Below are 72,089 nucleotides of genomic sequence, written 5' to 3'. Positions count from 1 at the left end.
TATCTTATTTTTATGAGACTTCAGAAATAAAGACGGCAAATAATTTTATTCCGTACTTGTTGCTAGCTAACGCTTTTGGACATTTAATTTTTGTATTGCTAAAAGCAAAATACATGTATCAAGTGTCCCCCTGCTATATTTTCAACTGGAAACAATACAATCTCTTAAAATAATGTGTTCACTATGCACAGTAGCTATGTTATATAGTAGGAATAGGTGATGAATGGTAAGGAAAAATCTGTTAATATACAATCGAGTTTTATTGAGCTACACGGGATGAAATTGTGTTTCTTTCAGGAAATAGATACAACTGGGCATCAAAATATTAGTCCAAGTATGCGAGACAGGAAGAATCGCTTTTGTTCTCATTGGTGGATCCTAGATTTTATACAGACAAAAGCATGTCTGTACCTATGTCATGAAATTAGAAGCAAAACCCCTAGGGCGGAAGGAGAAGTTAAAAGAGAAAAGGAGAGGGTCTGCAGGAAATATGAGCAGAATAATGACACAATAAGATTAAAATATCTTTACGGCATCCATCACCACGTATAATGAGTGAATGCCAATAAAGAGTATAAAAATAACATGCTGAAGATTGAAAAATATTCTCTGAATTAATCCATCAATAATTCATTATGAAACATCAATTACACGCAAACCACTGGGATAAGCAGAAAGCAGAGTAATAAAAAAGGGCACATTTTCTGCTCTTAGTTTATTATTTGTTTGAGGATATATGGTTATGTAACAGACTTCTTTTTAATATCAGGTATAACATATAGAAGGAATGGTGGTGTTATGATAGCTGTAATAAAGACCAAAATGCAGATCTTTCTTTAAGATGCTTATTGTTCAGTAGGAAAAATAAAGTAAGCATATAATGTACTGAGTAGTGGAGCACTGTATGAATCATTATGAAGATAGCTAAATATATTATTATTAAATTCAAAAGGCTGAGAGACCACAGGATTGTCAAGGGTTTCACTGAGCAGGTGCCCTTTCGAATAAAATTTGACAGACACAAAATTCCAATTGCTTTCCTGTCACCCTCAATATTTCTAAGATACCAAAGAGAGTTTGACATTCTTCCCATTTCTCTTAATAGTTATAATATCAGTTGGCTGAGAAGTCATGATTGAATAGAATGTGTGGGCCAGGTGCGTGCCGTAGGAAGAAATGTTACCTTAAAGGCTCCCTGTAGATTCCCATCTACAGCTGTAGTCTCATCTGCAGCCATAAATTCAAATAAGCACCCTTGAGGGGCACTGACCCCTGGACTGTTTCTGTGCCCCATATTTCTCTGGGCTCCCACCTCCCTAAAGCCAGTGACTTACCACATCACTTGGGATATTAAAATGGGTACTGTGCAGACCCCCCTGGGCCTTGATCCACATGTTACAATGTCCTTCTTATAGGTTTCTTTTTTAAAATTTTTTATTAATTTATTAATTTATTCTTGTTACATCTCAATAGTTATCCCATCCCTTGAATCCTCCCATTCTTCCCTCCCTCCCATTTTCCCCTTACTCCCCTCCCCTATGATTGTTCCTGAGGGGAATTTCCTCCCCCTGTATATGCTCATAGGGTATCAAGTCTCTTCTTGGTAACCTGCTTACCTGAGTGGCACTCAGAGGAAGGACAGCAGGTTACCAAGAAGAGACTTGATACCTTCTTATAGGTTTCTAAGATCCTCTGGGTCCTTCTATTTCCCCATTTCCTATATTTCTCTTTCCTAGAGTCCCGGTAGGATGTCCTCACATCTGTCCCAATCTCCTAATAAGTGAAGACATTCATGGGACATGCCTTTTGAGCTAGTGTCCAATTATAAATGAGTGTATACCATGTGAGTCTTCCTATTTCTGGGTTAATTCACTCAATATGATCATTTCTAATTTCCTAGATCCCCTCAGGCATGGACCTAAGGGATGGTAATAGGGTGGGGGTGGGAGGGTAGGAGGAAAGGGAGGATACGAGTGATGGGAGAACAATTAAGTTGTAATCTGAATAAATTAATAAAAAATAAATTAATTAAAATAAAATGGATACTGTGAGGCCAGTATGCAAGCAGCTGAGCTCTTCTTCCTTGCTCGGGTTCTGGGGACAAGGCCCTATGCTCTTCCCGGGTTTCTCCCTGTAAGATTGCTCTACAGAGCCTGGAATTTTTCAGTGACCTCCCGAAATAACTAGAACCCACCTTCCCAAAGCTCAGAAACTCAGAGACTGTTCTTGCTTCTCTTCCCAGCTATCTTACCTACAGCTGCTGTGGCTCTCTTTCTGGGTATTTCTCTTCATCTGTCTGTTTTGATATTTTTGGGACAAAGTTAACATCTCTAAGGTCCATTTCTTTTCCTAGGGTTCTTAAGGGCAGCACTACTCAGGCTTTGAGAATAGGAAATCAGAAGGCTTGCTCCTCTTTTGGAAATTCTGAAAGCGTCCTGCCTTTTACAATCTTTTATTTATGTACTTTATGAAGGGTACTATCATTTTAATAACATGGCATATTTAATGATGTGTCACAGTTATATGTAGTGCATATTTTGGGGGAATGGAAAATGTTAATAGCTTTTTAGGTGTTCTGTAAAATTAGAATAATGACTTGTGACAAGATTCTATATTTTAGTCACATGGGAAACAGTGATTGCTGCCTGGTAAAAGCATCTGTTAAAAGGAAAGAGTGAAAATAGAAATTGTGAACACAATGTAACACAGCTCCAGGGAATTCTCTTCTGGCCTCTGTAGGCACCTGTACTCACGTGACATGTATAGAGAGGTACATGTAAATAAATAAAAGTAAATATAAAGCTTGAAATATGGAAAATAACCACTTAACAACTGAAAGTTAACCATAAAGCCAAAAAAAACAAAAAAAAAAAAAACAAAAAAACAAACTTAAAAGCTAACGTGCCAACTGGCCCATCTGTATTGCAGAGCGTGCTTTCTTCCATTGAGTCCCAGTATTCAAATGTCTAAGAAATAATTGCCCGGTATCATTTCAAAGGTGCAGTTCAGGTACAAGATCCTTCATTTAGGGCTGGAAAGATGGCTCAGCCATTAAAGGCTAGTCTCACAAGCAAAAATATAAGATCATTCATATAAACTTATGTTAGCATTTGTCAATGGGCAAGAGTCTGCCCATTTGATGTTGCTTTTCCTATGAAATCCATGCTTTTTTCACAAAATTGGTTTCTTGATGGTTGCTGTTTTTCCATTGCCAAAATGTCCACAACTCTTTGAAACTCTGTTTGGTGTAGCCCATAGCAAATACTCGCACAGTAAAAGATGCATGTGAGTACTTTGTCAGAAAGTTTTTAAATAGCATGCCTTGCATCTTCCAGCAACGTCATTCACCCTGTTTGTAGTCGTGTGTCACTCACAATTGTACTTTAAGAACTCATCATCTAAATTTCGTGAAAATTACATGGAGGATTCTCCATGGATCCATTTGTTAATATTTTTTTATTTATAGAGACAGTTCATTCTAATGAGCAGAGGGGCACTTACAATGAATGTGGTCTGCCACAAGTAAGACGCCACAAGCACAGATGATTAAAACATACTCCTTCTTTTCTGGGCTCTCATGTTTGATGGAACTCTTGACTAATTTTTCTTTTCCATGTGCTCCAGATTTTTTTCCCCTGAAATGTGCCTTGAGTTATTCCCATATGGAAACATTAGTTCTTACAATAGTGTCTTCATATGTAGCCAGACTCTCCCTCAACTTCTTGTCCTAGCATATTCAGAATACTTCTCCTAGAATATAAACTAATAGTTCTTTGGAGGGTTCATCCACTGATCTCAGGATAAACACCAAGTCTTTCCAGTGTTCTGTAAGGATTTCCTTAAACATCTGACTATAGTATTCTTCTTCCCAGAATCAATGTGCCACTTTAGCCACACGGATGTCTTTTGTTCCATTTCCTGCCCTCCCTCAGGGCTTTGTATACTTGCTATTTCCTACATCTGAAGCTTCTTTAGTAGTCATATTTTTTATTAGTTCAAATACTATTTTAAAATATATGAATATATCAAGTATATTTTAAGTGATAGCATTCTGTACAATCTATTTTCTCTCCTTCAAGACACTTTGGTCACTCTTATACAATAATTTCTATGGTCTTAAATCACTAATGTCTCTCTTTATATGTACACGCATTTTATTAGAAATTAAAGTTGGTGTCCTTATGTTAACTACATATCCCTGATATATTATAGTAGATAATACAAAACAGATACTTGAAAACCTGTGCCCAGTGTTCAGTGGACAAAATAATGGTTAATATAAACACTCAAGACCTGATGAAATATAAAATTTGAAGTCCTCATCAGCTATGGTTGGAAAAAAGATATTCTATAATCAATACCTAACAATATGATTAAGTCTCTGTGATAGCCAGGGAACAACTGTGCTGATTGCTGGAATATTATAGTGGATAAACACTGAAAACCCCTATCTCCAAGGGAGCATGCACTCACTCATGGGAGGACAATTCCATATGCAAGATCAGTTAACTGTACTCGACACACCAGATGGAGATAAGTGCCATGGGAGAGCTAAAGCAGGCAGGTGGGGCAGCAAAGTGTGTGCTGGCGGTTGGAAGCTACACATTTATGTAGGATGCTCAGAAAATCACACTCATATTGAGCAGAGTCTAAAGACCAAGAAGTGGTGAGGGGGTGTGCTGTATGACACTGGAAGGATCATTTCAGGTAGGGCCTTAAAGACTCTGGTGCCTGGAATGTTTAAGCTTAACAAGAAAACTCCCGTGGCTGGATAACAGTGCCAAGAAGCATAGAATGAGGTGAGTTTAAAAGTAATGGGGAGAGGTGGGTGGACCAGCTGGCGCCTGTTCTTCTGATTTGAGGTTATGAATGGACTGGAAGATTTTGAGCAACTGTGCCTTACCTGAGTTAGGTTTTAACAGAATGGTTCTGACTGCTTTGTTGCAAATAGACATTAGTGGATTCAGGACAGAAGCAACAAGGTTTAGGAAGTTCTCCCATGGAATCTCAATATGTATTCCTGGTCAATGGTCTGGCGATTAGATTATAACCGTGGAAGAGAACAAGTGATTCCGGGTACATCTTGAGGATGAGCCAATGGTATTTTACTGTGATGGGCTGTAGGCTGCGAGAAAAAGGGAAGAGTCAAGGAGGCATCCACATTCCCAAATCTATTTCAGTGATGGATGGCATCTCAGCAATGAAGTATGGATGGCAGAGTACAGGGACTAGGAGGAGATTGGGAATTTCAGTTAAGGTTTACATATATGTATGTTATACACACACACACACACACACACACACACACACACATATATATACACACACACACACATAGATGTATGTGTGTGTGTGTGTGTGTATTTATTTATTCACTTTTCATCCTGATCATAGCCCTCTCCCACCCCTCCACCCAGGTCCCATCCTCTGACTCTCTTCCCTCTATCCTCACTCCACTTCTCCTAAGAAAAGGAGAACCCCCACCCAGTACCAACGCACCCTAGCACACCAAGTCACATCAGGGCTCAGTGCATCGTCTTCCACTGTGGGCAAGGCAGCCCTGCCATGGGGAAGTGATCGAAAAGCTGGCAACAGAGTCCATGTCATAGATAGCCCCTGCTCCAATTACTAGGGGACCCACATGAAGACTAAGCTGCCCATTGGCTACATAAATGTAGGTAGGAGGCCCAGGTCCAGTCCATGCATGGTCTCAGTTAAGGTTCCTTAAGAATGGTATAGCCAGAGTTAATCCAAGGAAATACAGTAGGTAAGAGACCAAGTATAATGTTTAGGAACCAGAGTTGTGATCAGAGAGAGTAATTTGGGAGTTACCAACATTCCAATGGTCTTTATAACCAGTATCTGTGAAATGTATCTGAGAGCTTCACTAATATTAGAAGGAGGGGTCTGGGCATTATAATAACATGCATGATGATGAAGACAGGAAAAAAACAAAACAGCAGAAAAGAGTGAGTCATAACCAACGACATAGGAAGGAACTGGAGAAAGTGACTGTAGGTCCTGCCCACGTGGTGATGCAGCTTTGAGTGCTTGTGAGTTGTTGGTTTTTAATCTTTCATGGTAAAGAAGCTGTCTAGTGTGAGGTGCCTGCTCATAGAAGGCTCAATGCTATGATTTTAATAGACGGAGTTACTCTGCGACTGCTAACATTGGAATTGGGAAAGCAGCTGACCTTAGACCTCCTAATGGTTGAGCAATCTCACCAGCCTGAAATGTCACTTTCTTGGTTTACCCTTTCAGCTGGAGGATTAGGAATCCCATTAGAATACTGGGCTCTGAGGATAGTCTCTTGTTAGCAAAGCTACCTGGTAAGAATCGCATTGTAGGACTGGGCTCATTCTCTCATTCCTAGCTGCCTTCTTCTAAATCCCTTAATGCCATCAGGAATAGTTACAGTTTTTTTTTTATGGCTTTTACTATTTGTTTATTTATATTTTTCATGATAGAGTTTCTCTGTGTAGCCTTGGCTGTCCTGAAACTCCCTCTGTAGACCAAGCTGGCCTTGAGCTCACAGAGATCTGCCTGCCTCTGCCTCCCAAGTGCTGGGATTAGAGGCATATGTCACTAACCCTGGATTTCATAATTTATTTTTATTTTATATTATTTTTATATTATAATATATATTTTTTATTATATTATTTTATATTTATTATTTTTTAACTAACCAAAGATAATCTTTTTGGCTTCATCTTAAATGAGAATGAGGTATAGATACTTTATTATTATTATTATTATTATTATTATTATTATTATTATTATTATTATTATTATTATTATAGTCATGAATTGTTTCAGAGGCATCATGATACTAATCTCTCTCTGTCAAAATGAGGCCCCAAATGGCATCAAGTGTTGGCTCTATTATAGTTGGTATCCTCAGTTGAATACTGCAGTCTTTTAAACACTCGGAGGAGCTAAGCTGAGTGCTAGGTTCAAGTCCTACACCCAACATTTATATTGGATTATTTTAGGCAAATTCCTTAATATTGCTGAGTCCCGATCATCAATAATGCAATATCATATCCTTCATAAGGTTAGCCAAGGGCTGTGACACACACTGACAATCACTATGAGAAAACTGTCACCCAACAAAATTTAATAAGTTTAGGGCCACTCATGTTTAAGAAGAAAGAGAAAAGTAGCTAAAAATTTAGATGACCTACAACACAGAAGGGATGGAAAAGCAAGCAAGAAATATTTGCTTCCTAGTCGGTCAGTTAATGAAGGACCAGGCAGTGTACAGTCAGCAAGAAGTCAGCAGACAGTGGGAAGTACTCAGGGATGCCATCCCTAAGGAGATCTTTCTAACTGGTAACCAGAGAAAAGAGCCTGACAATCAGCAGCTGAAGGCAAAGCCTACCTTATTTGCAAGGACTATTTTTGTCTGTGTTGTTATCCTCTTTTTATACAGGATGGAGGCACATGTGATATTGAGATGGCTTATCCAAGGCCTCAACAGGAACAAAACAGTAGAGACTGTTATAGGGAAAGCATTCATTTTATTTTCTTTCAAAACTGAAAAAAATATCATGTCATTCAAAGGAGATTGCAAAAAATCAAAGCTTGACAATGTAATAAGCAGTGTACCTTAGGAATATGCATGTTCTTCTTGTAGAATAACCACTGAAAACACACTAAGATCACAAGGCCTTCTACCTCTGGCAGCAACTGACACCACAAGTGATTTAGAGAAACGATGCAGAGTGTCAAACATTTATTTACATCTCCTGAGGAATTTAGCATTGAAAGAAAAGAGCTTAGCGTAAATGAAATTTTATTGGATTTTCAGTGAAATACTTGGGGCCTACAGCTAAAAAACGAACAAACAAAAACTAGGTGAATTATTTTCAGGATCCTAAAATTACATTAATTATATTTGCTTACTTAAAATTTCCCTTTGGTTTCATTAGATAGCTAGAAAGTGAGAACTTTTGCCCAAATAGTTTCAGTCTTTCTTTTTGGTTCTTCAACTTCACAATTCTATTTCCTTTTTTTAAAGCTGATGAAGGGTGGTATTATTAATTTTAAATATAAAATCATAATTTCACCAGAAAGATATGGCAAAATATTCTTGGCTGAGTAGTTCATCATATAACATAGTTTGCTCGTGGTGGTTGGTATTTGGTGTAGATGCTAAAATCATTTAACAAAATTTACTGTGCACTAGAGGGAGACAGGATGGTCATACCATAGATGATAAGCATATACTCTTATAATTTTGATCGCGGACCTGGAAGATTTATAAGCATATTTTAAAATCAGGACCCAGTGAAGTATTTCTTATAGTCAAACACATCAGGTCTCAAGGTCTTGAATGTTGAATTCAATGTGGCCTTTCTAATGAGCAGCTGGCTAGTGCATCAGAGAATAAGCCAATACATTAATAACTCCAACTTGTCAATAAGTGTAAAATTTGAGTTTACCGGCATTGGAGACTTAAAGTTATGTGAATATTCAAATAGTAGCATATATTTTACCCTGGACATGAAGACCAGGACAAATCTAATGTGCTTGTTCTCTGCATAGCCTCAAACTTCTGTTCCCTTGTCGAAACTTTTTGTCCTTTAAAGAATCTTTTATGAGCCTATGAAGACATAACATGTACAGAACAAGACAAAACTATGCCCATAGGATTCCTGTGACCTAAAACAAGGGTGTTGTGAGCTGTTGATTCTATTGCCAAGCCTATTGGGAACTCTCACCATTAAAATGATAGATTTACATTCTGACACCTCTGAAGACAGTTTTTAACTAGATGTTGTTACAATGATACAGAAGAATCTGAATGCAATGAGTTTTGAATTGTGCTACTTGTCAGCTTACTGTGCTTATCTATAAAGCAAGTCTGGACTGAGTTAATCCTCCTCAGGTAAATAACAGTAAATGTAGGACTTATTCTAAACGCCTTCACATGTATGCATTTAGTAAGTCTCCAAATTAATACTGGGGATGTGTTGCTAATATTACCAGTTTAACAGATTGAAAACTTGAGGAGCAGAGTTTGAGTAATTGTTCAGTATGTCATAACTGTTAACTAGTACCATTTGGATCTGACATTCTGTAACTTGACAGAGTACACAACCTTAAGGATGGAGCAATGCTGTTTTTGTTTGTTTGTTTGTTTCTTTTATTTAAGCCCTCCATTGTTATGTCCCCTCCCTCTGACATTACCAGTAGTACGCAGACTAACGCCTTTACCTCAACGCTTAAAGCATATACATATGCTACATACATGGCTATGTATGCAATGAAGGATGCAATGAAGTTAGAAATGGTAAAAAGAGCATATTAACCTGAGTCACCTATGTTGGCCCAGTGATAGCAGAATCCTGAAGCAAGTGTAAGGGGCATCGTTAGTAGAAGGAACATCAGGTCAAGGAATACAGGCGTGGAAATGTCTAGGAACTGCAAAGGTACGGAACAAAATCCTCCCTAAGTCCTCAGAAGGTATGTTGCACTGTCCAACTTTGATTTGAGGTCCTTGTAGTTCATTCTGACTCCTACAAGATATTTAGCCACTAAACTTTCAGTAATTGGACATAGCAACAATAAGAAAAGAACCCTTTCCACAAGGAGATCTTGTTGGTAAGGAGTGTGCTTTCACAATTGCTGGGGTGAAGGAGGTGACAGGCTCAGCATGTGGGACAGACTGCCCTTGAAGCCCTCTTAGTCTGAGGCAATATTATATGGATGGTGTGTGTTTTCTAGTCGAAGAGATGAATATTGTGGCTTATTGAGAGCCTTTAAGAAAGTGGTTCCCAACCTGTGGGTTGTGACTCTCATGGGCGTTGCTGATCAGATATTCTGTATATCAGATAACCACACTATGATTCATAACAGCAGCAACATTACAGTTATGAAGCAGCAACAAAAAGAATTTTATGCTTGGGGGAACTGTATTAAAGGGCCACAGCATTAGGAAGGTTGGAAACCACTGCGTTAAGATGATGTTTAGCTAACAGGCCCAATCAAAACCAAAAGCAAAGCTGCAGATCCACATTTCCCTCTTAGAGAATACTGAAATTGAGAGAAAAAGTCAGTATGACTTTTGTGAGTGATAGCTTTTGTTTTACATACACACACACACACACTCATTTCACACACACACACACACACACACACACACAGACACACACGTTTAACATTTCTAGAAAATGTTTAACACAGAAAATTAACAAAAATTTTAAACAAAGAATCGTGTAATATTTTCTTTGGAGAGGAGAAGAATCACAAAGCAAGCTCTATATGAGTTTATTAATGAGTTGGATGATGTATAACAGCAGTGTTAATTTAACAGGAGTATATTTGGGGAAATATTCTGCTTGTTTAAACACTAATTTTCTTGTATTTATTTATTTGTATTTTGCTATTAATTAATTTATTTATTTTACATCTCTAGCCCAGCTTCCCCTCCCTCCTTTCTCCCCAGTCTCTCCCTCTCCCCTTACCTCCTGGCCATCCTCCCTTTTTCCCCAGAGAAGGCTCAGGAAAAAGGGAGGCCTCCCATGGATATGAGCCTGTCTTGCATATCAAATTGTAATAGAGCTAAGTGCACCTTCTCCTATGGTGGCCAGACAAGGTAGCCTAGTTTGGGGAACGGGATCCAAAGGCAGGTGATAGAGTCAGGCACAGGTCCTGCTCCTGCTGTCAGGAGTCCTACATGAGGATTGAGCTGCACCACTGCTACATTGGTGCAGATGGCCTCGGTCCGTGCCATGCGTGCTCCCTCTTTGGTGACACAGTCTCTGTGGGCTCCTATGAACCCAGGTTAGGTGATTCTTATTTTCTTGTAATATGCTTGACTTCTCGGGCTCCTTCAACCCTTCATCTCCCTCTTCCATGTAATTCCTCAAGCCTAATATTTGGCTGTGGGTATCTGCATCTGTCTTCATCAGTTGCTGGGTGAAGCCTCTCAGATGACAGTTATGCTAAGTACCTGTCTGGAAGTATAGCAGAATATCATTAATAGTGCCAGGAGTGGGCTCTCTCTCATGGCATGGATCTCAAGCTGGGCCAGTGATTGGCGGGTCATTCCCTCAATTTCTGTTCCATTTTTACCCCTGCGTATCTTGTTGGCAGGATATTGTGGTTCTGAGGTTTTGTGGCTGGGTTGGTATCTCAGTCCTTCCACTTAAAGTCTTTTCTGATCATAGGAAATGCCCTTTCAGTCTCTATATCCCCCATTGCTAGGAGGTAGCTTTGCTAGGATCATCTTCATTGATTCATGGGATTTTCCATTGTCCTATGTTTCTAGCTCATCCCAGAGACGCTCTCCTCCCCGACTGATTTCAGTTCCCAGTACCTTCTCCCTCTTTCCTCCCCCCAACTCGGTCCCTCCTGGTCCCTTTCCCTACCGTCTCCCCCACAAAGTTCTCTCCCTCCCTCAAGCCCCCACCTGTCTATTCTATTTCCCCTTCTGAGTAAGATGTGAGCCTCCTTCCTTGGGCCACCCTTGTTTCTTCTGTGGGTCTGTGGGTTGTAGCATGGTCAGCCAATACTTTCTGGACACTATCACTTAGAAGTGAGTACCATTTTTGTCTTTCTGGGTCTGGGTTACCTCCTTCAGGATGATCTTTCCTATTTCCATCCATGTGCATGCCAATTTCATGATGTCACATGTAAATGCACCATGATATCTTTATCTAGTTTTCAATTGACTGACATCTACGTTTTTCCAGTTTCTGGCTATTACGAATAAAGCCACTATGAACATTGATGAGCAAGTGCCCTGTGGCATGGCGGAGCATCTTTGGGTACATGTCCAGGAGTAGCATAACTGGGTCTTGTGGTCGAAGTATTCCTAATTTTCTGACAAACCACCAAATTGATTTCCACAGTGGTTGTACAAATTTGCTCTCTACCAGTAATGAAGGAGTGTTCCCCTTGCTCTATATCCTTGCCAGCATGCACTTCCACTTGAATTTTTGATCTTCGCCATTCTGACAGGTATACAATGAAATCTCATAGTTGTTTTGATTTACATCTCCCTCATGACCAAGGATATTAAACATTTTAAAAAGTGTTTCTTGGCCATTAGAGATTCTTCTGTTGAGAATTCCCTGTTTAGATCTATACTCCATTTTATAATTGGATTATTTGATTTTCTGATTTCTAGTTTCATGAATTTTTATTATATATATATTTGAATATTGTTCCTGTGTTGGATGTAAGGTTGGTGAAGATCTTTTCCTGTCCTATAGTCTGCCATTTTATCCTTTTGGTGATTTCTTTTTCACCTTACTGAAGCTTTTCAGTCTCATGAGGTCCCTTTTATTAACTGCTGATCTTAGCACCCAAGCTTTTGGTGTTCTGTCAGGAAGTTCTGTCCTATGCCAAAGCATTCAAGGCTGTTCCTCATTTTGTCTTCTTTCAGATTTGGTACTTCTGGTTTTATGTTGAGGTCTTTGATTCACTTGGACTTGAGTTTTGTGCAAGGTGATAGATATGGATCTATTTGCATTCTTTTACATGCAGACATCTGGTTAGTCCAGCACCATTTGCTGAAGACTTTCTTCTTCTTCTTCTTCTTCTTCTTCTTCTTCTTCTTCTTCTTCTTCTTCTTCTTCTTCTTCTTCTTCTTTCTTTCTTTCTTTCTTTCTTTCTTTTTTCAGTTTTGTATATTTTTGGCTTCTTTGTCAAAAATCAAGTGTCCATAGTTGTGTAGGTTTACTTCTGGGGCTTCATTTTATTTCCATTGATCAACTTGTCTGTTTTTATGCAAATACCATGTGGTTTTTTTTATTTATTTATTTTTTATTACTATTGCTCTGTAGTACAGCGCAAAAACAGGGATGCTGGCACCACCAGAAGTTCTTTGATTGCATGGATTGTTTTATCTATGCTGGGGTTTTTGTTTTTCTTTGTGAAGTTGAGTATTGCTCTTTCAAGGTCTGTAAAGAATTGTGTTGGGATTTTGATGAGAATTATGTTGGATCTGTAGATTACTTTTGGTAAGATGAGAATTTTTACTACATTAATCTTATTGATCCATGAGCATGGGAGATCTTTCAATCTTCTGATATCTTCTTTAATTTCTTTCTTCAGAGATTTGAAGTTCTTGTCACACAGGACTTTGATTTCCTTGGTTAAAGTTATACTAAGATATTTTATATTATTTGTGGCTATTGTGAAGGATATTGTTTTTCTAGTTTCTATTTCAGCCTGTTTATCACTTGTATATAGTAGGGCTACTGATTTTTTAAAATTAATTTTGTATCCAGCTACTTTGTAAAAAGTCTATCAGTTTTAGAAATTCTCAGGTCAATAGATCATATTACTGCAAATAGCTATACTCTAACTTATTTTTCAATTTGTATCACCTTGATCTCTTTCAGTTGTATTATTGCTCTAGCTATACCTTTAAGTACTACATTAAATGGATATGAAGAGAGTGGAAAGCCTTATATTGTCCATGATTTTAGTGGAATTGACTTAAGTTTCTCTCCATTTAATTTGATGGTGGCTATTGGATTTCTGTATATTGCCTTTATTGTGTGTAGATTTGCACCTTATATGAGTGATCTCTCTGAGACTTTTATAATAAATGTGTGCTGGAGTTTGTCAAAAGCTTTTTCAGCATCTAATGATATATTCATGTGTTTTTTTCTTTCTTTCAGTTTGTTTACATGGTGGATAACATTGATGGATTTACATATGTTGAACCATCCCTGCATCTCTGATCTTGATTTAACTTTGGTAAGTGGTACCTATCAAGAACATTGATTCTGTCCATTCCATTTATATTTTCCAATTTTGTGGAGTACAGGATTTGAAGTTAGACCTAATGATTCTTTGGATTTTCTCAGTGTCTGTTGTTTTGTCTCCCTTTTTATTTATGATTTTGTTAGTTTGGATATACTCTTTCTGTCTTTCACTTAGTTTGGCTAAATGTTTGTCTATCTTGTTGACTTTTCTCAAAGAACCACCTCTTGGTTTTATTGATTCTTTGGTATTGTTCTCTTTGTAATTTATTGATTTCAGTCCTGAGCTGATAATTTCCTATCATTTACTCCTTTTGGGTGTGTCTGTTTCTTTCTGTTCTAGAGAATTTGTGTGTGCTCTTAAATGGCTAGAATGATATCTCACTAACTATTTTATGAAGGCTCTTACTTCTATAAATATTCCTATTATTACTACTTTCATTGAGTATGCTGTGCTTTTTTTTTTTTTACATTCAATTCTAGAAAATCTTTGATTTCTTTTTTTATTTCTTCTCTGATCCAGTTGTCATTGAGTAGAGAGTTGTTCAGATTCTATGAATTTATAGACTTTTTGTTGTTTTTGAAGTCCACCTTTAATCCATGGTGGGCTGATAAGATAAGATACAACTGATTATTTCAATTTTCTTGTATCTGTTGACACTTGCTTTGTGATTTTGGAGAAGTTTCCTTGAAGTTCTTAGACGGTATATTCTTTTTTGTTTGGGTGAGATAGTTTGTAGATATGTGCTAGGTCTATTTGATTCATAATATTTGTTAGATTCATTATTTCTCCCTTTTCTGTCTCGTTGACCTGTCCATTTGTGAGAGCACAGTGTTAAAATCTTCCATTATTAATATGTGGGGTTTGATATGATTTAAACTTTAGTAATATTTCTTTTATAAATGTGGGTGTCCTTGTTTTTGAGCATAGATGTCATCTTGGAGGATTTTTCCTTTGATAAGTATGAAGTGTCCTTCCCCATCTCTTCTGATGAAATTTGCTTGAAAGTCTATTTTACTAGGTATTAGAATAGACACTTGGGCTTGCTTCTTGGATCCATTTGCTTGGAAAACCTTTTCCAGCCCTTTATTCTGAGGTAATATGTATCTTTGATGATGAGGTGTATTTCTTGTATGCAGCAGAATGACAAATTCTGTTTTGGCATCCATTCTGTTTACCCTGTGTCTTTTTGCTAGGTAATTCAGTCCAATTCAATGATGTTGAGAGATATTAGTGACCAATTACTGCTAAATGCTGTTATTTTGATGTTGGTGGAGGTTGTGTGTGAGTGTGTGTGTGTGTGTGTGTGTGTGTGTGTGTTTTCCCTTCTTTTGGTTTTGCTGGTGACAAATTACTAATATCCTGTGTTTTCCTGGGTATAGTTAACCTTGAGTTGAAGTTTTTCTTCCAGTATCTTCTGTAGGGCTGGATTTATGGGCAGACATTGTGTAAACTTTGTTTTGTCATGGAATATATTGGTTTCTCCCCCTATGGTGATTGAAAGTTTTGCTGGGTATAGAAGTCTAGGCTGGCATCTGTGATTTCTTAGAGAACACAAAACATCTGCACAGGCCTTTCTGCCTTTCAGAGTCTCTGTAAAGAATTGGGTATAATTCTGATAGGTCTGCCTTTATATGTGAGTTAGTTGGCCTATTTACCTTGCAGCTTTTCATATTTTTCTTCATTCTGTACATTTAATGTTTTTATTATTATGTGGTGGGAGGATTTTCTTTTCTGTAAGAATCTATTTGGTGTTCTGTAGCTTCTTGTAGGTTTATAGGCAACTCTTTCTTTAGGTCATGCAAATTTTCTTTTATGATTTTGTTTAAAATATTTTGCAGACTACCAGGATAAGACTTGATAGGCTGTGACCATACCATGTGGGAGGAGATTCCCTGTGTCACAGACCTAGGCGAGGAGAATAGAGGGAAAGATATAGCTAACGTTCATGGGCTTTTGAAGGCAGGGAGGATCTTGGGAGAGAAAGAGCCAGAAGATGGAGGAATAAGAAGGAGAATTGCCATGGGATAGGAAAAGAGCCACATGGGCCCAGAGGAAGAATTCTGAAGTTCCTCATGGAAAGATATGGAGAACATTAACAAGAATTTTGGAATTATGAATGGGAGGTAGCCCAAATAGAAATTATTAGAAGCAGATGGAATGAGATGGAGACTGGGAATTATTGGAGGATAACTTAGGAGGTAATATTTGCCTTTTTCCAGCTTAAGGCTTATTGTAAAATACATAAGATGTCTGTGTTTTCATTGATTGTTAGCAGGTTAGAAAATACCACCATCATAACTATAGTCTAATAATAAGCGTTTATTAGGCCATACTTTTAAATTAACCACAACATATCTGGTTTGCAGTTATTACAGGTTTATATGCTGATTTCTGCATTTATCACTTTGGATGTTTTTTTTTTTTTCTTTTTTAATGTTTTACCCTTGGTTTCTGTTTTTGCTCTATCTACTGGCCTGAGTGGTCTGCAGTTCTGTTGACTAGCTAATCTTCAGATCCATTAGGGTATCTTCCCTGTGTTTTGTGTGGCCTGGTGGCCTCTGGTACTTTGACTGCTTCCCTTACCTCTGGGATCCCTAGCACAAGCATGGCCTGGAATACTGAGTGTTATCAGGTCTCCAGAAATGCAGGTCACATTGAGAGCTAGAAAATGAAGTCCAGGGATTTAGGTGCAGTTTAATGCTGGTGGGTGTGTTTCAGTGGAATATGGTGGGCAAAGGCTTTGGTCAATGTCTTACCTAGTTGTACCTGGTGAGTATAGACCTCCAGGAATGCTAGTAGTATTATGTGAAGAGATGGCAGGCAGGGTATGGGGTACAATTTGTGGCTGATGGCTGTTGGCTGTGTTTTCAGGGGAGTTGGCAGGTAGGAGTCTAGAGAGGAAGGAGCTTATATTATATCCTTGGGTCTGGCAAACATCTGGGAAAGCAGGTAGAGTTGTCAGGGTGGGAAATGGGCATACAATATGGGCTGAGGTTTACTACTCTTGGAAGTGTTTTCAGGTGAGTTAGTGGGCAGGCCTTTGGAATGGGGAGGAGCTTGCCCAGTGTCCTTGGGTCCTGCAGGCCTCAGGGAAAGCAGCCAAAGTTATGGGTCACATGGTATGGGGTGCAGTTTCATACTGTTGGATACTTTTCTTGTTGTAAGGAGAAAATTATTGTTGTGAACACTAATATTTCTCACTAGTGTTTAGATTTGTGTACAAGTATGACTTTAGTAAGAGAAGAAACAGATTCAAATCCAAGAGACATAAATGATATAGGTCAGAAATGAGAGGGGAGCAACACAGGTGAGCTAATTGAAGTAGCTACAATCTATGTCACCCTTAAGAAAAATATGAGTCACAATATGTGAAGGAGATTAATTCAGAAAAATAGAGTGGATTAATTTACATCTGTATAAGTACTAAATCTATGTGCATAATTCTTTGCGTAATAACTTGATGAAACCACATACATTTCAAAATATTAGAGAATTTAGAACTGTTCTTATGGACATATTTAGCTGACATGACTGATTCTGGCATTGTCTTATACACAGCTTGCAAATAAAGGCCCTTTTTCCTTACCTTCAGGGATATGAGAAGGAGGTTCAGAAATGAACTAATTGGCAAATGTTTGGAGAGATATTTGGAGCAGCATATCAATTGCAGAGTTTTATAATGCCTTACATACGTTGAAACAATTTAGAGTATCATGGCAAGTTGGCAAATCTCAGTGGAGCTTTTTAAAATTTTTTAACATCTTAGGATTTCTATCCCATGTGGAAAAGTGGATTTTATTTTCTGAAGACTATATAATAACTGTGCAAGTATCCAAGCAGAGTTCCTTATGTAGCTCAGCTGTTTCTTCCTAGAACTTATTACTGTACAAATCGAAAGCAATCATATGCCCTTTATAGAAACATCGTATTTCTCTGAAGGAAAATCTTCCATCCGATGTGTGGGGCCTAGGAAGTTTATTTCCTTGGGTTAACAGTTGTTCATGAATTAAGGATGTATGAACTGAATGTTGTGGAAATGCAGAGGGTCAAAAGAGTAGTTCAGAGAAGAGAGTGTAAATACAGTTTCTGAAAGCTCATTTGAAAAAGCAAGAGATGAACCTATGAAGGAGATGGGAAAAGATGGAGTGCAGAATCAGGCATAAAATATTCCCTGGGCTAGAGCCAGCAGTCAGGAGGAGACTCAAAGTAAGGAAGACCAGCTTATGGCTGAGTTGGTGAAAAGAGGCTCCTGAGTAGGCAAGTCTTGATTAGTGAAGGTAAGGCAGTTTGCACAAGATTTGCATAGTCTGAGGAGAGAGAGGAGAAAACGTTCTTTGACAAGAAGAAGAAGTGAAAGGCCGTCCTTTGGATTGCTGCTGTGTGTTAGAGGTGCTCCTGGGTAGGAACAATGCAGGGCTCTGCATGACAGCAGGAAGTCTTTGAAAGTTGTATCCTATTGAAAGTAAATGGAATGGATAGTTTGTTAGATGATATTGTAATAGCTACAGAGGAAAAGTGCAAGGAAGATATTTAAGGCTATCAGTGAGATTGTTGAAGGTAAATTAGTTATCACGGGAAATACAACACTGTAGAGACAGAGAATAAATCACAGTGGGATCTAAAAAATAGAGTATTTGCTGGCAGGCTAAGGTCCTGAGGAAAAGCATGCTTGGTATGTGTGTGTGTGTGTGCATGTGTGTGTGTGTACATGTGTGTTGGTGTGGGTACATGTGTGTTTATAAGAGCTGCTAGATCATACTTTGAGAAAGGGAGAACTGTAAGGGATGAGACCAGAGAAGAGGCAAAATCATATCACACAGAAGCATCTGAGTCACTTATGGATGTAGACTTTCCTCTGAATAATATAGGAGAAGGTGAAGCCCAAAAATGAGATGGATTTGCTCTTAGAAAACAGAAACATGGTGCCTCATATACTGAGGCTAGACTGCGTTCGGCTAGAATGCAAGAGAAGCAGCAATGAAAAGTGGCCAGAGAATTTGCATTTCAGGTGAAAGTGAAACTTTTCTGAGAGAGTATAAACTACAGAGAATGTTTGGAAAAGCCACATAGAAACCCTAGCTAAAATTACACTTTGTAGTGGATAATGTTCTCCTCAGAAAACATAGGAAGTGAAACAAAAGGCCCAGAGCCAGATATGGGATACCTCCCCTCAAGTTTCTGGTTGGGGATGACCCAGAGAACCCTCAAACAGTACCAGAATTTTATTGTTCTTTGGACCCTGGTCTTGTCTCTCTTCTTTCCTCACATTTTCTATTGGATCAGGTCTTGCTATTTGTAGATATAAAGTTATCTAATGAATTGGGTCCTGATAATAATATGCAAAGGAGATCCTGAAAATTAAAAATAAAAGTGTTTTCAGCAAAAACTACAATCAACTTGAATTGAAAGTGACAGGACAATAGTAAATACAGTGGGGTCTTTGGACCTAATACACTGAAAGGCTCAGAAAACCACTCAGAAACACGCATGTGGTGGGTTGAGTGAGAAATGTCTCCCATATGCTTGGTCAGTTCATCTCCTGGTTCTCAGCTGGTGGTACTATATGGAGGCATTTAGACACAGCTTTGCTGGAGGAAGTATCTCCTGGGAGGGGGGGTCTTTGGAGTTTGAAGTCTCATCCCACTTCACTTCCCTCTCTTTACTTTCTCCTTGCATTTGAAGATAGGACTTTGAGCTTCCCACTCAGGCCACCATCTTGCTGCCAGGATTGCTGTCATGATGGACTCTTATTCACCTGGAACCATAAGCCAAAATAAACCTTCCTTTACAAACTGCCTTGGTCATGCTGTTTGATCATAACAGTGACCAAATAACTAATACAAAATGTTACCTTCAGGAAGAGGAAGAGGGACAGAAGACAGAAATAAAATAGTAATTAGTAGCTTTAGCGGATCATCCCTAGACCTTGAAGACTGTCCCGTCTGAGGCTTCCAGAGCTGGTATAAACCAGACTCTCACTATCATTCCTCTGAAGAGTGGTGTGTACAGCGTGACCTAACCGAGGACTGAACATAGGGTTTGGGGAAAACAGAGAACTTGTCTCCATAGTACCAGGAGTTCAGGTCAAGAAGAACAGTACCTACGGGCTCATACTTAATAAAATACACATGAGCTAACTTGTCTCTCAATCTCATGCATGCTGGATTTCATGTTGATACTGTACTGAGGTTTCTGAGGGGCAAGTGGTGAATATATTTTGCATGTGGGAAGATTATAGATTTCATCTATAATCTTTTGAAGATTTGTGGGTTTTTTTTATTAATTTATTCTTGTTACATCTCAATGGTTATCCCATCCCTTGTATCCTCCCATTCCTCCCCCCCCCCATTTTCCCATTATTCCCCTCCCCTATGACTGTTTCTGAGGGGGATCACCTCCCCCTATATATTCTCATAGGGTATCAAGTCTCTTCTTGGCTACCTGCTGTCCTTCCTCTGAGTGCCACCAGGTCTCCCCCCTCCAGGGGACATGGTCAAATGTGAGGCACCATAGTACGTGAGAAAGTCATATCACACTCTCCACTCAACTGTGGAGAATATTCTGACCATTGGCTAGATCTGGGAAGGGGTTTAAAGTTTACCGCCTGTATTGTCCTTGGCTGGTGCCTTAGTTTGAGCGGGACCCCTGGGCCCAAATCTGCCTATCATATTGTTCTACTTGTAGGTTTCTAGGACCCTCTGTATCCTTTTATTTTGCTATTCTCCCATGCGTCTCTCATTTAGAGTCCCAATAGGATGCCTTCCCCTCTGTCCCAGTTTCCTGGTAAGTGAAGGCTTTTGTGGGATGTGGGGAGAGAGGAACACTCCTTCATTGCTGGTGGGAATGCAAACTAGTACAGCCACTTTGGAAATCTATCTGGTGCTATCTCAGAAAAATGGGAATAGGGCTTCCTCAAGACCCAGCTATTCCACTCCTTGGAATATACCCAGAAGATGCTCCAGCACACAATAAGAAAATTTGCTCAACCATGTTCATAGCAGCCTTATTCATAATAGCCAGAACATGGAAACAGCCTAAGTGTCCCTCAGTGGAAGAGTGGATAAAGAAACTGTGGTACATATACACTACGGAATACTACTCAGCTATTAAAAACAAAGAATTCCCGAAATTTGTGGATAAATGGATTGAGCTAGAAATGATCATAATGAGTGAGTTAACCCAGAAGCAGAAAGAATCAAATGGTATATACTCACTTATATCTGCATACTAGCCCAAGGGGGATTTGTGCGGTTTTTAAAACCTTTGATCCCTTCTTCTTTGGAAAAGTAGCTTAATTCTATTCTCCTTGAGTATGGGCTTGACTTGAAGACTCACTCACAATGAGCCCGATGAGCAGAATATGGTAGAGATGACAGAATGTGACTCCTGGCATCATGAAAGGCATCATAGCTTCCTCTCTAACAGGGAATGCTTACCTCAGGAAATCCAAATGTCATAGCACAAGAGTATTCAAGAAACTACACAGAGAGACATGTGCAGGGAGAAGCTGGAGCCCCCAGGCAGAGAACACTGAGTCTGAAAGACAATCATCCATAATCACCAAAGACTTCAGCAGCTCAAACCTCAGCTGCCACTGTTGGATCATTGTAAGAAACATTGAATGAAAACCATAAGGTAATGGATCGCTATAGCTTATTACACAAAAATTTAGGATGTATCTCAATTACTGTTCCATTGCTGTGAAATGATGCCACCACAAAGGAAGCTTATAAGAAAGAATATATAGGGAGCTTTCTTACAGTTTCAGAGGGTGACCCTATGACCATCACGGCAGGGAGAATGGCAACACGCATGACAATGGAACAGTGGCTGGGTTCTCACATCTTATCCAAAGGTAGCCAGGGGAGAGAGGGAGGGAGGGAGAGAGAGAGAGAAAGAGAGAGAGAGAGAGAGAGAGAGAGAGAGAGAGAGAGAGAGAGAGAGAGAGAGAGAGAAGGGCTTTGTAAACTTCAAAGCCCACCCCCCAGTGGCACACCTCCTCCATTAATGCCACATCTCCTAATCCCTTCTAAATAGTTCACCAACTGGAAACCAGACATTCAAATATATGAACCTATGGGGTCCAGCCTCATCAAACAACCACAGAATGTATTCCTACATATTAATAAATGATCTGTATTGTTCCTGCAACCCTGGCTCCTAAATTCTCTTCTGGGGGTCAGGAGGTAAGGGATGGACTCATGTGCGTAAGTGGCAGGTACAAGGACAGAACTGTCTATATGTTTCCATTTAGCTCTCGTTTCGTGGTCCAGGAGCCTCCCACCACTGCTACCACACTCAGGTGCCATTGTCACCATGATATTCTCTGATGATATATCAGCCTTCCTCTGAGCCTGCTGAGGAAACTTTTTCCTCCTCATCTAGGCTGGTCATTAGCCTACCCTCATATCCCCTGCAAAAAGAATAGACCCAGACTTGAGGTTTTTCACTCACCATACTAATAAATGCTCATTGCAGGATTTATAAGCTGTCTCTTAGCATCCATTGACTTGTAGTTCTTCATCCTGTTGGGACTTGTAGAACTTCCTCTGTTCCTGTTGGTATGTCCACTGGTATTGTCATAATATCAGTAGTGTTCAGATAACATACATATTTCATGCCATGTTTAGAGGACACACACACACACACACACAGACTCTCTCTCCTCTATGTATGAATTATATATTGTTTGTGTACATGTTCATAAGTAAGTGTGGACATGCCTCTCTCTCTCTCTCTCTCTCTCTCTCTCTCTCTCTCTCTCTCTCTCTCTCTCTCTCTCTCTGTACCATAAAGGAACCTTTGGCTTTGTTGCTCAGTTTCTACAGAAAACGTTTACAGATTTAGTTTCAACAGGTTTCTAAGGCTGTCACTTTTATTTGTCAGCTTTATGTTTCAACAATTTTGTAAGATGGTAACACTGGACCCAAAGGACAAACCTGGCAGGGAGTAAGAGATAACACAACCTGAAGCTTCTGGGCTGCTCTCTACTTTGACTGCTCATCACCAGAGATTAGGTGCTTACATACTGGGTCTTCCTTCTGGCCTATCTTGTTCACACATTGTAATGTATATGCAATGTAATGAACACAATGGCCAGGACAGAGTCTTAAGAACTTAAGAACTTAATATACTGACTGCCCTGATATAAAATACCTTACTCAATGATTTCTTCACAGCATAGATGAAGTTTAGCATTGTCATAAAATCATTTATAAGGATAGAAAATATCCCTTCTCAGTAGAAATTGTATTGAAGGAACCAGTAGGCTCACAGTTCATGAATATGAGCAACACATTTTACAAGCAATAGGAGCAAGCTAAGGACACCTTTATTCTCCCAATGAAACAATCCAAAGTGACTTTTAACAGATGATGCTGAAGTTTAGGCCCTTCTGACCTGACTACTTTATGCTTGTAGATATTTATATCTATAAGGACTAAATTCAACCATAAATGATGCCAAAGGCTGGGAAAGAGTTGTATGGGGCTTATGCTATATCTGTGTTGATGTTTATGTTATGCTAGGACCACACATTCTAAGACAACATTTATTTTCATCACTCAACTCACAGATAAAAAGAACACAATTCTAAGAGGGCACATAGACTTAGGAGAAAAAGAAAAGTAAAAATAAATAAATAAAGAAAGAAAATAAACAAAACAAGAGTATCACACAGCAGAGCTGTTGGCAACTTGAGTGGAAAGCAGAAATCTGTGGGGAGCAGGGCTGCTCAGTATCTCATAGCACTTCCTGGCACAACTTATGAGTCCAATCTCCCTCTTTTTTCACATTTTTTGTCACTACCTATGACCTGGCATTACTTGATCCGAGCATAGGAATGTTGGTTTTTCCTTGAGACCAGCCACTGGCCTCATTCTGTCTAGCTGCTCTCTCATATGTTCCCTCCTAACTGAAAGCATCTGACCCTGCCCAGGCAGCATTCTCTACCTCCAGGTCATAATACAAATGACCCTCAATTAGTGGTGGGATTCTGGTCTTACATAACCACCGTAAAGTGAAAATGTCATTGTCAAAATTGTACTGTTTCTACCTACATCACTAACTAACATTATCCTTCAGCTTTTCCTGCTGTAAAGATGCATAGACCACTTGTACACTAGCCACAGATGGGTACTGCACACTAGCACATCTCCTGGTGTATCACTAGTGTGAAAGAAATCAAAATTCAACTACCTGAAGCATATTAGTCTCATATCACAGTCTAAGAAGGACAACCATTAAGTTGAACAGTTACAGACCATGTACAGTAACACTCATTGGAAGTAGTAATGTTCTTAACATAGATTATGCAAACTAACCAGTACTTACTTTAAGATTTATGATTCCCCTTTAAAACATGAAGAAATGTGATACCCAAATGATCTTGGACTGGACCAAGCCACATAACTAGTAATTTTCAGAACAAGGCTTTATTTGCCTCTGAAGATGCATCCACTAATGTACAAATGTATCCCAATGTACAAAAATGAGAGCTTATTCACTCAACTAGTAACTACTGAGTGGACTCATACACCTGTCCCTGGCCTTGACACTGAGGACTGAGTAGTAAATAAATCAGGAACTATTTCCTATCCTCTCAGAGACTGCACCTTAGTTTGCTTATTGCTTTGATAAAACAAACAAACAAACAAACAAACAAACAAACAAACTTACCAAGGCAAGATGGGGAGGAAAAGCTTCCATGCTCTGGGCCATAGTCCATTGATGGAAGCCAAGACAGGAACTGAGGCAGAGGCCACTGAAAGTGCTGCTTACTGGCTTGCTTTTCATGGCTTATTAGCCTGCTTTCATATACAACTCAGGACCACTTGCCTGGGAGTGCCCCTCACCCCTGCTGTGGGATGGACTCTCATAACAACTATTAGCCATGAAAATGAACTACAGACTTTCCGTACCTACAATCTGACAAAAGCATTTTCTCTACTGAGGTTCCTCTAGGTCTTTGGTCTCCTCCAAGTGGGTTGGTAATATTCAAATATGCTCAGTGTGTTCTAAATATGGTCTGCTCTAAGGCTTCAACAGTGAGGTAACTGACTCCTGCCAGTGCCATGGGAAGAGTATTCTCAGGCCCAGGCACTAAAAGATGAACTGCCTTTCTCTTTGTTTCCCTCTCCCGCAGCCAGGACTCTGGAGTATGTTGAATAATAACTAAGCAAGAAATAACCAGCAAGTGTCAGCCTTATTACAGATGAGCAGCTCATCGCTAATGTATTTAACTCCAGTTCTTGTCCTAATGAATTAACTGCACTTAAGTGGCCTGCAGCTGAGAACTTGTTTGGGGAAAATGGCTCAGATACAAATCCCATCTGTAATCACCCTTTGAAAACTCTTAATCCTTGTGCAATATTTAAATTAAGGATTCTTTCCAATTCCACCATCTGACAATGGAATCTTAAAGGATTGTAAACAAACTTGTGTTATGCTTTGTTTTTTAACCACAAGAATATGCAATGCATGCAGAAGACCATTAGAGTTGAGTAAAAATGAATGCAAAGCCCTCTGTAATTGGGATCCTTTCTCCCCTTGGGCTGGGTTTGCTCTACTCCTGTGCAGCTTAATTACATTGCTTGAGAAAATTTCGGCTGATGACTGTATCTACCAGGGATAAAACCACACTGTAGAGCATCTCTAAAATCTGCAACGTCAAACACCCATTATTTGATTTATCCGCAGTTAGGAGGAAACAGATACATATGTCCTTAGTGATTCTTTGGAGTTAATATCAGATTCAGAAGTGCCATAGGATCATCTAACCCACAGTTCAGCACGTGGTGATTGGAGCAGCATTTGGGAGCCTTGTGTCACTTTGCTGAAGGAGAGCCTATAAATAAATGGTCTTCTTAAAGTGCTTTTCCTGTGAGCTAACACTAAGAGATGTCTAGAGAGCTAATGATGTCCTAGGAACCTTCAGCAGCTTCTGGTCAGCAAGCAGAGTCCCCACTTCCCATCTCCACTTTTAAAAGGGCTCAAGCCAGCTGCACTTGAGCTTTAAAGGACTCACGGTCGATGACTCTGGTTTTAATAAGACACAGAAGCATAGCTGCTATTCAAAACTGGCCAAGAACTTCACAGCACATAGCAACAACTTTAACTCACTATGCTAAAAGAGATGCTAAAACTTGGATGGAATCCAAACAGGAAAGAAATGATTAAAGGATACACAAAATAATAGTTGCCAGAAAAGTCTAAAGTGATTGATCTTTCTTTTTTCTTTCTTTTTTTTCCTGACAAACATGCGAGCTGTAGAGTTATTGACAAGCCATTTTCCTTTTAGTAACAAATAATTCTAAAGTCATATTGGAATATTGCTGGTAATTCAGATTATCTCACATGAGTTCTTACCTAGGTAAAGGTCTTTTGATAAAGCCATGCAATTACACTATATAATAGTCAAGTAGGTTTAATGAGCGAAGAAGGTAAATAGTAAAGGACTGATTAATCATCAAGATATTATGAAAGATACGTCAGGATCATTTTGAATGAAAGTTTTAAACTATGCATATATATGTACATATGTATGTATATGAACACATATAATGTTTTAACATTATATGTGGCTTAAGGGTGATTCACATATTTAAAATGCATAATAAAATGCAATCAGTTTATCCACTAAACAAATACGTATATACATGTATAATATTTGTTGAAATGATAAATTGATTGCATTTTTATTATGCTTATATACATATATACATGTATTTGTTGAATGGATAAATTTATTTCATTTTTATTACGTTTCTTAAATATGTGAATCACCCCCAAGCCACATATAATGGTAAAACATCATATTGACCACTGGTTGGATTCTTGCTGTACTTATTTAGGGCACCTGGGTATTTGGAGTTTAACAAAGACATTTCCCCACCTTGAATTGTAACCAGCTCCTTGAATTGGTAACCTTCCCTCCTTTCGTAATTATGGACCCAGTAGAAAAGAGACTATTCTCAAACGGAAAATCCCTTTATTTCAGGAACTCAAGTATAAAAAGTCAAAAGCTCCACCACACTCCTGTGTCTTACTGAATTGCTGTATACTTTAAAATGCTCTATTGGTGTGTTTAACCAACCTTAACCATGTCCCAAAGTATTACTCATAATTTAATCTCAGACCCTTAGGAATTTCATGAAGTTTTAATTCCTGGCTCTGATATTAACTTTTTGAGGTAAAATAAAACATTAAATATGTTTTATGGAAGCGAAAGTGATACAAATTTGTATGTTAGATAATAGGGTTGGGCTTTTGTTTTGTTTTGTTTTGTTTCTTGTTTCATGGTAGTGAATTTTTGTTGTTGTTCTTGTTCATTTATAATGAAATAGATAGGATGAAATTAAATAGATGCTACACATGCACAGATGTATTTGGTGCCTTGGAATGTCTTGAATTCTCCCTGCGGGGGTACAGGTCAGGGTGAAAGGATTCTATACTGTCATTGCTAGCTGGCTGGAAACATTTGCCCACACTTATTGGCAAGAGACATCATTTTAAGAAGGTGAAAAACGGAGGCTATCATGTGTGTAACCCAAAGCATCCAGAGAGTGGATTCTCTCTGATCCTTTGTTTGCTATTTTCTATTCTCTCACATTCATTTGCATTCACACGCTGCTTCTCAAAGTTTCTTTTTTCTTTAAACCTCCTCCTAGCCCAGCATCCTTTCCAAGGTGTTGATTGGCAGCAACTCCAGCCCTTCTGGCTGGATGCACCTGCTTCCTTTGTTTCTGTTTCCCTATGCAGGCAGGCAGGTTTAATAAGGAGAGTAGGAGTAATGAGAATTAGACTGAGTTCCATCCCATTGTTCTATATCCACCTACCACACAGCCTGCTGCTCATGCTCTAATCCACAGTCCTAATTTAGAAACTGTCTCATATTTGTTCCTGTGAATGTAAGTTCAATGAGGAAAAAAAAAAAAAAAAACCAATGGAAAAACTTTGTAAGTACAATTCTGACAAGATTTACGGCAATGTTAGGCTCTTAACCTAAGGTGGTATGTTTAATGATGTCTGTTGGTTCCCTGGCATGGTGCAGGTCTTTGCAGCTATTATCTCACAGTTTTCAGGAGTCCTCAGCCTGGACACAGTGTAGCTGGATCCCTGTTCAGGATTACACAAGGCTGCAGTCAAGTCATCAGCCAGAGAATATATTTTATGGTAGCTTCGGATCCTTTTCCAATGCCACGGAGTGGTTGGCAGAATCCATTTCTTTGTGATGGTAGGGGAGAAGCCTGAGTGCCTAAAAGATCCTCTTGTAAACCAATAATTCGAACCATGGCTCTTGGGTGATCATAGGCCAACAGGAGGACATCTTCTGATTTCTTTTCTGAAAGTAATCCTGTCAGCTTGATTAGATTGGCTGTTCCTTGGAGATGATTAGTACAGGCATCCCTGGGGATGTCTGCAGGGTCATTTCTAGAGCACATTAAGTAAAATAGGGAAAGCTTATTCTGAATGTGGGAAGCGCCATCCCATAGACAGTAGGTGCAGGTGGAATAAAAGGGAAAAAGTAGAAAGCCTTGGAGAAGAGCCATGCGTGTGTCCTCCATGATGAGAAGTGTCCTGCTCCACCACACCCTCCCTAACCTATGGCTTGAGGTCCCTGGGATGATAACCCCAAACAAATACCCCCCAATACATGGCTTTTCTCGAGTCTCTTCACCTAGAGAGAAGATTGACTAACACCTATGATCTCCGAACTAAGTCCTGTCTCAGAGCTCACCTGATCAGTTGGGGCAACACATTCTAAGCCCCCTTTTAAATTAAGTTAACTGTTTACTTAAGTAGCACATCTTTAGAATTCCTAGTCTATTCCACACCACGTAGCACCATTGAGTAGATAATATACCATTACTTTTATATATTCTGTTGGTTAGAAAGCAAGTTACAGGTGTGTTCCACATTGAAAGACATGACATACTCTCAGAGATATGAATCATCAGCCATCAAGAATAGTACTGCTACCCATAGCTCAGAGTAAAAAAGTTCACTAATATTCCTATCCTTTGGTAACTATCATTGCAAGCACTTTTTCTCCCCGCATCTTGTACCTGATCACAAATGATGTCCCTGTCCAATTTTGATAACTCATCCCAACATGATATCCTAAACTTTATTTGTTCTACTCTAAAGAGTTCATCCTCAAGCTGTAGACATTTCTCATTCCAATCTTCCTCTCTATCCAGAAATCAGAGTTATACTGAATCAGAGCCCTTCAACCTAATATCCTGCTGTCTAGCCTTAGATTTTATTCACTGTGTCCTTACTCCAAGTACTCTTGCCTACTACCATCCCAATTACCAGCCATTGCTCCTTCATCTCTCTACTTAGCCTATACTGCCTTCATTACCTCAGTCATAAGCTCATCAAGGTTTTCAATGACCTGGAACTCCAATACTTGCATTGTTTCTTTATCAATCCACTGCTGTGTTCTTTTTAACCTTACTGGATGCTTGGGATTGGTAGAGCTCAATTAGCCAAATAGATCTTATAATGTTCTTCCAAATTCACAGTAGGGGAAGCTTGCAATTAGTTACAAGTTTTGGGCTTTATTTGTTCTTATCCATATTTCCCTCAAACAACCCATGTCCTTGACATTTTCTTTAAACCTTCTACCTCTACCTCACCTCTCTGTAGTTTCATCTAAGGAAACGTCTCATATTTAACACAAGACTTTGAAACATTCAAAGGTAAGAATGGCAAATGAAGCATCCACAGTTTCTTAGTTATATGTACTGCCTGTTGTACACTATGAGATCAGCAGTTGTCTGTTGTCCTTAGCATACACATCTTCCTTCCTTTCTGTACTTCTACCTACGAGCCTCACATGTGTTTGCTGAGCACGGAACACCCCCATTCCTTACCCAGGCTGCCACAGCTCAAGTTCATGTTCTCTATTCTTATTATTGGGTCTATAGAAATAACTCCCTAAATTTGTCACCACACACTAGCCAAATGCTACATATAAACTGTAAGATAGGACCACTGAGCTTTTAGATAAGACTCTGTGGTCAACCATATGCGCAATACGTCATCACAAAATGGTAGATATTGTATTTCGCTATACTTCTTCATCTCTGTGTTCTAAAGCACATAACAGCTTGTTTTATACACCAAAGTTGTTCGACTCACTTGGAGTATTCAAACTGGTTCACATTATAGTATATATCAAATCGTGTATTTGTCTTTCGCTGTTTACTTCCATGTGCATTAGTGATCTCCCATGAATACAAGGCAAGTTCCATGAGTGAAAGAATCTATTTGCTGCCTTTACTACATCACTAGGGCTCTGAACAGTGTCTGACACTTTATAGATAAATGTGTTATTACATGAATAAATAGCATATAAGATATCTGACTTATAATAAGTGCTTAATAAATTTAAAGATATATTTCGGTACATAAATTGATTCAGAGTGAGGAAAAACTCTATTGTTTTCTAATCAGCTTATCTTTCCATTTTTGAGGAGAAAATTCTAGGCAGGGATTGTATATTTGGGGACTTGAGAACCAGCCATCAACCTAGTTCTGTAGTCACTATGATTTCTCTTGGCTTTTGTTTCTTCTTCTTTTTAAAATATCTAATGGAGCATAAAAGCATGTCTTGTTGAATGACATGAAGCATTATCCAAAGTGTGGGGAGTCTCCGAGCAGGCAGGTTTAGTTGTACTGTAATGTAATTACATTGTTTTGAAGTTTCATTATTCTTTCGTGTGAATGAACATAAGATCTAGAATATTAATACAATGAATATTGGCAGTTGACGACCCGACAGAGGATGCACCAAGATGCTGATAAAACATGCACTGTGTTATCTACCTCCAAATCCGAGTCATCTGTAGGAGTTCTGACTGTAATCAAGCTCTGCAAGTGATTGTAGATGAGCTATTCTTGAGTCATTGCTATTCTGCATTGTCACCTACCATTGTCTGCAGTCTTAAATGGGCTGTCTCATCAACCAAACCTGCCCCTCCTATACCCACAGTAGCCTGAGGATCTACAACGCATGAGGAACCCGCACTTCAACAAGTACTTAAAGAGACAGGAGTAGCCAGTCCTCCCTCAGCTCCCCTGGCAATGTATGGCTCACTCTACACTCAACTTTTGCCAAACCCTTCCCACAGGTGAAAGGAGGTCCCTGGGGTTCAAAGGCGAAAAGGGTCCCAATGAATGCCACTTTCCTCTTGGCTGCCTTGCTGTCTCTGTGTCATGAGGAAGATTTAATACTAACTCTGTTCCTTTGATGCATGTGACAATATAATATCCTCTAATTGCATCTGTTATGTCTTTGTATAAAGAAGAAAATATTCTTTCCAGCGGGACTACAAAATTACACACATTACGGCAGAATATTCAGGTATGAAAATAGGTTTTCTTGCTTGTTAGGGAAGAAAGAAACTGAAAATTGTTTTGGTTTTTATTTTGTGTTTCATATCACATGGGGCTGAAAGAGTGGGGCTGGGTAATTTTATAGGTGTTTTGAAATATGTGGCTCATGGATATTTGATAGAAATACCTTAGTGTAGTGATACAGATGTTTATGTAGGCAAACAAAAGGTGAATCCATGTCACATCACTTTTTGTGGTGTTGGAGGAAAGGTAAAACAAGAAAGAATTGCTTTGTCTCCTTTAAGAGTTTTTTTTTTGTTGTTGTTGTTTTGTTTGTTTTAACCATTTTTCGCCCTTCATAGTTGATATATGCTCTGACCAATTGCTGTGATATTTAATGAAGTGCTTTTTGTTAAAGTGTACAGAACTATCTGCTATATACTTGTACAGCTCTGTCCATTTGCATATCAAGGGAGGAGGCTCTGTTGTTTTAATGCATCAGGAACACCATGACCCACAAGCCAATGGAAGGTAAATGATGATACTGCGAGTCAGTCTAAATCATTCAAAATGTCATGGACGAGGGATGTGCCTGTCTTTCCTGTGTGAGGTTACTCTTTCATTCTGCCCCTGCTTTTAAAAAATCATTTTTAGTTAGCAATGATAGTGCATAGCAGTTGACAAATGGCAAGTGGACAACCATTTATGTCTGATGTTTATATGATACAGACACATCTTTCCTTCCTGTGGGAACGAACTGATCTGCTCTCATCTTACTTTCCTTGTGAAAAGTCAGTGCTTAGGACTCCTTTCTAGGTGGCCAAGGGAGAATTATACCCATTTACAACAGGCTATCCTAGGTAAATATCACAGATCCTGCAGGTTTTTGTTTTTTTTGTTTTTTTTGTTTTTGTTTTTTACCTCTCAGTCATTTTCTTTACTCACCAAAGGGCCTATCATTCTGCATTGCATTGTATAGAAGGTTCATTGGGTTGTGTTTTAATTCAAGACTATGGCGTAGAACACACAAGAGTTGCAAATAACTATTTGTCAAAAATAGCTACTTTCTCATTAACTTTGTCATGAAGTCCATTATCAACCTTAAATCTTGCTGAAGGTCACATCATCAATGAGGAAGAAGCAAAGCTACTTATTTGTACTCTTCTGGTCATGTCAGAGCTCTCCAGTAATGGCATGGGAGACACTCTGTCTGTTTCTCTAAGGCTTAATATGAAGCATTGGCATAGACAAAGTGACAGGAAGAAATGCACCAAGTTATACAAGTAATAATTAAAAGCAGGTTGTCAGTCTGTGGTGGGCGGGAACATCAATTAATACTCTCAGAGAATTAGAAGTCAGTGACTTTGTCCCTCCTCAGCTCTTTCCTTCATGTTATTTGGCTGCAATTAAAAAGTGATTAACTACTATGAATTAAGGGTTTTTCACACCCATAATAAATAATTCATTGGAAATTACTGAAAATAATTTTTTCTGAAATTATTGGAAAACTCAGTTGTTTCCCTGTATTCACTACTGTGAAACTACTGACAGTGAAATTATTGTGAAATTAAGGAAGTGGCATGTCATTGTGTAAAACCCTTGTTTTGTTTTCCCATGGCCTCAAATACAAAAGTACATCTTTTATAGGAGTCACATGAACTTCTTAACACATGCCCTTGTCTAAATCCATCTTTCTACTGAGGACCTTGAAGTTAAATAAATTAAAACAAGTACAAAGAATGAGGTCCAGAACTCAAGTTGCCATATCTCCATGATAACTGGGCCCAGACAAATGCTATAGAAAACTATAGTGTCACCTGCCATGGATTCTTGTTCCTCTCTTCTGTTTCAGAATTGCCCTATAGATATGTTCTTCCATCACTGTGTTCACATGTTTGATAACAAAATTTTCAGTTGTAGCTTTCAATTTGCTACAGTGACAAAGGAATAAAAGAATCACATTTTTTTTGGAGCCAGAGAAATAAGAGACTCTCAGAGCCCTCATTTTCAGATGAAATTATTGAAGGCCAATAGAGCCAATGATAGATAGTGGCAGAGTCAAGATTAGAAAACTATGTCTGATGCAGTCCCTAATGATTCCCTGTGACAGCAAGCTAAATGCTCTTACTAATCTTCCAAAGTCAAAAGGATTTAGTATTTAACTTTGTTCTGTTTTTAACTATCACTCCAGCAGTTCTTTATGAGTCTTTGTAATATTCAAACATCCTATTAAGTTTTTGCCACTCTGCCTTTAATTACTCATTGGCTGCTTCATTTAGTAAGTTGATGAATTAAAAGCCCTATTGGAAAGTGCAATAGGAATTGAAAATAAACAAAGTATGTCTTGTCCAATAGGATGGTGTGGAAGAAAGTGGGTGTGAATGCCAAATGCTTTGTAGCTAAAGGACAGTGAACTGGAAGAGTCTGTGTCTGATGGAAACTAGCAGCATTGCTTTTGTTCTGAGCAAAAGAGATGGGAGGAGTTACTTTGTAAGCTCAGGTCTGCAGAGAGATAGTAATAGTATCAAGTAAAATAATTATTTTGAAGAAAGAGAAAGCCCACATTAGGAATTAGATGTGAATTAAATGGCTGCCAAGCTGAACTGAGAGCTTAGCTATGCTCTCAGCCTTGGGACAGGACAGAGCCAAGAGTGTAGTCAACATAAAACTCACTACAGTGATATTAGAATTACAAGTGAATGTGAAGAGAAGTTTGGTGCTCTGTCTTGTAATGAAGAAACTTTCTTAACATGCTGGGGTTGCACTGAAATTAACAATCAGGATATAATCTGAATAAATTATAATTAAAAATTAAAATAAAAAATTAAAAAGAAAGTCATTTAATTCATGATTATATGAGAAAGAAATAAAAATTAGGAGGTTTACCATCAAGTATAAGAAAGAAGATTTGAGGTTATAAAATTCAATAAGAGCTGCAGAGAAAAAAAATCACAAGGATTTTGAAAGGCTAAAAAGAAAGGAGAGGGTGGAACTTAGCACTGTGATATGATGAGACTGTGGTCTTGAGAATTGTTCACTGCAATAAAGATAGACCACATCTCAGGAGAATTCAACAAACTGTATAGAAGGTGCTGATTAGGCCATTAGCATGACCTGGCCATATGCTCAGTGTTATAAACACAAGTAGCTGGAAGTAGGGTCTATCAGCTGGAAGTGTATAAAAGGAAATATGCACTACTATTCCTGTATCAGGTACTTTCTGAACACTGAAATATGAAATGAGCAAGAGCTTAAATCCCAACAACAAACAAGAAAATATATGAACAAAATATCTTAGGTGATGACGACTGCTATACAAGGCAAGAGACGGGAGCCTAGATTAACTATGGGTGGACATACAGGAAGACTTTATGGGGACTGAGCTAAAGACCTAAGAAAAGACAGCTGTGTCAAGATCCACGCAAGCACTCTGGGAAAAGGTAAATGCACACAAGATCTCTGAGGCACGAAAGCATTTTGCAGTGCCTTAGGGAGAAAAGATTCAGGTTGGGTACAATGTGAGGTGCTGTGTTGTGAAGGTGGATGGATAGAGTTAGAGAGGCAGTGGAAGTCACATCCCCAGGCAATCTTGTCTATTAAGAGAAACTTAAATGTCATGATAGAGATAATAGAAACCTAGTGTCTGGAGGGAGATGTGGTAAAAACAAGAGTCCATATTCCTTTTGCTCTGCCGTCTTTGATGTGGATAGCATTGAACAATCGAAAAGGATTCAGGAAGGCAAATGAAGACACTAAATTTAAAACGCCAAGCCCTTCTATTTACTGCAGTAGGACAAACAAGAGAGAAACATAGGAAGAGAAATGACTCTACCACAAGAGTCAACAAACAAAGTACTGCCTCCTTAGAAGCAACTCCAGACCAAATGCATATAGTGAAAGTCCGCTATGGCCTACAGGTCATAGGACAGAAGAAGCGCCAGGCCTGGGAATGGACTGATACTGACTGTAAGTGTAGAACATACCTTTACTCAGGTGGGAAGCAGATTGACCGTCACACGGAGTGCCCCTGAGTTATGACTGCAGACATGTATGTGGTTGAGGCTGGGACAGAGGAAGGGGCATGCCTTTGATAACAGAACTCTCTGGAAAGCTGTGATGTACAGGTGACGAACCAGACTGGGGAACACCGTCTTCTCTCTATTGGGTCTGAAAAACAAAGACAGGTTAGGCTCACAAGAAGACTCAGAGACTCCAGCTGCTTCAGGAATTCTCAGCAAGAAACAAACTAACTATTTAGTTAAGATGAAAGACAGGAAGGATTGAAGATGTGACACGTGAAAGAAGGAAGGATAACATAGTGTTTGATGTGGTGGCATCTCTGAAGGGCATTCTTCTTGGGAAGAAAACAAGAGGTTCCTTTATATCTATTAGTTCTCTGCTGGTAGAACCAAGTCTTACTGTTAGGTTTCATGAATCTTGGCTTTTGAAGGGACTTCATCTTTGATTCTCAGGCGTTAATCTAGTTCATAAAAAACACTTGGGTTAATTAAAGGAATCAATGAATTATGACTAGCATCTGTAATACTGTGGTACAGAATAGTTCTTAACGTGATATTAGCAACTGTCTTCAAGAACCAGGTGGCAGGTAAGGCAAGTGAGTCAATGACCCAAAGAGTAAGACATGTGGGTGGAACCATCGTATCAACACTAACAACAGTGACTTGCTTACAAAGTCAGGATCACTGAATGCAAATTCAGACTGAGAACAGATTTTCTGTCAGTGTTGCAGGATCTGGGTGAAGCAGGCTGAAGAGAGAAGTGAGGTTTAGCATCTTCTGTACTTGAGCATTCCTATGTCCTTCTGCAAAGTAATGCAACTGCAGTGGTGTCATGCCTCTACAGTTCTGCTAGGATATAGTGGCCAAAGCCAGTACACATCACTATCGACTGTGACTTACCTCATTATACTTCAGGGTCCTGTATCTACCTTCTTATCAATAATAAAGTTCACAGTATTCCACATGCTTGTCTATTGATGAATGCAAAAGCTATTTTTTATCACCTCAGATCCAATGTTTAGACAGATATTTTTGGTGATATAAAGCTTACTGGGAACTTAAGAAGTTCTTGAACTTACCATATATATATATGGTTGTTCTCTATTATGCTAATATGCTCTGAGCATACAAAAAAGTAATGGCTGCCTTGTCCTTTACCCGTGTTCCAACTGTCCCTCCAGAATGGTCAGTTACATAAAGTGTCATATACTGCCTTCCAGGGCATATATGATATTTTGGCATCTGTAGCCTCAGAAATATTATTTTCAGTAGAAATGTGAAAAAATATAGATTTTTATAGCTCCTATATTTCAGAAAATTACTTATTAGTGGATAATCAAAAGGATGCTGTGGCACCGGGAGTTCTAGAGAGAAGACAAAGGATCTAGATTCTGCTGGAACTAAACCGCAGATTTTTCATTTGGGCCACATAATGTATATATAAAATGTAGATAAAAAAGGGGATTAAATAACATGTAAGGTTCTTTAGTCTAAGTGATCTGAAGTATGGCTACAGTTTGATTCTCACAAAGACCTCCTGATAAGAGATGCATATAGTGAAAGTCCACTAGTATGTTAGCAGAAGCACTGGACATTGTTCTGTGCAGACACATGGTATTAATTGGACATGTTGCTTTCCTCCAATTAAATTCCTGAGGTTTCTACTTAGCCTCCCAAAATCTGTCTGGTGTTCTTCCTGGTGAAGATCAGGTATAGGAAAGCCCCTTTCCTGTCTGCCTTTTGCTTTTTATTAGAATCTACCTGGGTGTTTCCCCCTCTTCAAAAATGGAAAATCCAAACAGCAGAACATGATGACTGAAGGAAGCTGGTGAATTCATACTCATGTTTTCTGGAACAGACTGGGTAGAGGCCCCTGCCTCCTAACTTGATTGGGAGTCTAACCGGTTCTACTGTGAAAAAAGGTTAGATGGTAGCTGGAGCATATTTTGCTGGGAAGATGAGACAGGGATGTTTGGCATGCTGGACAGTTATGCTTGACCTCAATAAGCATTCAAGTATGTATGTCCAATGCCAACTTTGGAGGTTTTAGGCTGTTGGTTTCCTATATTCCCTCATAGCTCCCAAACCTGCTAAAGAGAATTAGAAACAGATACTAGCCTCCTCCTACCACCCCACTTTACAGATGAAAGCACCAATGCCATGAGAGTCATCCTCCCTCAGAGTTCTCAGTCAGGCCAGGGTGTAAGAAATCACCTGCTCTAACAAACCCTCAACTCCACATAGCTTAACAATTGTGTATGTCTACATTCAGCATTCAAGTATATATGCTTGTAATAAGTAGGGCGAAGGAAACCGCTCTCTGTGACCCTTCATGTCCCTGTACCTTCCAGGTGATTCCACAGTGTTGTCTTCCTCTAGGCAGTGGATAGAGAACAAGATAGCTCAATTTTATGGACCAGGCTTAGCAGTGAAATATTCTAATTCCAACCATTCCACTGGCCAGCACTTGGAAGCACATGCACACTTAACCTACAATGTAATAAATGTTGTTTTGTTTATACTTTGGGCAAGACTGGTACCAACTCTGGCGCTTGCCTAGCTGTCACTGGCACAAGCACAGGGCATGCTACACCATTCTGCTGTTATCTCTGTTAACTTACTTGCATTTATTTGTTCGTTTATTTATCCATTCTGTTGTCCAGAAATGCTTGGAGCTCACTAACCTAGGAAATTCAAGAACATAATCCTCTTGCCCTATATTCCCAAATACTAAAATTAATGGCACCAACCACACTACCTAGGTTGACCTTACTTCATGCCAGCAGCCATACCTAACCCTGACTTTAGATTTAATTTGTTCAGTTTCTCAGTATACAGGGTATTCCTCAAAGATGGAATACATTCATAAATTCTATTTATTTCCCCATCCATCAAGTTATTCTAAAAGTCACAGCTTCTCTCAAAAGGATTTAGGAAACATCCAGATAAGAGAGAAGCCAAATGAGTTTTGATCATATCTGGGAGTTTGAGTGGTGACAGGGACATCTCAACGCCACGAGTTTGTCATTACTCCATTACATTTGGTGATGATGGCTTAACACAAATTCTAGCAATGTATTTTACTCAGTCCACGGATTCTAGATAGAAGGTATGTAAGTTGAAAAAATAAGCATTTCTTTGACAGTTCAGTCCAACTTAGTCATCCAGGGACAAGTTGGGAACCTCCAAAGGCTGGCACCTCCCATCCTCACCTTCCCATAGTTCCTGGATTTCCACGAACCCTGGACTCCTGCAGGTGACATACATTTGTTCTTTCTTGAGCCTTTTCTTGGGTGCAGTGTCTTTCCCACAAGGTAACAAACAATCTGTGGGAGGCAAGAAGGTAGTTCTTTCAATACACTTAGTAGTCAATGTTGGTTCAAACTTTGAGTTTGGCCTTGAGCACTTTATCTTAGGCATATTTAAGCATCTCACAAATTGGTAAAAAAATTTCTGGTGATGAATAGTTAAATTTAGTGTGCACAACAAAGCTTGAGACATGACTACATTGAAACTCTTTGTAAAGTTCAAGTGATGGTTTCAATAAAGCTAGGTTCTATAGACTGACAGAAAAAAACAAGTTCATGGTTAGGGTCTTAGGGATAATCTGGTGTGGTCTCAGCCACACACATAATACAAGGGTCATTGGGCTATTAACCACATAGATTCCCAGCATTCCGGGCAGAAAACAGGTTATAGAATCTATCACCCTACTTCAGAAAACAAGAAGGATGGTGTCTAAGGAATAACACATACATATGTGCGCGCATGCACACACACACACACGCACACACCCTCTGTCTGCTCCCCTGTACAAAACAAAAAAGAAAGAACTGCTTTAAGGAATTGGCTTTAGGAGTGCTGGTAGACTCTGTCCTTGTTGATTGGCTGGGAAGACAACATTCCTGATGATCTCTGCTATCAAGAACACACTGTTTTGAATCATTTCAGTTACATTTTCGTAACTTCTCTAAGTTCTCTTGTTGCTGTGCCTTTGGATGCTACAGCAATATTTGCCCTGAAGCTGCCTTCATTTTCAGAACAATCTTTTAATTTGGAGCCTGTTGCCAGTGATGTGCATGGCTTGCCAGGTTAATGGAAGAGCAAGGAAAGCATTGATGATTCTATGAGTGATGCTGTTTTCCTATCTGGGTACTCACTGAAACGAACAAGAGAGCCTCCCAGACCCTGAGAAAATCAGGCAACGCACCATGATATGGCAGACCTTGGGGCATGAAGATGACTGGGCATCAATGGCAACTGTGAAGCTCAAAGTCCTGTGAAGAGAGGAACAGTTTTTTTAGTGATTATGAGCCGAGTATCAGGAAGACAAAATGCTGAGGTACTGTGAGAGCACACTGAGTGGAAAACTGACCTGGCTTCACAGCCAGAGTGGAGGCAGGGCCTAAGAATGCATATGAAGATCAAAGAAGGGCATGTAAGATGAGGGAGTTACATGGATAAGGATATATAGGCAAGGAGTAAAGTCCCCCACAGAAAGCTAAAATGACCTCCAAAGAAAGTCCTAACAACAAAACAAGCTTTCTATAACACAGACCAGTGGTTCACAATATTATTTTGCAGTTCATATCCACCTGAGACATGGAATGGGGTCTCTCTGATAATAGTACCTCTGTCATTTGCAGCACACCAGAGTCTCTTTGCATCTCTGCAGAAAGAAACATCATAGCTTTTAGTTTAAACAATGCAGCCATAGATGCTGCTAGGTCATACTGACCATTATATCTTTCAACTACAGTGTTAGAAAATAGAAATAAACATTTCAGAGCAATAAATCTTTGTAATAGAGAAGGATTAGGGAAAAGTTGCTATTAGAAAAAGGTATATATATACACACAAATACATACACACATATACACAAATACATACATATATATATATATATATATATATATATATATATATATATATATATATATATATATATATAGTGAGTCTATTTGTAGTCTCATGTGGAATTAAAAAATACCCAAGATTCTTTCTTTTTGGATAAATATCTTTAAAAGACTCTGCCAGGAACAACGGAGATTAGGCATTTTGTAAGTTAGTATATTCTAAATAAAGTAATGGATAACAACGAAGCAACATTCTTTAAGATTCATTCTCAGTTGCAATGAGAATCTTTCTTTCCTTAGCTTTGACTCTGAATTAAATTTTTTTCTCTACCCTCACCAAAAGATTCATTACCATATAGAAGAGCTGGGGCACAGGGAACAGTGAGAGTTGGATAGATAAAGCTGTTCCACAACACGAAGGTCTCTGGAACAGTCCCCTTTTTTTATGTTGCCTCATGACAGGATGAGTATAGGAGCGGCAAAGTGATCAGATGGTAAATTTAGAGCCAATAAAAAGGAGACAGTTCACAGAGCCTGCAGGTAGCTCGCTCTGGGAATCTCTGACACGGAAGGTCAAGGAATTAAATACTAGTGTTGGATTTATACGAGGGCTGACTGTTTTTATGGGCAATGCAACATTTATTGGTATGCGAGGATAAAGTTAATCAACTCTTGGGCTTCATGGTAGGGAATCAAAGGTTTTCTCCTAGAGTTCTGGAAGGATCCCTCCTGCAGCTCACTGCCACTACTCAATCACTGAGCCTTCTCTCCTCTCTGGAGGTTACTGAAAGAGCAGGCTATATTTGATCAACGCATGCACTCATAAGAAAAATGTACCATTACTCTGTAGTTGTCATGTGGGTGTGTGAGCTGAGCTTTTTTCTTAATGACCTCTTACAAGGCAGAATTTTAATCTTCATTATGTGCCTTGGTTTTTGTGTGGTCAAAAGGGGTATCTCCAATTATCACCTTGAACTTCATTTTCATCTTTAAGAGTGGGTGCCATGCATTTCAGTCGTGGATGTGTGGTGAGACAAGCTGTATTAGCCTACTGTTCTTATTCTGTATTTTTCAGTCTAGGCTTTAATTATTAGTGGTATTCTTAGCAAGTAGGTCTAGGAGAGTGTATTGTTTGAGGAGGGTATAATCAACTTTTGATTTGATTATTTTCAGGACAGCATTTCTGTTTGATGTAACTGGGCTAGAGACAGTAGTGGAGTTGAAGTCTTTGGAGTAACTACTAAAGATTAGCTTACTGCCATGAAGTCATAACTAGGTTTAAATTCACTCACTCTTAATTGCAGTGATTTCTGTACAGAGTGGTGACAGTAAAAGTTATTCTGAAATACTCTAGCTAAGGTTATACTTAACCAATGTTTCTCTATAAGGAAGTGTTGCTTAGGGACAGTGTGGGAGTGTGATAACATCTTTACACAATTTCCATTGTCATGCCTGGGGAGTGGGTACTTCTAGCATCTAATAGGTAAGAGACAAGAATGACACCACACATATTGAGCACACAAAATGGCTCTGACTTACCTTCACAACTCCCCCCATAAGGAATTACCTGGTACAAATGTCCATGGTGTTGAGGTGTTGAGTTTGAGAGGTGAGGAATGGTGAATGCTATGTATTGTGTGTGGTGTACCTTAGAATGCAACTACATTTGCAGATGTCTTTAAAGGGAATGTTTACCTTAAAGTGAGGCTTTAGAGCGGGATGAATGACTGCCACCTTTGGAAGAAGAGGAAATTGCAACACAGTCAGAAGTGGTATTCGTTTTTGCAGCAAGAACTTCTGAGTGTACAGCCAAAAGCTAGTTAAGACAGACCAACAAAAACCAAAACCAAACAAATAAAAAACAAAAACAAAACAAATCAAAACAAAAACAAAAAACAACAACAAAAAACAACCAAAACCTAAATGAAATCAAATCTTAGATGCCCTGATTTTCAAATTCTAACTTCCAGCAGCTGTTTAAGCTCCCGGATCTGCTCTTTCCTACATCAGATTTAGCAAAATAGCACAGTAATAATTATTATCATTACTGCCATTAGCAACTAAGCAGTTGATTTTGGACGACATTAGCACAGAACTTAGACCAAGCACACCAACTCTTTATCACTATGCTAATAGCCTAATGCCTTGTTAGAAAGAGAGTAGCAGATGGCAGAAGAAAGTTGTGTATTTGAAATACTTAATCCATTGCTGGCCTAAAGCCCGGCCTTAGTAGCGATTGGAGCAATAAGAACTCAGTGAGACAGACTGACAAAAGAGTATGTTCTTTTGAGTATTGTTTTATATTCATGGTGACGCTGTGAATGTTCTAGGAGTCTGCCAAGGCACTCACTCCTGGCTGAGACATGCTCCAAGCATAAATCCAGCAGATGGATACTAAGCAAGTTTTGGCCTTGACCATTGCACACAATGACAATGACGTGATGCCAGATCAGTATCTTCTGAGCAGGAGAATTCTTTGTGCCTTGCACTTTGCCCAACAGCTCACCAAAAATAACCTCACTGTGCCATCACCCTTGACTCACAAATTCGTCTGGAATAGTCACACTTCATTCTTCTAAAAAAAAAAAGAAAGAAAGAAAAAGTGGAAAGACAACTCATGCCAAGGCATGAAACATTGGTCTTAAGACCTAGCCCAAAACTGTTGAGCCAATGTCTTTTTAAATGCACCCCCAACCAGATCTTTCTTTGACTTGTTCCTTTGTGCCCCCCAGATATGGGGAGAAAATGTCACTCACAAATCATGAGCACTGGGTGGTGTTATCACAAGGCCGAGGCATGCTTCTGCCTCCAAGAGCTCTAACACAATTAAAAGGAAAAGATAGTCATGGCAACCCATGATTAGGGAGGAGAGTAGAAGAACTGTGCATGTCTCTCCTACACTTTACTAGAGATGGGAAACATCAAGACTGTTCTTAAGGGAATTCAGGAGCATGAAGCCAGACATTGCCTTTTGCAGCCCCAGGGGACATTCATATTCTTATAAAGGCTAGCTGGTTGAAAATTGGAAAGCGTATTAATTCTGTGCCAACAGGCAGGGCCCAGACCATGGGCTGTCAACATCTCAGCCCCAGACCCCTGATTCAGATGTCACTGTAGAGTAATTAAAAATGATTAATTATTATTTCATGTATAATGCTTTCACCTCTAACACCCTTAGCTTCTAAGTGCAGAAATCTAGAACTGGAAAAGTGAGGTGAAGATTCAACAGCAAACTAATCAGCTATCCAGGGGGCTTTGGAACATGCCAGGGTCCTGCAGGATCTCCCAGGCAAGAGTTAAGGTGAAAGAAGCTACCAAAAGTTATGCATTAGTTCTAGCACATTCGCTGTCTTTGCTTTGGTTCCTCCTGTTGGCATCTTAGTGCCAGTGAATACCACTCTTTCTCCTGACCTCCTCCATTAGTTTCTATTATACTTACAACTAGAAAGAAATCAAACAATGCACTGTTTTATTTTGATTTTGTTTGCCTATTTTTACTTGAGTATGTGCACATGTATATGCACATGTGTGCATGCATATAGAAGCCTGAGATCAATGTTAAGTGTCTTCCCCAATCTGATCTACTTTATTTTTTGGATATTTATTTATTTATTTATTTATATATTTGGAGATTTATTTATTTATCTATCTATTTATTTATTTATTTGTGTATGTGTGTGTGCACGTGTATGAGTGAGCTATGTGTGTGTGTGTTTGTATGTATGAGTGTATATGTGTGAGTGTGTGAGAGAGACAAAGTGTGTGTGTGTGTTTGTGTGTGTGTGTGTGTGTGTGTGTGTGTAAATGTGTGCCATCTGAATATGGGTGACCCAGAAGCTGAAGAGGGAGGGCATTGGCCCCTTGAACTGGAATTATAAGTGATTGTGAGATAGCCATCAAGAGTTCTAAGAACTGAGTTTGTGTCTCCTGAAAGAGCAGAAAGTCCTCTTACCAAATATACACAGCTCCGGGCCCTGCACCTTGTGTTTTGAGACAGAGTCTCTTATCAAACCTTTACACCATGTGGATGGGCCAGAATGGATGGACAGAAAGCCCCAGAGATCTCTCAGCCTCCAAACACATGTGCTAGTAGTTCAGGTGTGCACTGCTATGCTTAGCTTTATATATGGGTACTAGGAATTCAAATTCAAGTTTTCGTGTTTCTGTTTGTGCATCAAACATTTTACCAGCTGAATTATTTTCGTAGGCCTCTTACTTTGTTTTATGGGGATTATTTCTCAAAAAATCTTGCGTTAAGAATGGATTCTAATAGTGACTTACATTTCCAGCCCAATAAATGATTTTAATATTAAGTAAATCAATAGTAGTAAATATTTGGTTTCAACTTAAGAAAAGCTAAAGTGTGTTTTATTCTTGGAAAAAAAGCCCAGCCATCTCAGTTTCCTTTTGGTTGAGCAAATGGAATAAATTAAACAGACTGGGTTAATAAAATCTTAAAAGGCTTAAACCAAGAGGAAAAAGAATATTATTATTATCGAATAAAAGAATCTGAAAGTATGAATCTAGAAAAGCATTAAATAAAAATGTAGTAATACAAATATATATACATATGTATGTATGTATAATATTTTAAATAATTAAATAAAAAGATTGAGTCACACAAATTTCTGTTCAGGGTAAGTTGGCCAAATTCAAATACATGATCCCGGACAAGTCATTTAGGGTCCCAAAATTTCAGTATTCTCAACTCTGAAACAAGAACATAATGGTTAAATTATTGAGCATTCATGAAAATTATTAAAATGTGCACATATTATCAAACATGTGGTCTGTATCATGATTAGTGAGTTGATTACAATATGACACTCTTTGTAATAAGATCCCTTCTAGGTCAATATGTAACCTCTCCCATGAAACCATAGAGTAGGGTTCCTTACCTTATAAATTGAACCCTGCCTGCTTGTTATGAGTCAAGGCCACTGCTTGATTTTTTAAATTTTTGCAAGCACATGCATGTATTTGGGCAAGTTTATTAGAAGATGAAAGAAAGGTAGCCTGGTCTTACAATCACTATATGTGACAGACCAGTGACTCTTCTTAGTGACATGAATATGGCTACATGTGGCTTTCCAACCATGGCCAAAATACATAAACAATAAAATCAGCCCATATTTCTAACTTTCAAAAACATGAACTAAATCAATGGATATTGTTTTATTCACTAGGTCGGGGATCATCAATTGTATAACAATAATATGCTGACTTAGATGATATTTTTCCATTATAGTGTTTTAACTTTTAGGAGAGCCTTTATAATTTTTCCAAAATACACAAAGAATAGCTGAAGATTTTCTTTTTGAGTTACAGAAGCATTCTTACTCAATATTTCTAATTTAGCACCGAGAATATTGATTTTACTCAAAAGGTCAGGAAGTAGCTTCAATAAATGACTCTTGCAAAGAGCAAGTACAAATGATAGCAGAATAGACTGGAAGTCCATGTTGTTCTTGGGGGAGGGGGAAGCCCTCTGTTTAAAAGGCACCAAAATGGAGATGAGGGAGGATGGGAATTATTGAAGACTAAATTAGTGGTAGTGTAGTTTTTGTTTATTAATTACATGCTCTCCTGCCGCCCTATTCCCATAGAGTCATGCTACCCCCTTGCAATACTTTTACAAGGACAATCAATGCTTTGCCTTTCTCCAGAAACCTGAATCAGCCTCAGGCTACACATCACCCCTTGAACAATTTCTGTTTAGTTCTAGTATCAAAAACAAGTCCATTTCTCCAACCTGACACTGACCTCTGTGTCTTCAGATGAATTCTGACAGCAGACAGTTTGGCTCCTGCCTCAGACTGAAGGTCCAGGAGGATGCTGTGCTGTGGTCCCCATGCCAGATGTCTGCCTAATGGGTGAACTGGGTATGGTTTGCAAACAGACCTAGATGGAGGCAGTGGAAAGCAGTTTGTTATGGCTCTTGCTGGGAAACAAGGGTCCAGACATCACAGACGTGGAAAACCAGGTCACATACAATAGGAAAGTGGACAAGGGCAGCTGTTGCTTTTTATATCTACATTTATAGAGTATTTTTTTCTGCTTGCCAGAGCAGCAGGCTTAATAAAGTTTGGCAGAAGAGAAAGTTTCTCATTTCTTATAGCAAATTGCTCTTGGATCTGTCATTGTTGGATGCAGGACAAAGGACATCTGACAAGTTCAGGTTTAGCTAAAATAATCGTTATAAAAGACAGTGTGGTGCTAGATCTAATCTAAGAGATGGGCAATGGGATCACTTTCTCTAATTATTCTACATGGCTAAGAGGACTTTACTACAAATGAAAACATGTTTAGTTATTTTAATTTTAATTTTATTAATTCAGATTACAATTAAATTGTTATCCCATGACTTGTATCCTCCTGTTCCTCCCTCCTGCTTTCACCCTATTCCCCTCCCCTAGGTCTACGACCTAGGGGGACCTCCTCCCCCACTATATGGTCATGGACTATCAAGTCTCACCTTGGTTGCCTGCTTATTCTTTCTTTGAGTGCCCTCAGGCCTCCCCACCAAGGGGAGCTGGTCAAATATGATGCACTAGAGTTCATGTCAGATCAGCTCCCTCTCTCCATATAACTGTGGAGAATGTCTTGTCCATTGGGTAGATCAGAGTAGGGGTTAGATATTTACTATTGTATTGTCCTTGGTTAGTGCAATAGTTTGAGCAGACCCCCCTGGGCCCTGATCCACCCATCATGATGTTCTTCTTGTAGGTTTCTAGGACCCTGTGGGTCCTTCTATTTCCCCATCTTCTATAATTCTCTTACCTAGAGTCCCAGTAGGATGTCATCACATCTATCCCAATCTCATGGTAAGTGAATACTTTTGTGAGACAAGTCGTTTGGGCTAGTGCCTGATTATAAGTGAGTATATACCATGTGAGTCTTTCTGCTTCTGGGTTAACTCATTCAGTATGATCATTTCTATTTCCATCCATTTGTCCACAAATTTCAGGATTTCCTTGTTTTTAATAGCTGAGTAGTATTCCATAGTGTAAATGTACCACAGTTTCTTTAACCATTCTTCAACTGAGGGACATTTAGGCTGTTTCCATGTTCTGGCTATTATGAATAAGGCTGCTATGAACATGGTTGAGCATATGTCCTTGTTGTGTGGTGGAGCATTTTCTGGATATATTCCAAAGAGTGGAATAGCTGGGTCTTGAGGAAGCCCTATTCCCAGGAAAACATTTTTAGTTTAAAGGAATAAAATACAAAAATAATTTCAAGGAGTAAAGAAGTCACAATATTGAGTCAATCCTCTTCTAATAATTTTCAAATTAGGTAAGTAGAGTTCAGATAATGTAAGGTGAAAGCAAGGAGTTGCTCCCTCATGAAGCTGGTAGATGTAGCAGCTCAGGGTTGGCTGGGGTTTCTGACAACCGGAACCACAGTGACTTACTTTACTCAAGCATACTCTTGCAGAGCCAGCCACTGCTGTGTCTCAGGAGCAGCACAGGAGAAACCCTGCAATGCTCCCTCTTCCTCAGTATTTTATTTCTAGTAATAAGACACATTTTTAAAGATATCAGAACCTAATTCTAAAATTTACTAATAACCTAATTTCTTCAGAAACCAAATCTTTGCTCCATAAACTTTATACAACAAGTAGCACTGTAAGTGTACAGTAATTTCTAAAGAAAAAAAAATCACTTAGAATTTCTGCCTATCATGTCTTCAGATACCTTACAAAATATACTTTCAAATTTCATAATTTTATTTTTCCTTACAGCTGAATACTATCCCAGTGTGTGTGTATATATATATCACATTTTCATTATCCTTTGAATCCTCTGGGCACATGACAAGGAGCAGTACAGCTGGGTTGTATAGAACTAGGTTGAGCGTTTGGAGAATTTTCTACACTGATCTCCATAGGGGCTACACAAGCTTGCAATCTTGCCATCAGTGAATGAGTTTGATTGACCTTAGTTTCAATTTACAGGTCTCCAATTGCTAAGGATGTTGAATTTTAAGAGATTTCTTAGCCATTTTTATTTCTTATATTGGGAATTGTCTGTTCAGATCCATAGGCTATTCACAAAAATTATTTTTAACTCTAATTTTTGAGTCCTTTAAATATTTTGGATATCACTCATCTATCGGAGACCATATTATACTGAGTGAGGCAACCCAGACCTAGAAGGCAAACACAGTATATTCTCTCTTACTTTTTGCTTCTAGCTTTAAAACTTCAGTTGAGGGTATAATAACTGGAGTAACCGCAGCCATCAGGAAGGAAAATGGGGGCCACAGGGGGGAGGAATGGGTTCTAGAGAGGCGAATAGTAGGACACGGGTGTTAGAAAGGGGACATGGAAAGAATGGGGGAGCAATTTACCTGGGAGGCAGTATAAGTAACACTGGGGGTGTTGGAAAAAGTCATAGAAAACCATTTTAATGTCTACTTAAAATTACACATATGTATGCAATCACACACACACACACACACACACACACACACACACACATTTGGGGCAGTAATACTCCCCTAAGAGTCATAGATTATCTAAAAAATATAACGTCACAGTCCAGACATGGGAAGCCTTTTGAATTGTTGAACAGGGTTGTTTAAGAGAAACCCCAAACAATACAGGTGATTGTTACTGTCTTTGGTTTCTTCCAAGAAATTTAACAGTTATGACCCTATTGCTAAAGATACCACCCACTTATAATACAGGACTTGGAAGAAATGAATGAGAAGTCTCCGTCCCTGAGGACGAGCTCTCTTAGTACCAGAAAGAGCTGTGCTAGCTTCTGAGAGAGAAAGGCAAGTAGTCGTCCTATCCAGTCATAATACGTATGCGCCACAACAGTGAACAGAGTGTCAAGATATCCCCAAAGACAAAGGGTGAAAGTAGCCAATAGCTGTACAGTAGGATTTAAGGCCCTCTCCACAGGGAGGAGGAATTCATGGCTGGAACTCTAGACCCAGCTAAGCTCCCATGGGTAGTGAGTGAGACCCTGCACCCCAAAGGAAAGCCTACCGCTGCGCCTTCCCTATACCAGTTTAATTCCTAGCTATGCTCTGAATACTTACCCTTCTAGGCAGAGAGGTATAGCTTTTATCCCTCATCAAAGAAGCTGCTTTTGCAGCAGGCAGAGACTAGCACATAATGATGAGGTGGTCAGACAACAACTGATTGAGGGAACTGCTGCTGCTGAAGCTCCCAGCCTTTTCTGATGTAGCTGTTAGGCTTTTAAAGGAAAAGTAAGACAATCCCATAGAGGAATGTCATACTGCAAATTTAACAGAAAGGAATAATCAATGAGTTGCTTACGGAATGTTGTTTTTCATTAAAATCCAAGGTTTTCCCTCCAGATTTGATACACAACTTGCTTAGTTTAAAGATAAGAGGACAAAGCAACAGGTAAATCAACATTAGAGGCATAGATGGGTCCAAGGGGCTGAGTGTGGCATTTCAGTGAGGGGGCCTGGAAGACCTTCAAGCCCAAACGGGAAGCCCGACTTAAAGTTGTAGCCTCTGGATGTCCTCCCCTCTGTTCCAGTTTCCTGGTAAATGAAGGCTTTCATGGGACATGCCCCTTGGGCTAGTATGCTGATATAAGTGAGTATATACCATTTGAGTCTTTCTGTTTCTGGGTTAACTCACTCATTATGATCATTTCTAGCTCAATCCATTTGTCCACAAATTTAGGGAATTCCTTGTTTTTAATAGCTGAGTAGTATTCCATAGTGTATATGTACCTGGGACTCTAGATGAGAGAAGCATGGGAGAATAGCAAAGTAGAAGGATCCAGAGGGTCCTAGAAACCTACAAGTAGAACATTATGATAGGCAGATTTGGACCCAGGGGTCCTGCTCAAACTAAGGCACCAGCCAAGGACAATACAGGCGGTAAACTTTAAACCCCTACCCAGATCTAGCCAATGGGCAGAACAGTCTCCACAGTTGAGAAGAGAGGGGGGTATGACTTTCACACGTACTCTGGTGCCTCATATTTGACCATGTCCCCTGGAGGGGGAGACCTGGTGGCACTCAGAGGAAGGATAGCAGGTTACCAAGAAGAGTCTTGATACCCTATGAGCATATACAGGGGGAGGCAATCCCCCTCAGGAACAGTCATAGGGGAGGGGAATAAGGGGAAAATGGGAGGGAGGGAAGAATGGGAGGATACAAGGGATGGGATAACCATTGAGATGTAACAAGAGTAAATTAATAAAAAATTTTTAAAAAAGTTGTAGCCTCTGAACCTTATGATTGTCAACATATCATCAACATTTTAAATATGTGGCTCACTAAATACACAGATCTTATACACACATAAATAAGGCAGTAGTTTATACAGTGAGAGTGAAAATCATTTGGGCTGGAGTTCAATAGGGAGCATAATTTATATTAATTGATAGTAAATACAAATACATATTCTAAGATACTTTTAATGGAAGTTCTGCAAATTCCAGGATTTCTTGTAAGATTCCCTACCCTGCCCTTGTTTCCCCCTTTAAAGCTTGTAGGGAGGATGCTGGTGGGGAACTTGTCAATGCCATCAGATACATTTTTGTTTACTTGTTGCACTGTTGTCTTTTTTTATTATTCTTTTTTATTTAATTAATTTATTCAGATTACAACTCAGTTGTTATCCCATCACTTGTATCCTCCCATTCCTCCCTCCCTCTTGCTTTTACCCTATTCCCCTCCCCTAGGTCTATGACTGAGGGGGACCTGCTCCCCCACTATATGGTCATAGACTATCAAACCTCATCTTGGTAGCCTGCTTATTCTTTCTCTGAGTGCCACCAGGCCTCCCCATTAAGGGGAGCTGGTCAAATATGGGGCACCAGAGTTCAAGTCAGAATCAGTCCCCGCTCTCCACATAATTGTGGAGAATGTGCTGTCCATTGGCTAGATCTGAGTAGGGGGTTCGATGTTTACTATTGCATTGTCCTTGGTTAGTGCAATAGTTTGAGCACACCTCCCTGGGGCCCTGATCCACCTGTGAAGTGACTGAGATTCCATCTTACACCAATCAGAATGGCTAAGATAAAAAATTCAAGTGACACCACATGCTGGCAAGGATGTGGTGAAAGAGGAACTCTCCTTTATTGCTGGTGGGAATGCAAATTGGTACAACCACTTTGGAAATGTATCTGGCGCTATATCAGAAAACTGGAATTAGGGCTTCCTCAAGACCCAGCTATTCCACTCCTTGAAATATATCCAGAAAATGCTTCACCACACAACAAGGACATATGCTCAACCATGTTCTTAGCAGCCTTATTCATAATAGCCAGAACCTGGAAACAGCCTAAATGCCCTTCAGTTGAAGAATGGTTAAAGAAACTGTGGTACATTTACAATATGAAATACTACTCACTTATTAAAAACAGGGAAGTCCCGAAATTTGTGGACAAATGAATGGAACTAGAAATGATCATACTGAGTGAGTTAACCCAGACGCAGAAAGACTCATATGATATATACTCACTTGCAATTGGGCATGAGCCCAAAAGGCCTGTCCCATGAATGTCTTCACTTACCAGGAGGTTGGGATAGATATGATGACATCCTACTGGGACTCTAGGTAAGAGAAATATAGGAGATGGGGAAATAGAAGGATCAGGAGGTCACTGCTGTCTTTAATAAGTGTTGGTTTTATGAATATATTAAGGTAGTCTAATTCTAAGAGTTTTTAAAATCTAGATACACAGTTTATAAATATGCTGATGGGAACAAGTGTGAACCATGTTACATAGTAGCAGCCTAGAAGCAATGAGAATATTACAATTAACGTTTGTGGCAAACTCTGGCCTCTCTTCTAACCTAATTACATCTGAGTACAATGTGCTCTCTCAAAGGTAAGATAGAAATTAGAATGGTCAAATACCATTCTATCTATAATTCCTTCTCTTTCTCTGAAAAAAGTTAGTTTATTGGAATAAGAAAGTTACATTCTTTCTCAATTCCTGAGGGTGGTCTCCCATAGTCTGGGATGTGGCATGTCTCAGTCAGACACTTCTAACCTAGAGGCCAGGCAGAATAATTGGTGTGTCCTGGGATTTTTTAAGGTTAAAGGCAAAGAGACTCAGAAAAAGTACAGTCCTATGTTGATGTGCAATATTTTGAATTATGAAGATGATCTAGTTGCGCTCTCTGATGGTAAGGACCATGAGATCTATTCCTTTCTGAGCATTAGGAGCTGCTCCCAAGGGAACTCAGGTAATATTTCCTAAATGAATACACACATGTCCACACTCAGGGGAGAGGTATAAAGTAGTCCCAGCAACTATTGACAATGGAACAAAGATACCTCCTAGAGGAGCAGTGACTGCACGGTGTGTCTGTCAACACTTCACACGGGAGAGTAAGAAATGGCTGCCAGCTGCATCTATCTCCAGGAAACACATGCTTGTATACACAACACAGAGGGTCATCCTGGGAAGAGCAGGTGCTATTTTACATCTGACCACTGCTGCCTGCTGACAAACCTCTTGCCTTATAAGAGCCTGCTGTAAAGAACACTCAACATGACTGGTCAACCCTGACAAAAATGGGAACAATCTGGTCAATTCCTGCTATCTTATTACTAATTCAAGGCTATTTGAGATACAGTGTACATTGTTGATGATTCGAATAATGACTTTTTTCTTTTGTTTATAAGCTATTCGTTTATGCTTGTTTCCCAGGCATCATGGTGATAGAGTATATATTTTAGGGCATGATTTTTTGCCCTAAATAGACAACTAAACCCTGTGCTGATGCCCATACTTGGACTGTTCTAAAACTGTGATTTTGACAGAAGTATTTGCTTCTCAAAGCCTGTTGTGGAACTGTCTAAGGGCCTTGATGTGTACCAAGGTGGTACTAAGTACCTATGTGGTTATGCATTCAGCAGGCAACACCTGTGAGGTGTAAAAGACTTAGTTTTGGTCAATGGAGGAGCAACAGCTGCTCTCAAGTTCAGTCTCCAGGAAGTGATCTTCACTATCTCCCAAACAGAAGTTGCCATGCATGATGTCATTAAAATATATAAAGGATGTGATTTAGAGAACTACAACCTAGAGGGATCAGAATGTGCGTGTGGGAGCGAGCAAGGAGAGTATAAGGGAGACATTTTTAAATATTAGGAAATGACAGCAATTTCTGTCTTAACCTCTTCAGCTCTGGTTGCTAAGTTACCATGACACACCACTGGGTGTACTTCTCAGTTTTTGGTCTTGGATCTGACAGTTTGATTAATTCTCTGGAGTGCAGAAATCTTCATGTTGAATATTTAAAAATTATACATGCATGCACACACACACACACACACACCCACTCATCCAGCACCCCATTATTGCTTCTGATGTACAAAATCTGTTTTATAATTAAATTGACATATGTAGGGGGAAACCTAAAATGACACTTCATTTTAACGACAGAAAATCCTCTCCCATGTAATGCTCCTTGACGTTTTCCTTAAATATAACACAGTTCACTCTTTCCTAATCACAGCCACTTCCTCCCTTTAATGTGCTCATTTGATTCTTGATTTTAAGAAATATGGAGAAAATAGAGTGTTATTTCACAGCTGGCATTGCGGTTCCTTCTTCTGTATGTCCTGCTTGCTGTGTGACTCAGTTTAAACATGTCCATAACTATTACTCTAAGCCAGTGACTGGTCAGCTATGGGCTGTCAGCTGTATCCACAGGGATGTGTCAGTGTCAGACAGCTAGGCCAGCCTGACTTAAATCCAAGGGACCGCTCTGAAAATCACATAAAAATGTATATTTGAAAAAAAATACCAAAATATGGCATTCTAAGCCACACTGTTTTTTTGTTCTTTGGCATTTGGGGACAACTGTTCGGTACTATTCTGTATTCAAATGACAATGTATTCTGCTCTATGCTGTATGTGGATTCCCTTTCTTTTATGAATTTAAAACAAAAAAATGACAACCTCAAATTATTGTCAGTAAAACAAATGCACTTGTATAATACTGATAAGAAATTGTGCGGTAGCAGGTGGGTACTCTGTGGGTGATTAGAGATAAATATGGTCCAGCTGCTGACAGGGGTTTACTGCTACTGCCCTGTTGTTTCAAAGTCTGGCATCTGCTCTCCAGAAAATGGCCAGAAAAACTTACGATCCATGGCCTTGCTAACCAAGCAGCATGGCTAAATCTGACTATTTTAGTCATTCTATGACTTCCTTATTTCATTTTTATGTAGTTATGAGAGTTCTGATGGCTGATCTGAGCATGTAATCATCTTTATATTCCAATGGCTAACAGCGAAGGATGAGTTGGTGGTTTGAAACCTCTTGGTATGGCTATAAACACATCTGCCTCTATTATTTTCTTTGATCTTCTTTTTATTAATGTATACATTTATATTATTACACATGTATATAATAGACTACCTATAGCAAGAAGAACCATGACACAATTAGGAGTTATATAAATGTTACATTCTTAGTGCTTTGGCTATTTGTATTTGACAGCCTTGAAGAAAACATCTTTTCTATCTTGGTACACCTAAAATTCTGAATGTAAATCAATCTCCATCTTATATTGTCATAATCAACTTAAAACATCTACCGAGACCTAAAAATATCTTAACCCCTATACAATTAAGCTTCATTATAAACTAAGCTACCTGGTCTTCAACTCCATCAGAGACTTGAGAAGGAATAAACTTGATTACCTGAGTATGCCGGGAATGCAGGTCAGTAGCTTTCCAAATGAGAAGATGACAGAGAGAGTTTGCTCCCTGAATAGTCACCCGAAACTCTCTACAACGTTGGAGCATCATCTTCAGCCTTCTGGCCCAATATATCTGAGAGACATATTTGTGAGGCAGGGAGCTATTGAGTACTTGCTTACCCTGTCTTGGCAGAATTTGGCCATCAACTCTGCCTGCATCCAAGCTTGCCCTTTTTTAGACAGAATTTTGTCTGTGGTAGAAACAAGAAAATTTTGTCTAGTGCCTTGTTTGCCACATTTGAAGCCATCTCTGTAAGGAGATTCTTTGATGCTCATCATCCTCTTTGAGGTAGGCTGGGTATTGCCAGGAGGTAGCTTGTCTCAAAGACTCAGTGATGTCTCTCTTTTCCTTTATCTTACATTCTTAGGTTTGAAAATAGGGGTTGAAAAGAAAGAAGGGGGAATACAGAAATATATAGGGAAGATAGAGTAGATTAGTGAATCTACTCCTCAACTTAATGCCTCAACTGTCACTTATAAGGTTATTTTTGATTCACTGGTATAGAATGTTGTATATAGATGCAAAAATAAGTTTAATTCTAGATACAGTGGTATAGAATTCAAGTGTAAGATTATTCTTCATATATATATATATGTATATATATATATACATATATATATATATATATATATATATATATATATATATATATATATATATATATATTACTCTGATATGAGGTATTTGTACCAATATAACTCAATTATAAAACAAGGTTTACATCCAATACTTTGAAAGTGCTATTGCAGGCTGTTTAGGATAAATAAGTTATACAAGTTAATTGTTAGTTGGTCAAATCATGGTCATGTCATTAACTAGTTGGCTTTTATCACAAGAATATACATCTTAGGTATGACAGATAGACATGATTCTACAGAAAGATATGGTAGGAAGCTACATAAAGTCTTCAAAACCTCATAGACATGCAGAATGTGGCATCTAAAAGTGTTTCTATTATTTTAAAGGTTCTTCAGTCTTCTTTAGCAGTAGCTAAAGCAGTTTCCCTTTCCTAGTCTGCCTTCTCCCCAAATTGTGGAATCACTGTCTACATAAATGATCTCTACCTGGTCAATCATCTTTATTTCTCTTCACTTCATACTAACTTTCAACATTTTCCAACTTCTTTTCATTGTTCTTCAGTGATTTACATGAAGCCACACTTGTCAAGCTTACATTCGGCTTGAGTGGCTCCACATTATGGCCTCATCATGCCCTTAGCCTTCTCATAGCCCCAGCACGAAAGCCACTTCCTCCCTCCTTTCTGAAATCTTTATTTTCTTGACTTCCACATAACTAGATTAATTTTCCTTTTGATTCACAATTCCTTACCTTTTTACTCTTCTTTGCTGACTCTTTCTCTTCTTTCTGAAGTCTAAACACTGAGCCTGTGGGGGGCTTTCTTTACTTTTTCTTCTTAGAGACCATGCTTCCCTCGTGCCTTTAATTCTATGTATTCATTCATGAACTTTAAAAAATAAAGTTGTCTAGAGTGAATTCCAGGCACATCTGTTCAACCACACATTGGGATCAAAGACTTCCTCTAAAGAGTGTCATGTTCAAACAGTTCCATTTCCTTTTTCCTCCTCCTATTACATTTTCCTTTCTTGGTATATCTGATCTTAGTAAATGGCATTTTCTCGAGCCTATAAGAGTACCAAAAGCATTTTCCTTGCTTCCTCTACTGTACATACTACAAGCAAATTATCAATATTACCTAGGAACCTATCAATCCTCCCCCTTAATGGTATCTAAGTGTGTCACCCTTTTGCTGCAGCTAGTTCAGAAATCTAAACATTCTGTCTCCACTCTTGCTATGTATCTCCAAACCAGTCCTCCTTTCAGTATCATACTTTAAAAATATACCACATTAGTTCCTATTTAAAATATCAATTGTTTTCTATTTAAATGCTTTAATATAAAAAGTATATTTAGGATTCATTTTGTAGATTTCTGTTATAATTCCAGGCCTCAGGCAATTGTAACAGCAGGGTCACACATTTGAAGCCAAATTGGGCTGCACAGTAATGCCTTGTCCTCATCAGTTGATATGATTCTAACAACTACTTTAAAATATAGAATATGGTGGATAGTTTTAACAAAAAGAGGATGGTGTTTTCCAATGTAGATTTCACATTTTTTTTTAACGAAAAGTCTGTTTCCAGGCAATTGTACTTGGAGAAATTTCCTCTTATATACAGTAAGTGAAGAACTACTTATTGCTTCAAACTGTATACATTGAAATTCTCTTAATAGTAAGGTAACCAAGTCAAGTAGGAAAGACTGTTCAAAACAGTTGTGCTAAATAGAAGGTTATAGCACATGGGATGGTGAATATAGGCATATGTACCTTGCTTAGCTTATGTGTTTGCAATGAGTCAGAAAGTATTCAATAATTCAAAATAGCCAGTATACACTCTTGTGTAGTTGAATAGATCTGATCTACCTTTCCTGAAAGGAGACAAGAAGAATCAAAGGAACAAAGGAAAATAAAACAAAAACAAAGATGGAGTCCATGGCAATATTCTATAAAATAATAAATAAAAACTCAAGCTATAAAAGAGCAATAATAGTATTTTAAAACTAATTTATAATAGTGGCTTGAGGGAAGGGCCAGTGGTTAGAAGTGCTGCATGACCACCATGAGGACCTGAGACCAGACCTCAGCATCCAAATAACAATCTAGATGACCAGAGTCTCAGCTGTGCCTAGAATGCCAACTCCTGAAAGGAATAGCCAGGCTTGCTGGCTACAAATGTAAATGAAAAACACAAAGTAGGTTTATGGAATGGTCCTGACTCCAAAGAATAAAGGAAAAAGTGAGAGATGAAGACAGCAGATGGCTTGGTTTGTCTCTCTGTATGCATGCTATCTCTTTCTATCTCCATCTCTCTCTCTCTCTCTCTCTCTCTCTCTCTCTCTCTCTCTCTCTCTCTCTCTCTCTCACACACACACACACACACACATGTGCACCTCATACAAATGGTGTGCTCCTACAAACATAAAAAATAAAAAGTCAGAAAAACGGAGCCCTCCTCGCCTTACAAACCTACCCCAGCACATCTAATTGCATCAGAACTAAGCACATGCTCTTCCATTGATCCAGGCAAGGCAGTCCCACTAAGAGAAAGTGATCCAAAAGTAGGCAATGAGTCCATGTGAAATATGACCCCCACTCTACTTGCTGCTAGGACCCCTACATGAAGACTAAGCTGCCCATATGTATCTAGGTCCAGTCCATGAAACAGTAGCACATTTAGGCAACAAAACAGACAAAAACAAGAAAATATGAACAACATATGTGGGCTCATTGGAACACCACTCAAAGACATTTATAAGTCCAGGAGATAGATAGAAGAACACTAGGCTAAATAAATAAACAATATATTTAATAGCTTTATACTAGAAAAGTTCACAAATCGAGAGAAAGAGTTGAACCTCCATATTTGAGAGGCATATAGAGCTCCAAATGGACACAAGGAGAAAGAGAGCCTCCTTTGTTATATTATAATTAAAACACTAATTATAGAAAACAATGAAAAGTATTGAATATTTTGAGAGAAGTATTTCTCCTCACATAAAAGCAAACCCATCTGAATTATAGCTTATTTCTCAACAGAATCCTAGTTAAAACATGGAAAATCTCTCTAATAATAATAACAATTTTAAAACACTAAGGAAAGAAATGGAATATCCCAGAAGACGGACTTTCCATGCTTATGGAATAGAAGAACAAATATTGCACAAGTGCTTCCAAGTGCAATCTTCAAAGTCAATGTAATACTCACCAAATATTCAATGTCATTTTTTATAGAATTAAAAAAAAAATCCCCAAATTCTTATGGAAGCATTAAAGTTGCCCAGATAGTTCAAGTGGTCCTGGACAAAAGAGCAGTGCTAGATGTACCATTGTACCTGATTCTGAGTTGTACAGCAGAGCAATATTAACAAAATATCATGGTTGGTACAGGTACAAAAACAGACCAGTGCAACAGAGAAGACTCAGAAATAAACTCATGTAGCCACAGAGACTTGATTTTTGCAAAGGTACTAAAATTAAACATTGCAGAAAAGACAGCTCTTTTAACAAATGCTACTGGCCCAACTGGATATCTGTACGTAAAAGAAAAAGTTAGATCTCCATCTTTGAACCTGTGTGAAAATTAATTTCAAATGGATCAAAGAATTGAATGTAAGACATAAAACTATAAAACTGATGGAGGGGAAAAAATAAGGAAAATACTTCACAATATCACCATAGGCAATAACTTTTGAAAAGGACGCCAGTCGCTTCGGAAATACATTTAATTGACAAACAGGATCTCAAGGAATTACAAAAGGCTTCTGAATAGCAAGGGAAGCAATCAGTTGGTTGAAGAGGTGTTTTACAGAATGGGGAAAATAGCCAAGCATCTGAATAGACAAGAGAAAAAAAATACAAGAAAATCAAACAACCCAGCCCATAAGTTGGGAGAGGAGCATATTCTAGTAGCTACTATCAAGATGTGGTCTGCAGCCACCTAGAGTGATAAAAACACTAGTAGTCCAGGCTACCCAGGAATCTGAGGCAGGACCATGTACTAGAGCCCTGGAACACAAGGCCATCCGTGCGCAAATAGAGCCTCTGTTTAGAAGCAAAACAAAAACAAGAGGAAGAACAAAAACAAAACACGCAGACTATAAAAGCACGTGCAGTGCCGGATCGTCCATGAAAATACCGGAGAACTCAACCAGTCCTACGTAGCTTTTAACTTGCTGTGAAAATTTCCACCCACATTTCGGACCGAAAGTAAGTCTTATACCTGGAATACATCTTATGAAAGAGATCGGTGTACTTTATGGAGCCCTCATGTCCATCTGAGCATCATCTGTCTTAAAATTACTGACCTGAGACAGCGTGTAAAGTGTTGACTTGGCTGGTAAGGAGCCAGAAGTATAAGCATGGCTTTAAAATAAAAGGGACAGAAGAAATATCAGTGTCGACTATCGTTCCCCAAATCAGGCAGGTTGGTGTGATGGGGTTCTCAAGTTGGCAGAGTAAAAACACAGGGACAGGAACAAGAAGGACCTGGGAATTAAGTGTGGCAGCCTGGGATCTCAGCCATGCATGAAGTACGGAGGACACCAAAGCGAAAGAGGGAATCATGGGGAATGAATGAAGCATGAATGAAGCATGGAGCGGCTCAACAAAGGTCTTCTACACAGCCAAGCTTCCAGACCAATTCAACAGAGCTTTTAAAAACTATGAATTATTCAGCACTGAGGACTTGAGAGTAAAGCAACACTCCAGCCCTTCCCTCATTCAACTCATGAACAGAGGTGGCAGAGTTTTTGTAGTGTGAGAAAGTAGCAGCTAAGAAAGAAGACAAAGGATGAAGGAAAACTGGAAGTTCTACTAGGTATTCAAACGGACAGGCAGCACCACAGAAAGCAGCCACAGAAAGCAATCCAAGAGGAAAAAGGGCCACACATCAATGAGATCCCAGATCTGTACTCCAGCTGCAGGAAGTTGTGGAAAATGAAAATGCATTTGCTTAGAGCAGAAAGAATTGATTCAAAGGCACAGGGAGAGGGGGGCAGGCAAAACACAAGACAGTATAGTATTCTCCCTTCACCACCTTGAAACCTTGAAGACTGGTTTCCAAACGTGGTAGCTACCACCACATGAAATTATTTTAGTATAAGTTAGTGGATTAAAGTTAGCAGATATCAATTTTCTGCAGCCACAAATTAAGTAGTCAATCATGACTCGGCTACTGTGTTGAATACACAGACACAGTGCGTCCGGTCATCACACAAAGCCTTCCTTCAGAGCTCTGTTCCTAGGGAAAACTTGGCCTCTAGTCTTCACACAGACAGATACTACAAGTGAGTGCAGACAGTAAAGTTCACTTTGGCCTTGGTCTTACAAATCAGAACATTAGATGTGTTAGGTGAGGGTTCCTAAAAGCCCAAGGGGATGGAGCCATTTGAACATATGCTACACATCCATATTATGGTCCTGTGGAGAAAAATCTCTTGAATGTCTTAGAAATGAGTGTGTGTGTGTGTGGCGGGGGGGGGGGGGGGGTAGGGGAAGAACTAAAAAATGAGAAAACAGTAGTATAAAAGCTGGAGCAAAACTTGAAACCAATTAAAAACAGAGTTAATAGTAAAAAAAATATTGCAAATCAGATAACATGAAGGCTAAAATACCAGAAGTAATTTCTGATAGAGAAAATTTATGAAGTAAATTATAGTATTGCCTAGTTCTATGACAGATTTCCTCAAAGGCATGTGTAAAGAGTATCTGTTCAGAGTACAGAGGCTGTAAAATGGTGCCTTTCTTTCTTTCTTTCTTTTTGTCTTTCTTATTTACTTATTTACTTACTTACTTCTTTATTTGTTTAAGTAATTTATTCAAATTACATCTCAACTGTTATCCCATCCCTTGTATCATCTTCCTCCCTCCCTCCCGCTTTTACCCTATTCCCCTCCTCTATGTCTGTGACTGAGGGGGACCTCCTCCCCCACTATATGGTCATAGGCTGTCAAGTCTCATCTTGGTAGCCTGCTTACTCTTTCTCTGAGTGCTACCAGGACTCCCCATCATGGGGAAGTGGTCAAATATGGGGCACCAGAGTTCAGGTCCGAGTCAATCCCCGCTCTTCACTCAACTGTGAAGAATGTCTTGTCCATTGGCTAGATCTGAGAAGAGGTTCAAAGTTTACTGCAAGTATTGCCCTTGGTTGGTGCAGTAGTTTGAACAGAACCCCTGGCTCAGATCTGCCTGTCCTGATGTTCTTCTTGTATGTTTCTAGGACCCTCTGGATCTTTCTATTTCTCCATTTTCCTATACTCTCTCACTAGAGTCCCAAAAGGATGTCCTCACAATGATCCCAATCTCCTAAGTGTCTTTTTTACTTACTTACATGAAGAAAATTAAGTTATTTCCTCTATTAAATTGATATGTTGAAAAAGTTTATAATTTTTGAATGTATGATATTTGAAAATGTACGCTGGTAATGTCTACTACCAACTTACTTGGAAAAAGGGAAATTTAGAAAACAAATACCTTATAGTAAAGAAAATGGAAGCACAGAAAAAACAAAGGATAAGAAGAATTTACGATATGTCACCCTGCATAGCTGAAAAAAATCTCAAATGAGTTATAATAACCAAAATACAAAAGTCGTATGTTTTTACAAGAAACAACTGTAAAGGAATTTCAATAAAAAGTTAAAAATTCAGACAATGATTAATCGTGCAATGCCAACAGGAAAGAACAGCAAAGTGGCTGCATGCATCAAAATAAATCAATTTCACAAAGCAGTAAATGGACAAAGATGGTGATTTCATTTTGATGAAAAAGTTCTCAATGAAGACATAACAGTTATGAACCTTCACCCACCAGATTAATGTAGAATAAGCACTGCCTCAAAATTGCTTTTAAGTGTGCTCAGAAAATTGCACAGAACAATAGTAATAGGATATATTTAACACATCTTTTTGTTTTTGACAGTGTTTAGAGAAAAGTGATAAATGAAGGTAACGATTCAATCGGCTACAATTCATTCTTGACTATGTTTGGCACCATGTGGCAATAGTAGAATTGTCTTGGACATTCAGGTTTTGGTATATACAGGAAGGCTCATTCATAATAATTAATAGGCATAAAGGAGGTTGGAGGCTGGAGAGATGGCTCAGTGGTTAAGGGCACATTCTGCTCTTAAAGAAGATAGAGATTGGATTTCCAGCACCCACATGGAGGCTCACAGCCATCCATAACTCCAATTACAGGAGACTCACTGCCTTCTTCTGACTTCCACAAGCATCAGTCAGTTATGCAGGCAGAACATATACACATAAAAAAAAAAAGGTAATTCTATGAAGATCATCCATGCAAATATTAGTGCACTTTACAGGATGTTCTGACTTCTAAGAAGTGTGGGGAAATTATTTAAAATGAAGAAAAATGAGAAAAACCTCTTCACACAGGTAACTTTGTTTTCAGTACATGTCCTGAAAGTAGCAAATGATTACAGAGAGCCTTATTTACTTGGGAAAACAACTTTAATAAGCAACTAGAATGAAACGAAAGAACTGAAAACTTACGCTGTTTGAGTACTAAAGACAAGAGCTATATATTTTGTGTTACATTTTAGAATGTGGTCACATTCTCTAAAGCTCTCATTATAAAAAGAACCATTTATCTGTTCTAAAAATTAGAATAAAACCAAGAAAGTAATAAGAATTTAAGCCATAGAATTCTGTTAAAAATAAAATATAAAACCTCCCACCTATTTTTCTAGGGTCTAGCCTGGCAAGTCTCTCTGACTTTCCCATTCACCACTTCTCCTCAGTCTACTAGATATAACCTGGGTCCCAGTTCCAGTGGATGGTGGAAATCTCATGAAGCTTTAAAAAAAAACCTGCAGATGACCAACCGATGTTGAGAGCATGAGAAATAGTTTTTGACAGGGAAGAGAATGTCATCTGGCTGCCATTTATCAAAAGGTCATCCCTGAAAATATGCATACAAACAATATTATATAGACTGATTAAGTTATATTTAGAAATTTATGAATAAATATTAATGCACATACATATTTAATTTAGGATATATATATATGCATATCATATGTGCATGTAATAATAATTAATGAGAAAAGAAATTAAGAACTTAAAAGAGAGCAAGGAAGAGTATAGGAGAGATTGGATTCAGGAAAAGAATGTAATTATATCATAATCTCAAAAAGAAAAAGCAAAAAAGGAAATTATACACAAAGAGCAAGTAGTTGTATATATTAGTACAACGTATATAAGTGTGTGAGTAAATTTTAAATACACATATGAAAATTAAATATACATGCATATACAAAGAGCAACTTTTATATGCACATAGATACCTACATAAAATCATACATACATATCAATTGAAAATATATAATAAAGAGTATGTTCTTATGTAATACTTAGAAATAAACCTAACAAACTACGTGCATCATCAATATAAATAAAGCTACTAAGTTATGTAACCATGGTGTGTGTGCAATGACAGAGGTATCACATTTATGGGAGAGGAAACTCACTCTTGGAAACTCTTATTACAGTATTCCATACTTTCAAAAAGAGAATGGAAACAGAAGGAACTGACCCAAGAACAAATGAAGGGGATAGCAAACTAATTGTATTCCAACTTCTGTGATTCTAGAAGTCATTGTTCTCAGAGAGTGCCCCATAGTGTACCTACAGTGGGACATTAAGCAGGTGTACCACACAGGAACTGGGATGCACTTTGTTATGGTGGCCCTACTCAGAATCTACTATTATTAGATTTGTGGTGTTCCTGGGAAGATTATGAGGATAGAAGTTTTTCTCAGACGTAGTGCTATAAGAAAATGTATCTTTTTTATAACTGAGTATTTGACAAATGGTATCTTAGTGAAGACAGTAGGGTTGGCTCAAAATTGTTAAAGAATTGCCATTCCCTCCTATGTGTCTGGAGAGGGGCTTGATTGGTATTTCTTTGTTTGCCCAGGTTCTGTGGTTCTTTATCATGGGCTCACAGTGATTATGGCCAATGCTTTTGTTCCGTGTGATTATTTCTGTGCTACATGACCTCATCAGAACCTTGCTCTGACCATGGCTTGCTGTCACACCATGGCCTGTTGGTGACTATCAGATCATCTCCTGGATCTCAACAGGTACTTACTTTCTTTCTCACAGTCACATTTGAACATAATGTCATTAAGTCAGTTTTCATTTTAATTTAAAAATTTTCATTTTTTAGTTTAACCTATTTTAAACTACTGATTTTCTTTTGCCCAGTCTTCTTATAATGATACCCATTTTATTTATACTACAGGTATTCATTTAATTTCTTTGTACAGTGTTTATGTAAAGCTCAAGGCTAGGCAGTTTGGGTATCTGTCAGTGGCATTTGCAACTCTACATTCATTTCCAATATCATTGCTTCTGCTATTTTAGTTTTATCTCATTTTTACATACAACAAATCGCCATTTGTAGCATTGGCTAGCCATCACTCATCTCAATTCTTATAAGGTATCTGCCCATTCTACCTTCATCATTTTTAATCCCTTGTTTGTTGTGCTTCCACTTGCTTTTACAGTAAATGAAATAGATGGCTTCCAGAAGTCATTTTCCTGGTGGTTTGTAAATGTGCTGATTACCATATGTGCATCAGTAAAATTGTCCCCCCCCCCCCCCCCGCGTCTGCTCCTGTGTGACAATCACTGTGCAGTCAGAATTTCAGATTGAAGGTAGTTCTTTTTTTTTCCTTAGGCATTCTTCTGCCTTTGTGACTCTATTAGTGCTGATGTGATTTCCTGTTCTTGTAAGTTTAGTTCAATTTTTTATGAGATCATGTTCTTTTCTGTTACTAATTAAACTTCTCTTAACCCTGACGACTATAATAACACCCTAGCACACCTGAATGACACCAAGAGTTGTGAATTTCTTCAACCGATCTGGTACTGAAGCCTTGTGATTACTCTCTACATAATTTGGAGGATGTTCTAGCTGGTTTTATTTTCAACTTGATACAACTGAGAATAACTTAGGAAGAGGTAGTCTCAACTGAGAGATTTCCCAGGTCAGATTGGCCTATGGGGAATTGCCTTGATTGTTGATTGTTTTTGGAGGGCCCATCCCACCGTGGGTAGTGTCATCCTTGGGTGGATAGGTATAGGTTGTAAAAGAAAGGTATCTAAGAAAGCCAGGAGAAGGAAGCTCATAAGGAACATTGCTCTGTAGTCTCCACTTCAGTTCCTGTTTCTAGGTTCCTTCATTGAGTTTCTGCTCTTAGTTTCCCCAATGATGGACAGTTACCCAGAAGTATAAACTAAAGCAAGCCCTCTCTTTCTGAAGATGCCTTGGGTCAGAAGGGTTGATTACAGAAACAGAAAGTGAACTAGAGAAGAGGAGAATCTACGAAGTATTGTATTTGAAACAAATTGGGAAAACACTTTTCCAGTGTCTAGGTATCAGGTCTTAGAAATATCAATAGAATGGCATATGCAGAATGTACCAAGGCTTTGGGACACTGGTCTCATGACTCCTGGCTTATTGCTTCTCCCTATGCTTTACAAAACAAGACCAAGAATGTATTAGGCCACTGATGATTTGCAAATAACTGTCAGTTTTAAGATAGGTAAAAGTGTGACCCCAAAACCTACGAGAGCAGTTGACATGTTTCTGGAATTTGTGGGTTCAGGGATGATGGGCCATAATTGTGAAGTTTCAAAGTTAGCAATAAGCTGCTATGTATGTTCCCTACATAGTGTGAAAAAGGAGCTTCACACTTCATGGACAGTTAGGGAGTCTATGTTCAGCCACACTCAATCCTCAAGTCCAGTTTTCTTTCTTCTATCTTACAGTGTCCCATGGCTTGCTGCCAACTTCAAAGCCATCTCCCTAACCCTATTGACACTTTCCAAAACAGCATATAAGTCTCTTTGTTCTGACCACAGTGGAATAACAGCCAACGAGTTTAGTTTCTTTCCAGAAACAACTAAATGCTAAGCAAAATGAATAAACTGATAGATTATGAAGATAAAAGACATTAAATAACAATGGCAATTAACTGAGAAATAAATGAACTTTATAACTGTCCCTGGCCACCACCTAAAAACTCAGTATTACACAAGTTATTCTGCCACTTAGGCACCAGAGTCTAAGAAACTCAATGGACTTGTCTGTCAGCAGCACAGAAACCCTTAGGATTCTGGGGCAAAGTCCTACACTACCCTTTATGGACAACTGCTTTTCATTTGAGAAGTGCATTTAGACTGCTACTGAGCCTCAGTGGAGACTACTCTTAAACCATTAGTCATCAAATTACCTAGCTACTGAGGTTGTCCATCCTCAGCAGGATATAGCTAGCATGAGCATGCAAGGCAATAGTACATTATTCAATAGGTGTGGTGTATACAAGACAGGGTCATGTTGTTCCTGAAGCCATGGGAATTTATAGGGTAGAGTGGTTCATCTGCACAGAATTCCACTCCTGCTTCTCCTATATAACATTCTGTCTCTTTCTCTCTCTCTCTCTCTCTCTCTCTCTCTCTCTCTCTCTCTCTCTCTCGTAATCTTACAAGGTATTCCTAATTAACCATCAATGTTTCCAAGCTCGTTGGATCTTCCCACATGCCTCCATTTCCAGTTCTTCTTAATCCATGTCCTCACTTAACTTCCAGGAACTCTGAGGGCTTGCGAGTCCAATCTGTGTTGCAGTTCAACTATGTGAATGATGAAATTCTGTTAGTTTGTTTGTTTGTGGCCTCAACCTCACTGGTTACAGATCTGAATCTCTTTGCAGGGAAGGCAAAGACAGTTTCAAGTCACCTATAGAGCACTTGTCCACAAATGGGAATCCTTGAGTTTATTCCCATCTCTCCCCAGTTTGTTCAGTGAAATTAAGGCAACCAACCCATCTCACGTGAAACTCCTTAGCCTGACAAATACATTTAAAGTGATAATGTTTATAGACCCCCAGAGCCTGCTTTAAATAGGAGTATCTAGTGATTCTATGTCCCATAGTCCTCTTGCCAAATCTTAAAATAGAGTATATATACTTCTTTGCTGCTGGAAATAGTAACTGGTACATTTAAAACTAATTAGATCAGAGAATCAATGTATTCTACTTCCATTGAGATACTAGAAACCCCAGAACTAATTCACACAACCCATCATTAACATTCTGTTTCTCAAAAGTCCTTCTGACAAATTCTGTTATTAAATCTTAACATGAAAAGCTCTATTCCAGAGAAAGAACCATTTGTGCGTGTGCATGCACATGAGTGCATGTGCGTGCAGAGAGGCATGCAAGGTGATGTCTCTGCCAACTATACACTGTGTATCTGTGGGCAGTCCCAGAACATTAGAACGGAACTGGTAATGCAGCCATCATAATGCTGTCACTCAAGTGGTTGATGCGATGTGAGTGAAAAGTCAGTCATGTGCAGTCCATGATACTTTGTTTTCCTCTGCCCCCATTCTGTTTTATTTCTCTGAACTCTGTCTTGACCTATCTCGTTATTTATACAAACCTCACCTATTGTAAAATTAAATCGGTGCTTATATCTTTGAAAATAAAATCATCTGTGTTAGTCTGTTACACATTTTCTATGTATCTTATTGTTTCCACTAACACAGAATAAGTTACTCAAGTTTATTTTGGCTTGTGGGTCACGTCCAGTGGGACTTTGCTACTGGTAGAGTTCCAAACAGCTGCAGAGCATCACATGTCTGGAGGCAGGGAAAGCACACATGTGCATGTACCTGTGGTTCTTCTGGTATATCTCTTTCTTGCTTACTAGAACTATAGAGACATGACCATGATGGCAATTGACCAGTTCTAATCATTTACACAATCCTTTCCTCTAAACCCTACTGGGTTAAATTTTGCTCCTGGATACTTCATGACAGTGATTAAATTTTTAGCATGAGAAGTCTTGAGGGACACAGTGAGACTACATGTCATCAACACTACTCTGGAAATTAAGGCTATGGCCTGTTTCCAGCAATGATGTTGCCTAACTGTGCTCTACAATGCCACTTTATAACTGTCCCTCAGAATTATCACAACGAACTTCAAGATATCAGACCACTAACTGAGATGCAGTTTTGTTGAAAATGGGGGTGAAGGACAAATATAACCATGGCTTTCATGACAGAAACTCCAAACAATGACCTTATCCTAGCTAACGTACCTCTGTATCTCTCGGGGCCAGGTAAGCTATCTCCGTTGTATTCTCTTTTTCAGAACTTCACAGAGTGAGTTCACAGAGCCAACAGGCATATGACCCTGCTGATCCTTTTGCTTCTTAAGCCAATGCCACAAGAGAAATCTCGCTAAAATAAAAATTGGGCTTTTCACATTTCTAATTGACACCATTCTGATATTATATATATATCATATTATGTTTGATAAGGTTAAACATATTTTTTTTTTTTTGCCTCAAAACTGTGTTACTAATTTTGGTGAAGACCTTCCAAGTCATTTCCTCTAATATTTTGAATTGTATGGTCTACTATCGCCCCCTATAATCACCCTAATGGGCATTAGCACTGGAGAACTTCTTGCTTCTATCTAATTTTAAGTTAATACTTATTAACGCACCTTACCCATCACAACCCAACAACTCTTCTCATCCTGTGGAAACGTCCATTCTATTTTCAACTTCACTGCACTCTCAATTTCTATGAGGTTGGCTTGCTAGAGTCTGCTTATAAGTGACATTATGTAACACATGCCTTTCTGCGCCTTTCTTACTTCACTTAAGGTAATGAACCACAGTTCCACCCATGCCTTTGCAAATGACAGGATGTTGTTCTTTGTTAAAGGTGGACAGTATTCCACTGTATATGTACACCACATTCTCTCTACCCATTGACCATTGGACAGCCGGGATGCTGGTGATGATGATAAGTGACCATGTTCCTAGTTTTGTATTACACTCTAGTTTACCATGACTTTATAGTGCACTTTTAAATTGATTAAGAGATATTAACTTCCAAACAGCCCTGGAGTGTTTTTTAGTAATCTGCAGCCCAGAAGCAGGCTTTGTCAATGTAGAATATAACAGCGTCACCTGTGTTGCTGCCTCTGAATGCTTGCCAGAGGGAAAGGCAGAGGTGGGGGCTGGTGACATTGAAGATAATGACCCTGATGACATGGCAATGATAATGTATGTTTTCCTATTTTATTATTTTTTGACTAAAAAAAATTAAAAGTATTTAAAAATTAAAACAAAAAGTTCATAGAGAAGTTACATAAGTATGTTTGTTTACGTGTGCCTGTTTTAAACTGTTTAAGACACCAAAAATTAAAAAAATTAAGGCACATAAAAGTGAAATATGTTAAATGTGGTATGCTATTTAGTTTTTGTCAAATGGACACAAACTAGAGGCAACTGGGGAGGTGGAGCAGCAGTTGGGGAATTACCTCCATCAGCTTGGCTGTTGGGCATGTCAGAGGGCTGCGTTCTTCCTTTCTAATTTATATTGTATGGTCCCGATCACTGTGGAAGGTACCACTTTGAAGTGGGATGGCTTGCCTTACAGAAGAAAGATAGCTAGACTGAGACTGGGAGCAAGCCAGTAGCTACCTTGAACTCCTCCCCTGATTTCCCTTGATGGACTGTAAACTGTAAGCTAAATAAACTCATTCTTTCTAAGTTGCTCCTGGTCAGAGTGTGTTATCACTGCAAGATAAAATTAGCAAAAACATGAGGATGCAGTTAATTTACTACTGAAGTAATATTTATCATTAATTCAGTTCACCATGTGTGTATGATGTCTGTAGAGCCCAGAGCAAAGACCAGCAGTGCCAGATGCCATTCACCCATGGGCTCTCCTGAGCTCTGTGCTTAGTGAGTGCGTTACCAGCTTTGCTTATAGATCTTATTAACAATTTTTTTTTTTTTTACTTTACTTATATGTATACATCATGTTGTGGAGGTTGGAAACCAGGTGTGTGATGGGCTTTACATCCTGGGGTTGTGGAAAAGTACATATTGATGTTCATGTACAGGAGAGGCCAGCAGGCTGTAATCTGGGAAGACCTAATATTGCTCGGATCTAGAGGCTGGACAGAAATAGAACTTCCCTGTCCACAGGAGAGGGGATTTTTTTTTTCTGTTGTTTTACTCACAGCTTTAATTGATTGGCTGAGGCTCATCCATAGAATGGACGATAGTCTTCTTTACTCAAAATCTATTGATTCAAATATTAATCTCATGTAAAAGTATCTTTACAGAAACATCCAGAATAATGCTTGACCAAATATCTATGTCCTGTGTCCCTGCCAAATTAGTCCATAAAACTAAACATCCAAGAGGCATCTCTCTGTACGAGAATGACCCTCTGATTATCATATTCTGGTTAGAAAATGCCGAGACATGGTACAAAAATAAACCAGTTTTCTAGATAGATAGTGTTAGTTTCCACAGAGGCACTTGGTGTGTATTTAGAATCAAATTACTTTCCTTATGAAAAGAAGACATGATGCGAGTTTTTGTTTCGTTTGTTTCCATTTAAGTGGTATTTTCTACATGAGGTCTAAATTCATATTCCAGGGTTCAAAAATAGAACTTTATTTCTGCTCTGATTTTGCAGTGACGTTTCAGGGAGATAGTTACAGTTGCACCAGCCTTTATTTTTTTATTCTTAGCCGCACTACATGTTGAATCTTGTTTCTTCCTCACTTGAGGCACTTTGTTGAATTTTTACATTTGCAGAGAGTAATGATGGCAGATGCTTTCAATTCTACATTATGTCAAGTTTCGTTTCCCCAAATCTCAGCCATAAATTGAATTTAAAAATTAATATTTTCTGCCTTTTGACTTAGGTCTGTTCTGAACACAAACACTCCAACGACCGTAACATAGGGGACATGGCTTTGAGGATTTCCCATAGCCACCTGATGTCTGCTTTCCCTTCCCTTATTCACTCTGTTCCTCCTCCTAATCTTGGCTGTATCCATTCTGCTTTGTCTTTGGTTCTGTAACTCTTGCTTTTGTGATGCCGATCCCTGACCCAGGCAGCGACTTTAAAGCAATGGTGATTTGACATCTCAGACATCTAGGATCTTGTGTTATGTGTGTGTCTGTGATTTCAATGGTTCCTTCTTAAACTAAGCATGTTATGTGAAAAAAAAAATTATAGATTAAAGTACATTTGTAAGAAACACAAAGAGATGCACCTGCCTAATCCTTCCAATAGTAATTTACTTAAAAGCCTTAGTAAATAGACGACAACCAAGATACAGACTTTGACTCAGGCAAGACACAGAACATTGTAATCCCACGCCTCTTGGCCTACTGGCAACCACTGGTTTGTCCTCCATTTCTGTCACCTTAAGACTGATGCAATGGCCTCAAAGAGCTTGTAATTATTTGAAATTGGATTATTTTGGGTTTAGTATAATTCTGTGAAGACTTCTCTAGGCCATTGTCCTATTACTCTGTGGTTGTTATTGCTGTTTACACATGAGAAGGATGTTTTGGTATAACTATTTCCAGATTTATTTGTTTACTCATTGAAAAACATCTTGGTTGTTATAATTCAAGAGGCTGTCCATGCTTGGGCATGAGTTTGTATGATGATGCATTTTTATTTTTCTAGATAAATGCTTATGAGTTGACCAGTTGATTTCTGAGTATGTAGAAATCTTTTTTTTTTTTTTTAATTATTTTGTAGAATATTGTATTAGGCCTTGGGAGAAATCAAGATACGATGAAATCAATGGCTGTTATAATTCAAGAGGCTTTCAACATTTGTGCAAGAGTTCGTATAATGATGCATTTTTATTTTTCTAGATAAATGCTCAGGAGTTGACCAGTTGATTTCTAAGTAGGTAGAAATTCATTTTTTAAATTTTTTATTATTAATTTATTCTTGTTACATCTCAGTGGTTATCCCATCCC

Source organism: Acomys russatus, chromosome 27, assembly GCF_903995435.1.
Source record: "Acomys russatus chromosome 27, mAcoRus1.1, whole genome shotgun sequence".
Classification (NCBI taxonomy): domain Eukaryota; kingdom Metazoa; phylum Chordata; class Mammalia; order Rodentia; family Muridae; genus Acomys; species Acomys russatus.
This window is presented reverse-complemented; position numbering follows the sequence as displayed.